Raw genomic sequence first — 72089 nt, forward strand, 5'->3', positions numbered from 1 at the left:
AAAGTAGTTTTAATATGTCACTATGTGTTATTATTGTTAGTGTTTAATGAAATTTTATACCCATTGAGTAACATCTTACTAGTCCCTCCTTTAACTTTCTCAGTTATTGCTATCCATCATTCACTATGAATTCCAAATCTTTTTTTGTTGTTGTTGTTCTTGTTGTTTTTGGAGACAAGGTTTTTCTGTGTAGCTTTGTGCCTTTCCTGGAACTCACTCTGAGGTCCAAGCTGGCCTCGAACTCACAGAGATCCACTTGCTTCTGCCTCCCGATTACTGGAATTAAAGGCGTGTGCCACCACTGCCTGGCCTAATTCCAAATCTTAAAAGAAAGTATATAAGTGAGTTTGTAATCTCAAATACTCAGAAGTAAATGAATACATATTGATAAGAATAGAATAATGAGCTGTGTCCTCAGAGTCCAGGTGGGTTGAAGGCCTCCACAGGTGCTCCTTGGCTCAGTCAAGTGGAAGACATTTATGGGCTAGCCTATGGGTTCTCACAATCAAAGCTGTCTGAAAGCATCTACAGGCCTGCCTGGAGCCACATGGCTCAGGTGAGTGAAAGACACCCATGGCCAACAAGGGTCCTCATAGTTGAGGCAGGTTGAAGGCACCCACAAGCCTGCCTGATGCCATTTTGCTCAGGCAGATAAAAAACACCTTGCTGTGAGATGTCTTTCTGTATACTGTGAATAGGTGTGGCTCCCACTGAATAATAAATAAAGCTCTTTTGGCCTATGGCAAGAAAGCGTACAGCCAGGTGGAAATCCAAGCAGAGATACAGAGAGAAGAAGGACAGAGTCAAGAGAGATGCCAGCTACTGCCTATGCAACAATAAGATGCCAGCAGACCGGTAATACCATGGCCATGTTTTAATATATAAATTAGTAGGAATGGGTTAATTTAAGATGAAAGAGCTAGCTAGCAAGACAGTGAAGCCATATGTCATAGAGTCTGTAATTAATATAAGCCTCTGACTGATTATTTTATAAGTGGCTGTGGGATCACGGATGGGAGAGATTCTTCCAGACTGCTGGGCAAGGCAAGACTGGAGAAATTTCCATCTATATTCGTTGCCCAAACATGATGGCAAGAGTGTCCACCTAAAACCTGAGAAATCTTACTAAAATGGAGCTAAGAGTAGCTTCCCAGTTTGTATGTCTCATGGGGGCTGTGGTACAGAGATCCTGCTGTACAGAGACATTCTGGCATTTGAGCTTTAGCACAGCATGGAGGATTCCTGCCATGGCACACAGAGGTCTCTCCAAGCCATGTAGCACACTGCATGTTGGATTTCGCTTTTGCTAATACTGGCAACAACAACAATAAAAAGGTTTCTGGGCTACACACTGCTTGATAGAGGCATAGAATGTATGCCTCTCCAGAGTTGGCAGTGGGCATGGCTCCCAGAGCTGGCGGTAATCATACCTTGGTCATATTGGGAAGCTGAGGGGGGTGGAGTCAGCATCAAGGGCTGCTGCTTTGGTCCTAGCCACCCTGCAGTTTCAATCAATGGTCAAAAAATGATTACAGATTCACAAAACTTCTAAATGGTATACAATATATATATATATATATATATATATATATATATATATGTTTTCAAGAGAGAAGAAAAGGAATATAGGCAGTTATATAAACAAATAGTTTAAAAATAAAGTCTTTAAAGAGACAGTAACAATAATATGAAAGTTAAATCACATAAGGATGAAAATTACAGGAAGAATCAGGATACTGCATATCATTATATTGTTTTTATGATTTTTAACTGCAGAAAGATATTTGATTGTAGGGGTTACTAAGTCAAACCAATATGTATATTTTAAAGGTATCATGGCTTCAAAATTTGTGACTAAGAATACGTTGCTTTGGAAGAGGTTCTGCTTTTGTTTCCACAGAAGATGAGAACCTAAAGATTGCTCCCAGGCTAATATAGTTTGGTCAACCAAGAGACCCTGAAAGGTCTCTGATGAGAGCCATGGCCCAGATGACCCAGCATCCAAAACCACTTCAAGGCAATTGGCTGAGATGATAGAGCCTCACAGACTACTACAACTGAGATTTAACTATAATTCTTAATTTTCTCAGGATCTCCATAAGATTGCCAGTGCCCCTAATCAATAGGAAGTAGTAGTGTGAAAAGCTATGCTCCAAAGCCCAAAATATTGTTTATGAATGTTTATTTTTATTTAAAGTGGGTTGGTTATAAATGCAATCTCTCTCTAAAGAAGAAAAGTGTAGATATGATAGAATGAAAGGGTATGTTATTGAGTCTACTTTTAAAGAGCAACAACTTACTTGAAATGTTTTACATTATATGGATTTTAGTTTATTGATATAAACTTAAAGGTAATTTTTTTATAAAGTATATATATTTATACTCTTGTTTTTGGTATTATATTTATGCAACTCATTTAAAATTATAATGTATAATTAAGAAATATAGATTAATAATAAGTCATCTATGATAATCAAACTTATAGTCATGTTAGTTAATTTTTTAGTTATACACAGGTATATTTCAATTAGGTAATCTCCAAACATTTCAAAGACCTACAGAATATGGCACATAAATTATTAAACCATTTAAATTGTTTTAAGAACTTAAACTTTTCTGGAAAGTGAGACACATCTGCTTCTGGCAGTACCAGTTACTTCAAAGAGGATAATGGGCATCGAAGAAACTCATTATGGAGTTTGCTTTCTTTTTGTAAAAAGTTAGCCACTTGGTATAAAAGTGCCCTAGCCTTGACTGCTTGATAGGATGATGTATAAACTGGACATGCAGGACCCATAGGAACATGACCACTGAACTTTGCAAGGTGAAGCAGTCCTTCAGTTTCCTGGTTTGCAGAAGAAATTGCCAGACATTCTACAGGACATGGGGAGAAGAGACTGACAAACTTTGCCAGAATGGCCAGAACAGTCTTTAAAATTTACTGCTTCTCTGAAAGTTATGCCAGAGACTCTAGGGCTGTGGGCTGAAGATAGATGCCCCAACAATACATAGGAATTTTGAATGACTGTACAGGCAGCCACATGTCTCCATCATTTCAAGAATTATGGAAGTTGCTTGCAATGCACTTCCTATTTACTCAGGTAATATTATATCCTTCTGGGGTCTTTGATGGAGTTGAAGACTATATAGTTATAATCATAGTTTTCCTTAGTCATGATAAAAGGTAAATTATATATAAAAATTTAGACTCACAAAAATAGAATAGATGATAGAATATTTCTTTAATTTTGCCAAATACAAATAGACTACAAATTGTAACTGTAATTCTTGTTTGAAAACGTTTTTTTTTTTTTATTTATAATTTTACTATGTTAAAGTTAAAACCTTTCTTTTTGACTAAACAGAAAAGGGGAAGTGCTATGGGGTGTCTTTCTGTATGCTGTGAATGTGTATGGCTCCCATTGGATAATAAATAAGGCTGTTTTGGCCTATGGCAAGAAAGGTCACAGCTAGGCAGGAAATATATGAAGAGATACAGAGAGAAGGATGCATTTGAAAGAGATGCCAGCTGCCACCCAAGGAGCAACAAGTCTCCAGCAGACTGGTAATGCCACAGCCATGTGGCAACATATAGATTAATAGGAATGGGTTAATTTAAGATGAAAATGCTAGCTAGTAAGAAACTTAAGCCATAGACCATACAATTTGTAATTAATATAAACCTCTGAGTGATTATTTTATAAGCAGCTGTGGGACTTTTGGTGGGAGATATTCATCTGGACTACTGGGCAAGGCAGGACCAGAGAGATTCCTCTCTACAACACCTGGGTTCTCATAGTCAGGGCTGACTAAAGATGTATACAGGCCCTCCTGGCATCTCAGGTGCCATGATGAGCAAATATATGGCCGAGAAATGGGAGAGAAAGAGAAGTAGATTGGTTTATGTGCTGTGGAAAGAGGCAGAGCTGAAGGCACAGAGTGAGAAACAGGCTGATGTGGGTGACCTGATTGCCACCTAGGGCCAGGGAGACATCCATTCCCTAGGATGCTGCCAAGGGCCAAGTCTGGGTCCATGGTCCTACTGCACTTGATTCATGACCCATGATGCCACCAAAGATGACAAGGATGCCTGGGATCTGAGTCACCATCTATGGCCATGTTGATGTAAGAGGGCTGGCTGGCTGTGTCAACACTGGGGCCATGCTGCCTCTCAGAGCCATGATAATATCTGTGGCTGAGCTGCTGTCTTGTTATATAGCCCTGTAGCAGCCAGAGTCAGAATTGATATCCATGGCTCCTGTTTCCACTGAGTGCTATGAGGATGCTGGGAGTCTGTCTGGTCAGATACCTGATACCATGCTAATGTCTGAGAGGTATGCTGCTGCCAGGGCTATGCTGATTTGGGTGGCCTTTGCTGCCACCTAGGGCAATCGTAACATCAGGACTGGAGCAGCTGGTGGGGGCTATGTCTGTGTTCCTGCTGCAGTTGGACTCTTGAGTTTCTGTCCATGGCCTGTGTTACCACAGGGGTTCATAGGAACCACTCATGTTGAAATCTGAGGATCATCTGAGCCAACCCCACCCATTACTGGCTCTGGGATATCTGGCTTTGCCTTTTGCTGGATATTATAGTGGGAGAGCTGGCCCCTACCCTCATTGGAGAGCTGCTCCCTTCTCCCTGCACTCAGTAGTGATGACCCCCAAGGCATGGGCCTAGGAGAGCTGGCTCCACCCCTTGCCTTAAGGGAGTGGTCCCAGTGGCCCGGACTGACCAGCTCAGCTACCACCCAGACTCACATCCTGAGCTTTGGGTTGGCCCATCTTAACATAAACTCCATCTTCGACCTGCTGGAGCTTGTGAAGGTCCTGCAGAATGATAGCCACTGGATCTTCAAGACTTGGGGCAACAGCGGGATATCTGAAAGTAGTTTCGGTGAGGGTCCAGTGATGATGATGGTATGCCAGAGGTCAGAGGTCTTGAAACAGACCAAAGATTCATTGCAATGGACATTTGTAGGTGGGGCTGATTGGACAAAAGGGTATAATGTGTGACACACCACAGCTTCCAATGTCACCAGGAAACATGAAGAGGTATTAGAGAGACAAGAAAGACTAAGGAGCAGGTGAATTTTTGATTTTATTTTTTGTTTCTTTTGTTTTGAATTAATTTTTTCTGGGTTTTCTTTTGGGGGGGAATTGCTGCAGAGGTGAGAAGCAGACATAGAGGGAATGGGAGGTGAATGGGATTGGGGTACATGTAAAATTTCCAAAGAATTAATAGAGAATTATGCTATATAAATAAAAGAACAATAACTAGTTATTAAATATTTATAATATGTGAATGAATGAGTAAATAAGAGAATTATTACCATAGTAATAACATAATAAAGATGATAAATTATTACAAGAACATATACTCATATAACGGTAACCAATAGCATTGCATAAAACACCTTATTTGTTATTTGTGATATTATAATTTAAGTATAAAATAGAGATCTGTAAAAGTACATGGAAATTTAGTATGGAATGGTAGGATAATAGGCACTAAAACCAAATGGATAATGATCACTACAGACAATTTGATAAAGCAACTCCCGATATTGGACAGCTCAGTGGGTTGACTCTAATCCATAATAACTATGTAACATTTTATGAGTAAATAGAAAAGAGGAAGTCAAAGGTGTTATGGTGGCTTGAAGGTTATTGGCCCCCAAAAGCTCACAGGGAGTAGCACTATTGGGAGGTGTGGCCTTGTGGTTGTAAGTGTGGCGTTGTTAAGGGAAGTGTGTCATTGTGGAGACAGACTCTGAGGTCTCTTTTCCTTAAGTTTCACTGAGTGTCATAGTACATTTTCTGTTGCCTTCTGATCAAGATGTAGCCAGCACCATGTTTAACTGCATTCCACCATGCTCCCCACCGTGATGATAATGTCCTGAACCTCTGAACTGTAAGCAAGCCACCACAATTAAATGATATCCATATGAGGTGCCATTGTCATGGTGTCTCTTTACAGCAATAGAAACCCTAACTAAGAAAGGTGTCAAAACACAACAAAGGATCAAAAAATGTCAATGTTTACTATTCTAATCTTACCAGTGAACACAGGATTAAAAAAAAATCTAACAAGAAGGCAAGTCATTAATACATTTGGTATAGAAAAACATCAGTAATGATCAATATTAACTGACATTTCTATATATATTCCAAACATTGCATTGGGCATTTTAGATAGAGTATATCAATCAGTGCTCAGAAATGTGACAGATGATAATTGCTATTACTATTTTAAAGTAGAACAAAATGTTGATTCAAAAAAAATCTAATAATATTCTCGAAGTAAAATAGATTGAAACTGGAAGAGTTAAAAATCAAATCTGAGCACAGTATGCCTTTAGAGTTTAGATCCTACATTCATTCTCATTTCACAATAGGGTATTATCTGGGTCACATATTAGTTTAACGTATGCACTTTGATTCTGAAATCCCATTTTATAATCCCATCTAAATGGATCCCAAACTTTAAATTGACATTATGAGGACTGAGCTTGCGTTTATGTTGGGAATTCATCAAAGTATACTGCAAAATATATACTTGCTTCAAAAGTTATTTTGGCAAAACTAATAAATACAGCCTTCATAAAGACTCTTTATATGCAGTTGTCAGCATTTTGAATATGAGAGGTAAGTTCCCCAAAAGTTTAAATGCTAGAAGTTTGTTCCTCAATGGGGTAGTTTTCAGATGATGGAATAGTTAAGTAGTAGGGATTCATGGAACTTAATTAGGTCATAGTTTTTGAAGCTGAGAAGAAATTAGTGCAGAATATGTTCCCTAAAGAATAAATGTTAGAAGAGAGCGAGTTCCTTCATTGAATTACTCTGCTATGTGGATTGATCACTTCTGTTCACATTCTCACCATTTTGGTGCCAATCTCAACGAGGCCCTAACAATAAGCATGAGATTGAGTACCTTGGTTTTTTTTTTAATGAACATTTTGGTGATTAAATCAACAACCTTTCTGTACCAAGTACCCAGACTTATGTATTCTGTGATATCATCCCCAAACTATCTAAAACATGAATCAATTAATGTGATTTAATTTATATAATAAAGCCAAGTAAACAGAGTTATTTGGCAAGTTTATTATAAAACCCAGATGTATACAATCTTGCAAGATAAGTTTTATTGTGATAGAAATATAATCATGTACCAATGTTAACATTAGTAATTCAATTCATGCACCGTATATTTCTCTTCTATTTTCATTTTATGGATAAGCAGAGCTTAACAAATACAGAGAAAATTTATATACCAGTACAATTTATAATAGTCAAGATACTGTATGTGTCTTCTTTGCAGTCTTGAAAATCAGTTTCAACAATGTCTATTTTCAATAGAATATACAACTGGGTAAATAATAAGTGTTTTTCTAGTGTTATGAGAAAAAGTTTCTTGGTTGGCTTTCAAGACAAAGTCTCACATATTACAGCTGGTCTCAATATTCTCATGCTACTACAAAGAGTCTTGAGCTACTGATCCGCTTGACTTTCTTCAAAGGCAGATTCAGTTGCCAGTATGTTCCACCATGACCAGTAAGAGAATGCTACTTAGTTTAAACTAATAATAGTCCACAAAAGGACTTAAGCAAACCATCACCTTCATAAACTAAGAGAGCCATGTGAAGCACATGAGGAGTTACATAAAAACAGAAATTACAAGGAGATCCATGCATTTCTGCTGTGGGATGGTCGGTATGTCAAATCTGTTGCTCTGATTGGTCAATAAATAAAATACTGATTGGCCAGTGACTAGGCAGGAAGTATAGGTGGGACTAACAGAGAGGAGAAAAGAAAGAACAGGAAGGAAGAAGGAGTCACTGCCAGCTGCCACCATGACAAACAGCATGTGAAGATGCCAGTAAGCCACCAGCCACATGGCAAGGTATAGATTTATGGAAATGGATTAATTTAAGCTATAAGAACAGTTAGCAAGAAGCCTGCCACGGCCATACAGTTTGTAAGCAATATAAGTCTCTGTGTTTACTTGGTTGGGTCTGAGCGGCTGTGGGACTGGCAGGTGACAGATTTGTCCTGACTGTGGGCAAGGCAGGAAAACACGAGCTACACATTTTTTTTTTTAACCAGGCTAAACATTAACATACAGGCAATACTTACTATATACCAGTATATAAAATAAGTTAATTTTCAGTGATAAGACAAAATAACTTACAAGAGGGAAAGATATAGTTCAGGTCTAAGTTTCAGTCCAAAGTAGGCTGGCTAGAATATATTTAGCTTATGGCAAGATAGAGCATCACTATGGAAGAGAGACAGTGTCAATCATGAAAGGCAGGAAGGAAATGGGGGATGAGGAAGGATATTCTTACAGTCTCACATTAGTAGCTTACTTCCCTAGCAGTCCCCTCTTCTCACTTTCCACCAAATACCAATAATGTGATAAAATGATAAATTAACCAGTAGCTTCATCTACTAATTAAACCATAGTTCTCATGATCCAGTCATTTCTCAAAAGCCCATTCTTTGAACACTGTGTTATAGTGGAACTTGTAGCAAAGACATTGTTTTGGATATTGTATACCCAAACATTAAAATCCCAAGTAGATTCTATAGTTCTTGTGATATATTGGTTTTTAGTGAATCCCATAAACAATAATATGTTACCTGGTTGGTCTTTAATGGTGCAATTTTCAGAGATGGTGGAGTTTTAAGAAGTGGCTGTCTTTTGGGAGTTCCATGAGGGATTGTTCTTCTGACCAAGCAAATGTTATCTTGTGTTCATCTGGGTCATCCTTGCAAAAGGATGGCTGGCTGGTTGATGGGTTTGCATTCACTCTTTGATGCTCTGGAGTAGTGCGCCTTTGTTATGGTTCTTGCTTAAATATATATCTGTTCCCTACCACAAGGAAATATAGAGAGGTCTTCCTATATGGTTACTAGAGAAGCACTCTTTCTTATTGGGTGAGGTTTTTCAGGTGAAGTTGGATGGAGAAGGAGTCCCATATCCATGTAAGTCGCCACTAACAAAGCTCTGTAAGGAAGCCCTATCATTCATGGGTTTTTCTGAATGAACTTTTGTGGATTCAAGCCTCAGTTTGCCTTTGGGCCCTTGGTGGAAGATTAGACCTTGCTTTATTTCTCTCCTGGGAAGGGATTTAAATTATAGGAAGACCCTCAGTTTATGAGGATATTTTCTTCAAAATAAACTTGTCTCTCCTAGAAATGTCAGAAACTATACTCATATAGTCTTACTAACATAATTGCTTAAATTCAACCTAAACAGGGACACCAGAAATAGACACATTAACATGGATGGGAATACAAAGGAGCCAAAGAAGCTCAGCCCTACATAAAGAACTACAGAAAACTAATTAATGTTGAGAGCAAGAGAAATAGTCTTCCCCAGGAAAGGGCACAGCAATTGGTTAGCAAATTACTACTGAATTTGAAAGCCAGGAAGAATGGCCATAATGGAAGTTTTGGAGGGAGAAATAGAAAGGGGGATATTGTGTAGTCATACTATAATTTTAAAAAAATAAAAATGTCAAATAGTGGTCACTGGACCCTGGTTAGTTCTTGGGACAGCAAGTTGATATAAAGGAAGTCCTTTGCATGTACTTCTAACTTTTGACATGACAACTGTTATTTAGTCTTCTGCATGCTTCTCTGCAGCTAAGAGGGCACTAATCAGAGACTGCTTAATATAATGTAGCCATCATGTGAATTTTTATATAGCAAGATCAACTGGACTAAGATATGATAAATGAATAAATATGTAGAGTATATTCATACATACATTTCTCTAAGGATTTGGGGAGAATTCAAGGCACTTGTAAAATAATTATCTTAATGCGGGTTATTATTTATCCTTCATATGTGAAGAGACAGAGATAATTGATTTTACACCTTGACCAAATTCACACACAAATAAAGAATGGAGTCTATCTATTCTCCAAAAGTTTTCATTAGTGTGTGGACTCTTAAAAAATTCAGATCTCTTTTCATATATCTAATATCATTTTGCTCCTATATGAACAAGGTACTTTTCACATAAACCTTACTTATCAATACAAAAAAAAATGATTGCTGGGGGATGTCTTTCTGTATGCTGTGAATATATATTGTTCCCATTGGTTAATAAATAAGTTGGTTTGGTCTATGGCAAGGGTGCTTAGAGGCAGGTGGGAAATCCAAGCAAATATACAGAGAGAAGAAAGGAGAGGAAGGAGAGATGCCAGCTGCCACCAAAGGAGAATCAAAATGCTAGCAGACTGGTAATGCCATAGCCATGTGGCAACTTATAGATTAGTAGATTTGAGTTAAGTTATAGTAGCTAACTAGCAAGAAGCCTATTAAAGTCCATGCAATTATTAATTAATATTAAGTCCAGAATTATTATTTTATAAGTGACTGAGGGATTGCAGGGCTGGGCAGGACTGGAGAAACTTCCGACTACACTTGCCTGCCCAATGTGTTGACACGAGTTTCCACCTACAACCTGAGAGAACTTAATAAGAGATTCTAAAATGGAGCCAAAAACAGTTTCCTACTTCATGTCTCATGAGGGCCTTGAGATGTGCAGCTTTTGGATTTATGAGTACAGCATGGCAGATTCACGCCTTGGTACACAGAGGTGTCTCCAAGCTGCACAGTACACTGCATGCTGGATTTAGCCTTTGCTCATACAAATAAAAAGGGTTTGTGGGCCAGATGAATGCTACCTGGTGGCAGCATGGATCCCAGAGTTGGCAAGATAAATGTGACTCTCCTGGGTACCTCCACCCTGTTGAAAAGCTAAAATGGGTGGAGTCAGCAGCCAGGGCTGCCACTGCAATCTTAGCCACACTGCAGTTTGCAATGATCAAAAAAGGATTATAGATACATAAAAGGCAGATTCAGATGGAATAAACATCTAAATGGTTTACATTATGTGTAAAAATATACATAGACTTGGAAGAGAGAGCAAAAGGAGGCTAGATAGTTATATAAAGAAATAGATAATTTCAAAAAATAAAGTCTTTAACAAGACAATAAAAGTAATATAAAACATAAGCCACATAAAGATGGAAATTACACAGAGAGTCTGGATTATATTGTCTTTGCAATTTTTAACTGCAGAAAGACATTTGATTGTAAAGGCTGCTGAGTTAAGTCAATATATACATTATAAAGGTATGGACTTCAAAATTTGTGTCTAAGGATATGTTGCTTTGGAAAAAAGGTTCTGCTTTTGTTTTCACAGAAGGTGAGAACCTGTGGACTGCTTCCAGGCTAATATGGTTTGATCATCCAAGACCACCAGAAAGGTCTCCAATGATACCATCACCCAGATGATCCAACACCCCAAATTAACTTCAAAGCTGAGATTATCCAGCCTTCACAGACTACTACAGCCATGATTTAGCTATAATTTTTAATTTTCTCAGGACTCCCATAAGATTACCAGCACCTCCAAACAGCAGGAAGTGGTATGAGAAGCTATGCACAAATTTTCAAAATATTGTTTATAAATGTTTATTTTTATTTAAAGGGGGTTGATTATAAATACAATGTGTTTCTAAAAAAGAAAAGGGGATAGTATAGATATGATAGGATAAAAGGGTAGATTATTAAATCTAGTTTTAAAGAGCAATGATCTGTTTAAAATATTTTATGTTGTTATGAATATTAGTTTATTGATACAAATTTAAAGTTAACTTTGTTATAATATATGTATATTTCTACTCTTATTTAAGGTATAATCTTTGTACAGCTCATTTGAAACTGTAATGTATAATGAAGAAATACAGATTAATAGTCATCCATTATAATCAAGCTTATAGTCATGTTAAATAAGTTTTCTAGGTATACATAGATATATTTCAATTAGGTAGATAATCTTAAAATGCTTCAAAGACCTACAGAATGAGGCATTTAAAATGTTTTGAAAACTTAGACCTTCCTGGACAATGACACATATCTGCTCCTGACAGCACTGATTTACTTCAAAAAAGATGATGAGCATCGAAGAACCTCCATATGGAGTTTGCTTTTTTTATGGCAAAAGTTAGTCATTTGGTCAAGAAACTCTTCCTGCCCAGACTGCTTGACAAACTGTTGTACCAACTGGACATTTAGGACCCATGAAAAAATGACCACTAAATATTGCCAAAGCAAGGTGAGATGGTCCTTCAGGTTCTTACTTCACAGAGGCACTGCCAGACATTGTGCAGGACATGGAGAAGTGACTGAGAGACTCTAGGCCTATAGGCTGAAAATGGATGCCCCAACATTGCAGTTGAACTTCGGGTGACTGTCCAGGCAGCCAATTTTCTCTGTCACTCTAGATTTTTGAAAATTGCTTACAATGCACTTCCTGCTTACTTAGGTAATATTATATCCTCCTGGGGTCTTTGATGTAGTTGAAGACTAAATAGCTATAATTATAATTTCCCTTGGTTATGGTAAAAGATAAATTAGATATGAAACTTTAGACTCACAAATATAGGATTGAATATTTTCTTTGATTTTTCCAAATACAAGTAGACTAGATATTGCAACTGTAATTCATGATTGATAATTGTTATATATAATTTTACTATATTAAAACTAAACCCTCCTTTTTGATTAGACAGAAAAGAGGAAGTGCTGGGGATGTCTTTCTGTATGCTCTGAATATATATTGTTCCATTAGTTAATAAATAAGCTGCTTTGTCCTATGGTAAGGCATCGTAGAGATAGGCAAAAAATCCAAGCAGATAAACAGAGAGAAGAAAGGAGAAGAGGGAGAGATGCCAGCTGCCACCAAAGGAGAAGCAAGATGCCAGCAGACTGGTAACACCACAGCCATGTGGTAACTTATAGATTAATAAAAATGGGTTAAGTTATAATAGCTAGTTACTAAGAAGCCTGCCATAGGCCATAAAATTGGTATTTAATATTAAGTCCAGAATGATTATTTTATAAGCAGCTGAGGGATGGTGGGGCTGGGCAGGACCAAAGAAACTTCCGATTACAAATGATATAATTTTTGGACTCTTAGTTTAAATGTTAATAATTATTAGCATCCCCTGGTTTCTATACAGATTGCATAAACCTAGCATATTTTAAAAATATATGCATATATATATATATATATATATATATATATATATATATATATATATAAAATGGGACTGGAGAGATGGCTAAGTGTCTAAGAATGTTTAGTATTCTTATAGGGGAAAACAGTTTGGTTGCCCATACCCAAGTAGGATGCAACTTATTTGCATATAACTCCAGCTCCAGAGCTTGAGACACACACTTTTTGCCTGGATAGGCATTAGCATTTGCATGTATTCACACTCAGCCCCACATATGTAAATGTAAAAACCAAGATGTATAATAGGTACATTATTACTATTTTAAAAGTATAAAAGTTGAAGCATATATGACACCATACAAAAATTACAAATGCATACAAACCAATTTCAAATAGGCTTTTTACTCCCCAGGAGTTAACAGTTGACCAAAGGAAGATACAGATACAGATAAATATGCACAGACTTGCACACAGCACAGCTAAAGCATTTTGAAAATGTTTAGAATGATGGCGTTTTGTAATCACAGTAATTAGAATTGATAACGTTAATTTTATTCCACATATGCTCTAGTAGTTAGAAGGGAGCATGTTCTCATTACTTTGGAAATTGGTCTCTCAAACTAATATTGTATTGAGAAATCTTGCATAATGAATGAGTTCTTCTCTGACATTATAGAGAATTAGTGAAATATGTAACTGTCATTTTCCCCCACACATAGTTATTTCTGTGGATTGCAGAAACAGTAAATAGAACATCAAGTCATAGAACTACATTCTATTAATATATTCTGATATGGTCCATGGTATTTTAATGTTATATGAAATAATAGGTATCAAATAAGTTAATGAAAACAGAATATGACATCTACTCCTTACATACAAATCTTTTGATGAATTTAAAATAATTTTACATTTATTAAGATAGTCTCCATTCTCTATGAGATATAGTAAGTTGCTAGAAAGTAAATCATTAGCATGCTTTACTGCTATTATTTTAAGTTTATTACCATTGTAAAGAGACAAACTAACACTTAAGAATTAAAAGTAATTTATTTATTATAAATTGATTATTTTCTCTTTTAGGAATCATTTTATTTTTTTTTTTCTATTGTGTCTGGGCTATCCAGCCTCTGGTTCCTGGTCATCCAGGCAGTGTCAGACATGGCTTCCCTCTCCCAGGGTAGGCCTCAAATTAGAACAGTCATTGGCTGGCCACTTCCAAAGTTCTACACCTCCATTGCCCTAGCACATCTTGCAGGTGGGATAATTTGTATGTAGGCTGATTTGGTGTTCCAGTCCCACCACTAGAAGGCTTGCTTGGTTACAGAGGATGGCCAGCTCAAGCTCCAAATCCTCCATTACTGGGAGTCCTCTCTAGGGTCACCTTGGTAGAAACCTGGGAGTTTTTGCTGCACTAGATTTCCACATTTGCCTCAAAATTGCCCTAGAATTCTAGTTGTCTCTATGAATTTTCTCGTTCTGTCCATCACCTTATGTGCTCCTATCCCCCAATGCCCCCAGTTCACCCACAGAATCTATTCTATTTCACCTTCCCTATATTTCCCCTTGAGCCCTCCTTCCTACTTAGCATCTCTGGGTCTGTGAATTATAGCATGATTATCATTTACATAACAGATAATATCTGCTTACAAGTGAGTACATACCATATTTGTCTTTTTGGGTCTGGGTTGCCTGACCCAGCATGGCTTTTCCTAGTTCTATCCATTTAGATTACAAATTTTGCCTAAAAATTACAAAAATGATATATTTTTAACAGCTAAGTAACACTCCATTGCATAAATGTACCACATCTTTTTTTAAGAATTAATTTTTCACTAGAGGTACATGTAGGTAGTTAAAATAATTCCTAATGATATTCTTATTTACTCATAGATAGATGCCTAGCCCACTTATCAGCAGAAGTTTCCTTTGCCAGCTGATGGGAGTAGATTCAGAGACCCTGAGCCAAACATTAGGGAGAGAGAGAGAAAGAGAGGGAGAGAGAGAAAGACAGAGAGAGAGAGCGCTCAAATTCGAGATCTCCAATGGCACTCTCCCCTTGAAACTAGGGCACCCAAAGAAGAGGAAGAACTGTAGGAGCCAGAGGAGTCAAGGCCACAAGGAGAACATAACCCACTGAAATTAACTAAGTAGGTCTCACAGGACTTACACAGACTGAAGCAGCAATCATGGATCGTGCATGGATCTGTGCTAGGTCCTCGGCATATATGTTATGGTTGTTACCCTAGTGTTTCTGCTTCTCTCCTGACAGTGGGTGTAGAGGTGTCTCTGACTGTTTTGTATTCTCTTGGGACCCTTTTCCTCCTAATGGGTTGCCTCACCCAGCCTTGATATGAGGGTTTGTACCTAGTCTTATTATTTCTTGTTATGCCATGTTCAGTGGATATCACAGGGAGACTTGCTTTTTTTCTGAAGGGAACCAGAGGAGGAGTAGATCTGGGGGAGAGGGGAGGTGACAGGACTGGAGGGCGAAGAAACTTCAATCAAGATATATTGAAAACAAAAACAAATAAATAAAATAAAAAATACTGTCTTTCTCATATAACATATACCCCCTCCCTCCACTCTTTCCAATCCCCTATTTCCGTTCTGTTTCTCATTAGAAAACAACAAACTCCTAAGAGACAACAACCAAACATAATAGAATAAATTATAATAAGATAAAGCAGAAACTTTCATATCACAGTTTGGCACAGCAACGTAAAAAGCAGGAAAAGAGTCCTAAGAGGAAGAAGGAGTCAGAGACCCACTTGTTCTCATTGTCAGAAGTTGAATAAAAATACTAATCTGATAGCTACAATTCATGCACAGAGGAACTGGTGTAGACCCCTGTAGGCCCTGTGTTTACTGCATAAGTTTATGTGAGCTCATATGCACCTTGCTTAGGTCATTCAGTAGGTCTTGCTTTCCTGGTGTTCTCCCTACCCTCTGACTCTTATAATCCTTCTACCTCTTCTTTTTCAGAACTCCTTGAGCACTGGTGGGAAGGATCTGATAGAGACCCTCAAATTAAACTCTCCATAATGTCTGATTTTGTGTCTCTGCATCTATTCCCATCTGGGTATCTTTCAGTAGTATACAGAGTACCTTCCTGCACCAAAGAGAGTAGAACTTAGGTGTGAACACTCCATGCAGACAACAATCTGACTTCTCCATTTTAATGCATTGTGTGAATGTTGTCCTCAGCAATGTGGTCCCGCTGTCAATTTTCAAATATCAACCTTTTATATTAGCATCTTCCTGGGTTATTTGGGGATTTCCATGGGACTCCTTGGCCAACAACTCTGTGGAATACAACCCAGACACACCACTGGGAACCCTGCTTGACTAGGAGAGATGGCCAACTGAGAGTTTGTACCTTATATTACTAGGAGTCCTCATTAGGATCTCCTTCATAGATTCCAGGAAGTTTTCACTTTACTAGCTTTCTACACAACCCCCCCAAAAAAATCCCCATTCCAGCCATCCCTCCCAGCACTCCCTACCTCCGTCACAACCCCTCCACCTAATCCTCTGTGATGCTGTCTCCAGTCCAGATTTAAAATCTGTTCTATTTCTCCTTTCCAGGGAGATCCATTTGTCCACCCTATACCCCTCGTTATTACTTGTGTCTACAGATTGTATCTAGGTTATCATCAACTTAACAACTAATATCCACTTATAAGTGAATGCACATCATATTTGTCTTTCTGGGTCTGGGTTATGATATTTTTGATGACTTTTTTCAAGTTCCGTGCATTTGTCTGCAAATTTCATGATGTCATTCTTTAACAGTTGAGTAATATATCGTGATGTAAATGTACCACATTTTGTTAATCCATCCTTGTGTTGAGGGACATCTAGGTTGTTTCATGTTTCTGGATGTTAAGAATTAAGCTGCAATGAACATGGTTGAGCAAGTGTTCTTGTGGTAGCTATACTTCATGTACTATTTTGAATAGATATGTAGAGAGTGGACAACATGAAATTAGAAATGAAAACTTGACTTCTGGCTCCTTGACACTTGACACATTGGCTGTGATGGGGACTTTACTGTGCACATGTTTTTAGAGGCAGCATTACAAGGCAGAGAGTTGACACACAATCGGTGGGGACTTGAATAGAGCTTGGCTGCAGACCCCATTCTGCTATGGGTCCTGAATGAAACTTCCTTCCCATGGAAGGCAGCTTTGTTCCTCCCTGGCAAAGTCCAACTTCACAGGAAAGTCTGACAGGAGAATTGACAGAGGACTTGTACTGCTGATGCTGGATTACAGGACTGGACACTTAGGAAGCAGCAGAAGTACAAAGGAGGAGATCCAAATAATAAAAATACTTTTCATCCCAAAGAGGCTTCAGTTTGTGTTCCTCTTAAATGAAAACTGTCAACATTTTCAAGAGCTTTATACTTGATAATAACCATAAAATTAAGAGCAGATAACAGAAACTAAATGTAATTTATTCAATAGACTTAAAAGGTAATACTATTACAGAATTGGGTTATACATAGTGGATAACATTAGTGACTTTTTGTGTCCATCTACCCTATGTTAGTATGAAAACAAATGATATGGACAACATTATCAAGAAAAGTTCATGGCTAAAAAAAGAATACCAACATAAAACAGAGCAGCCCTTTCCCAGAACTTTCTCAAGAAAGATGATTTTTTTTTTTTTTTTGGTTTTTTTCGAGACAGGGTTTCTCTGTGTAGCTTTGCACCTTTCCTGGAACTCGCTTTGGAGACCAGGCTGGCCTCGAACTCACAGAGATCAGCCTGCCTCTGCCTCCCGAGTGCTGGGATTAAAGGCGTGCGCCACCACCGCCTGGCCTAAGAAAGATGAATTTAAAAACAATTGCCTGGCACATATTATAGATTATATCTGGGAAAGCATAAAAGCTAGTCAGAAAGCCATATCAAAATTCAGGATATACTGATCAAATTGGGTCTATAGCTATGTTCTGATGTCCAGCAAGAATAAAGATGTCTTAAAAAATTGAATGTAAATGTCCTGAAATCACATCCAAGAACAATCCAGGGAATAAATGCACCCGAGGTAAAAGGCCCTCTGCCTTTTTTCCTGGATCCTCTCCCACAGTTCCCCAAGGCATTGCTCACCATGCAGCATTCCTCTCTCTCTCTCTCTCTCTCTCTCTCTCTCTCTCTCTCTCTCTCTCTCTCTGTCTCTCTCTCTGTCTCTGTCTCTCTCTGTCTCCTCTCTCTCTGTCTCCTCTCTCTCTCTCTCTCTCTCTCTCTCTCTCTCTCTCTCTCTCTCTCTCTCTCTCTCACACACACACACACACACACATCCTGCTGGGTTCATTTAGTTTTGTTTGTATGCACATGATCTCAATGTTGGCCACTTGGTATTGAATGTTCAGTATAGGGATGTCATCTCTGGGCAAGAGTAGACTATTTCTCTCCCTCTCTGCAGTCCTTATTTCCCTGCACTTTGTCTATGAGATTTCCTCCTCCCATATTAGCACGTCTATTAGTGTTATCATTGTTCCGGGGTTTGCTTATGAAGGTAGATTTTTGTGGTATCATGAGAGTAACTTCCCTGTCATTTCTTGAAAACACAATCTCACAGCGGACTTCTTGGCCTTCTGACTCTTACAATCTCCCTACAACCCTTTCTGCAATGTTCTCTGAAACTTAGGTTTAAGAGTTGTGTTACATTGGGGCTGATCATCAGGGTGTTGTTTTTGTTGTTGTTGGAAAACACCTTGTAATTTCTTTTGAAAGTAAGTAAACACCATGTACAGAACAGAAACTGTGGAGAAGATTTATACCTATCAGGCTAAAATCATGTTATTTACCATTTGGTTTGGATTAAATTGAGTGAAAAATCAATTTTTTTCTCTTTCTTTCTTTTTTTTTTCTTTTTTTTTTTTTTTTTTTTTGGTTTTTTCGAGACAGGGTTTCTCCATGTGGTTTTGGTGCCTGTCCTGGATCTCACTCTGTAGACAAGGCTGGCCTCGAACTCACAGAGATCTGTCTGGCTCTGCCTCTCGAGTGCTGGAATTAAAGACACCACTGTCCAGCAAGAATTCATTTTTTTAAAGTAACAATAATTTATTTTGGTAGGGAAGTGCAAAACAACATAATCTTAGCACATTTCAAAATAGTTACTTGCCCATTTTCCATAATGGTAACTTGTTTCTGTTTCTTGTTAGAAGAAAGAGAGTATTAGAAAATTGTGCTTGGAATTTGGAGAATGCCTGAAGATAAGCAATTATTCACTCTATGATACTAAATTCAAAGATTCCATAATTTTGTCAAATATCCTGATATTCTTGCTTATCATCTTCTGTTCTGGAAAATTGTAATTCTCTGTGGTTGACAAGATCTCCAGTTTTAAGAACTTCAATTTATCATAGACGCCAAATTGTCTAAAAAGAGTTGCTTATTATTTTCATTTGTTTAATTTTTGTTTTCTTGGTAGAAGGATGAGAATAATGTCCTGTAAGCATTTTGTATATCATTCCAGAATCGGGACATACTAAGCATATGCGTAAATAAGGCTTCTGTATATAAAAAATGATTTATAGACTTCAAGTATTTTCAAAATCAAAGTTAAATTAAATTCTATATGTGGAAGTAATGTCACACCTCATACAGCTATGCTAGAAAAACTTTTTACATTATGAATTCAGCTCTTATCTAACTGGTTATATGATAAAAATTATATTCAAAGCTATGAGACAATAATTTTTAATTTTCTTCAACTTAAAATCTATTATCACCACAGCAGGTGTCAGACAAGAAAATTTATTTTTTATGTCACTGTGTTGGATGTGGAGAGGCATTGTACTAATCCAGTTAATATAAACCTGCCTACTACTAAGAAAAAGAGAGCCAATATTTTACTCCTCACATGTAAGCAAGAGTATTTTAAAAATTTGAATTTGAAAAACATATGTCTACTACATGATTTAAATAACCTACTATAGTATAGATAATGAAGTTGAAAACCTTAAATTAATATATGTATCATGTGAATTTCTAAAACCATCATTGCATGATATTATAATTATGTTATTTTAAAACATAATAAATATATGAATTTTGTGATGTCTTTGTAGTAGAGAGGGAGGGAAAGTGGTCAGGCATTGTAATTCAAAAAGGGGGTGGCTTAGCTAAGAGATGGCAATATCCATGGGGAGCAGCGTCAGGCACAGCAAAGCAGTTGGAGAACCTATGAGAAGAATCATATTAGAACTTATGTTCCAAGAATCTTCAAGAGACATGTCTTCTAATCTCATGTGAAATGTCATCATTTACTGCTCCAAACTGTCTGTATCTCTATCAATTGGAGTTTATTTTGGTATATGAAACAATACACTGGACTATATAAAATTTGAGTGTTGCTCATCATATCCCTGCACCACATAATAAGAAGAAATTCCATTTGATTAAGCTAGTTTATTTTGAGAAAATATGTTTAGTAATTTGGAGGCTGGTAACATTTTCTGTTAGGAGTCTTCATGTGTTCTCTTGAAAAATTATTTTAAAGCATTCATGTTCTGTGAGTATATGAGAGTTTGACAATGAACCAGTGAGTTTCAGGAATTTAATCACTACCATAAATAGCTATGTTATCAATAATTGTTACTCACTGGTCACAACACAAGCACACTAAAATGTGTTTAAAATTCTTGATAGTATATCAAAGAGTAAATGAAAAGTTTTGCACTAGCCAGAAGTGGTAGATTACAAGAAAACAGTGTTTTCTGGACATTGAATATCAATTGGAAATATAACTCTACAGCATTTGAGACCCTGTTTGGCTGCCATTTCTTGAAGGTTTGCTCTTTGCTGAAGAAGAAACAGAGGAGGGGAGGATATTTGGCAAAGAGGAATTGGGGGTGCATGGAAGAGTGACAGAATTGGAAACTGTGATTGTAATGTGCTGTATGAGGGAAGAATCTATTTTCAATAAATGAGAGAGAGAGAGAGAGACAGAGAGACAGAGAGACAGAGAGACAGAGACAGAGACAGAGACAGACAGACAGACAGACAGACTGCATGTAGAAGAACTGTGCAAGCTCAAGCCTAATGCTACTCAAGCATGAGGAGGAAAGGTGAGCATACAGCCCATCCCCAGTTAAGGATCTTTGGCAGTTGATACCTGCTGGGTATCATTAAGAATACAGTCCTGGCCTGGTGGTGGTGGCATATGCCTTTAATCCCAGCACTCGCCAGGAAGAGCCAGGTTGATAGAGTGAGATCCAGGACAGGCACCAAAACTACACAGAGAAACCCTATCTTGAAACAACAACAACTACAACACACACACACACACACACACACACACACACACACACACACGCAAAAAAAAAGTACAGTCCCGTTTGTTTTGACCACCCTCCAACGAAGAGTACACATGTAAGAGTATCTAGGCAGCACAAATTAAACTTGATTGGTTAAAAAATAAAAATAAAAACAGAGGCGTAATTGTTTGGGCTGGATAACTGAAGTAAACTGCGGGGAATCTGGCCAAAGTGGTGACTATAGTCAGTATACATTGAATGAAATTCTCAAGAACTAATAAATATGAGAAAAGATACAAAAGTATTTTTGATAAAATGAAACTTGACAAGCCTCATTTTCTTAGAGTACATATTTGAATGAAAAATAATAATGGAAATCTCATTATATACATGGATAACCTAGTATTATTTCTTTGGATTACACTTCAAATTTAAAATAATTTGAAGAATGATGTAAGAGATTTGGCAGAAAAGAAGACTCAGACTTTACTTCCTCCCAGAAATACTAACATTAAAAAAAAATGTGTGGATGCTAAAGCCTTAAGAAAATCTCTTAAAAGTATTTGCGAAGTTACCACACTCTAGAGAAGTTCAAAGTCTCACAAAAAGTAGTGAAAACAGCATTTCGTCTCAGCTGTGTTTATCAAGGCCAGAGGCTTTCATCAGAAGGCAAAGTAGAACTCACAGCAATTTCCTCAGGATGGAATGGGCACAGTGACACACACATCTAATCTTCTGGTTCAGAGGTCGGGGCTGAAGTGTTGATTCGTCATCTGAAACCAGCTATTTTATCTTACTCAGAGTAATGGTGGGAAAGGGGAATTCCCTGGGTTTTTCAGTCAGCTGAGAATGAAAGCTAGTTCTGTGCAGCCATATTGGAGAATTGGTCCACAGTACTGTAATCAGACACTAGAGGGAAGATGAGACTGCAAGATTCTCCAAAGGACTCTGAAAGCTTACCGCAGGGAGGCATCGTCCAAGTTCAGGGAGGAAGTATTCCCGTGATACGTTTCTCAGGCTTCTCGATTTCTACCTGACTCATTTATGAAAAACTTGTGTTGTATGAAACTGGTAAACAAGGCCTGTGAGGAAAGGCTACTTTTTCAAATGCAAAAATTTAAAAAATAGAGATATTCCAGTCAACTAAAAAAATAGCAACGAATCAATTTCCAAACCCTCTGGTAAAGGATTGAAGAGTTTTCAGACTCATAGAGGCTAAGCAAAAAGGAGGACTCAAGGGGAGATTCATGGATCTCTCTGGGAAGGGGAAATAGAATAGACTTTGCAGGTAGACGGGAGGCAGGTAGGGATGGGAACAGAAGGGATCTGGTGCGGGGGATATAAGGAAAGAGTACTGAAAGAAACATCTGGAATCCAGGGGGCACTTGAAGGTAGAAACCTAGTTAGGTGGGAACTCCTAGGAATCTATGAGGATAACCTTAGCTAAGACTCCTAGTAATGTGGGATACGGAGCCTGAACTGGGCCATCTTCTGTAACCAGTCAAGGCTTCCAGCAGAGATTGAGGGAAAAATGAAAAAACAAACAAAAAAGATTTATGTAAAATATCAAACAAAATCTAAAATTATCAGGATGACTCTGTAGTGGTTTGAATGAGAAATGTCTCCTTTAGGCTTATGTATTTGAGAACATAAAACTAACCGTGTATCTCAGCACATAAGCATAACAAAGTTACACTGTTTGGGAAAATTATGGAATTATTGGGGGGGGGGTTCCTTTGCTATAGAAAGCACATCAACTAGAGTGGGCTTTGAAAGTCTGTATTCTTTTTTTTTTTATTGTACGAGAATTTATTTTATTTTGAAAGCTACAAAAAAATCAGTGATTTATTCCACATGAAGTGGCCAAAGTTATTACCCAAGACACCCACAGACATTTATTCTTCTGGAAATGAATAATCCTCATTTAAATGGATTAAGTGGATACAGATTGGTTTATTTTGCTCCGAACACATGAGAGTTTCTTAAAAGTATTTCCAGAATACTAAAAATGTTGAAGGAATTTGGTTGACAAGAGTGTTTAAGAGGGCTTCATGACTATTTTAAATGTGATTTGATAGGAAAATTGGGTGCTCAGTGCAGTAACATGAGCACATGGATTTTCTTGTGTATTTTTTGAGGTACTTTGAAAAGACAAGCTCACTGTAGTTTCACTACTGTTTGGATTGTCTCTGTTTTTCAGTGTTTAAAAGAAAATACATAATTTAAAGTGAGATGAGAAAAAGTGAAGTATGTGTTTTGTGAAGGATCAAGTGAAATTTCCTAACAAGTGTGTAGATTTCTTATTTTGTGTAATGAGAGAAACATAAAAAGGCATTTTTGTTATACATCTAATATATAGTATATTTAAATGCATATATTACTTAAAAGGGAATCTGTGGCTGTTATGTGGAGCTGAATGGTATTGTAAAATGGAATAAATAAAAAAAATTAAAAATAAAAGAATAAAAAAAACCCCAAAAAACAAAAAAAAATTAATCATTCTTGTAACTTAGTCTTGTAATTTTAAGAAAGTCTGTATTCTTGAACCACTTCCATGTCACTCTCTTTACTTCCTGTGTTTGTGGATGTGTGATCTCTCAGCCTCCTTTTCCAGACTCCTACTGCCATGCCTCCCCACCTTAAGAACTCTCCCTCTGGAACCGTAAGTCAAAAGAAACACTTTCTTCTGTAAGTTGTTTCTGGTCATAGCATTGTATCAGAATAACAGAAAATTGACAATTGCAGAAGGTAAGTGTGCAATTCATCAGGAAAATGACACTTTTCCAATACAAAATACCAACCAGTGCATAAAAGTTATAAAAACAGCCAGAGGTTATCTTTATGTAATCTGAAGACTACAATGAGTAAAGTAAAAGCTTCACTAGGTGATGCTGAAAACAAATTTGATCCAATAGCTCTAAGCATTGAACTCAAATAAAATCACTAGGATAAATTATTGAATCGAAGAAAACACATGTAAAAATAACACTCCATATTTATAGGACACAATTAAGTTCAGCAACATTTGCATGTTCATAAGCCAGAAAAGGAAACGGGCAAGGGAAGAGAATTGAAAGACAGACCTCATGCAGAGAAATAACTGACACTTTCCAACTCTGAGGGAGGAAATGGATATCTCAATCCAAGAACCCCAGATAGACAGTAAATTCAAAATCCAAATATGTAGGAAAATTATGATCAAACTGGAAATCCATAGACCAAATTTTAAGAGTAAAATAAGAAGAGCTACTCATCATACACCATGGATATTTAGTGAGATTATCAGCAGACTTTGCAGAAGAAACACACAAGCCAGATAGCACAAGGTGAAACATCAAAAATGCTGAAATAAAAAGCATAAATGCCCCAGCAGAATTACAACTAGTCAACCAAGAATAGAAAGTGGGCAAATGTTGCCTTCAAATATTTCAGGCACCCAAGCGAGGTACCTCAAATCAGTGATCTCGGCACTTGGGAAGTTGTGCCATTGGCCTCTCTGAGAGTCTTAGATTAACTTGCACGATCTATATTAACTTTAAGACTACCTTGTGTTACAGAATGAGACTCAATTTTAAGAAAGATAAAGAGGAGGCTTGCCCCAGCATCATCGTCACAGACCCTTGCTTCCCTTGTATGGTATGTGGAGTGTGGAAACTTTGTGGAGACTGCCAGTCACCAGTGTATCTCTAAAATGTGCATGTATTCTTACCAGACATAGATTTGTGAGGGTACGTGTGTCGGGAATAAGGCAAGCAATGCCACCAAGATCATGGTGCATGTGGCTCATAAAGTGTGCGACAATCACACTCAGAACTCTGCCCTGGAATGTGAGGGCCTCAAGAATTTAATGGTTCCCTAGAAGAAGCAGTAACTTAGCTGCCTTGAATATTATTTTCTGAAAATTAAGTGAGAGCGAGTTTAAGTATAGAACTACTTCTTTTAAATTTATTTTTTGTAAAATGTAAATCAGGCTCATTTCTACTAATATTGAATGAGAATTATATCTGGAACAAAAGGTTTTATAAATATATTTATGGACATGACACCAGTCTCCTGCAGCTCGCCCTGTCATTCTCACTTCTCACTGAAAACCATGTAAGTTATGAGTGGGAAGGAGCAGCAAACTGAGGCACTCCCAATAGTCTCCATAAGCAAGAGAGGAATGATGCTGTAGAAGAATATGATACATTGTCTTTAAGATCCCACAGCAGCTGTACAAGGAGAACCGTTAACTCTACTGTAACGTATTCACTTTTTATAATGACCCAACAGTGATATCAAATTTCTGCAAATCTGGTGTTCTCAAACTGCCAGGGTTAAATTTACCACAGACATTGGTGAGACTCACTCTATGTAAACAATTAATTTAAAAATGCTATATACATAAAGATTAAAGCAGAAGAACTGCTTCAGAGCATGAGGGGGAAAGCTGGAAAGACAAAAGGGATGATAATGGGCAACAGCAGAGTGATAACGTATAAACGACAGTGAAGTGAATATACAATGATATAGAAACATGAAAATGCTAAAAATTCAATATTTCATGCTAACAAGAATTCTACAAGGCACAAATTTAAGTCTATTTAATCTTTTATTTTATACTAATCAGTAAACATTATTTTATAATTTGACATGTTCAGGGTTAGGTTTTACTTCAAATGACAATGCAAACAAATTATAGATTTCCATATAGCTATATAGCTTTCTTCTATTGCCTTTTCTTATTTTAAAATATTATTATGATATATATTGATATACTCACAAAAATTAATTGAGAATTTTAAGTCAGGCTGTTGATAGTTGTTTTTTTTTTAATTGTCTGACTTCTTATGAAACTCATGCTGCTCCTAATACCTGTAAATTCATTTTTAGTGCTTCAAACCATATAACTTATGAGCTGAAAGGAATCATAAACAACTAAAAGATACTTTACAGTCTCAATAAACAGGAGAGAGATGATGATGCCAGAAGAAGATGACATATCTTCTCTCACATAGCCCAGCAGTTAGAAGGAAAACCATTAACTCTCCTGAAAATTGTGGCATGGACTCAATTAGGTAAGTTGTATAATGATTCATGTACTACCGAGCAAAGGGAGTCAGTGCATCTTGTTAGCTATATTCTTTTCAGATTCTTATTCTCATGGTTGCTAGGAAGCAATGAGACATGAATAAATTTATTTTAGAAGGAATATTCAGGTGGAAGTAAAAATGATAGGGAGTGTTGCAAGAGGTAGATGTCATGGAGATGATTTAGAATCTCGTTAGCAAGGAAGTTAAAATAGCCACAATTCTTTGTACCAAGTATGCCACTGAAAAATATTACATAAAATTGTTCAAAATCTCTACTAGACAAGTAGTATAATATTAATTACATTATGTGAAAACAAAGCACAGAGAGGCTAGCCTTCCTGCTTAGATGAGAATGTAAGGGATTAATATTAGGTTTAATTTTGCAGCGATCATTTAAGAACATATTGGGAAAAGATGATGACATGATTGACATCAAGATAGAAATTCCTGGGATGCATGTTGAATATTTTGTGTGTAAATTATTTTTGCATACCATTTATCTAAATACTACCAAAGTGATAAATGGTATTTATTGTTATCATTATTTCTTTTGATTCATAGAAATTAGAAATTGAAGAAAAATAATTAAAGGACTTTGTTCAACACTTAATCAATGTAAGTAGTCAGTGGTTGAAATATAAATCTTTTTTATTGAAAACTCAAAAGTCCATTGTTCCTCTTTAAGACACAATGAATCAATGCATTCATCCTTCCACTTGTCATAAACTCTTCTAATATTATGCTGGTTTTAATTATTTGCAGCCTATACTTATTTCTTGTTAAAAGGATAGATGTATAGCTGGGCGGTGGTGGCTCATGTCTTTAATCCCAGCACTCAGAAGGCAGAGCCAGGCAGATCTCTGTGAGTTCAAGGCCAGCCTGGGCTACAGAGTGAGTTCCAGGAAAGGTGCAAAGCTACACAGAAAAACCCTGTCTCGAAAAACCAAAAAAAAAAAAAAAAAAAAAGGATAGATGTAAAAATGATAGCCAATTAGATAAACAGTTGGATAGACATACAATACACACATGTTGCAAAGACTGGATTTTACAAAGCCCTTGTAACATTTTCATGCTTATAATAAGTCTAAAGGAGGTTTGAGAATATTACTCTAGTAACAATATAAGGATAGATTATAGTGAATAGTAACTGAAATAATAATAGAAATAGAGAAATGAATTTGAGCCGTCAAACAGAATGGAATCATGTAACTTGCTGCAATGTGGCTGAAACCAGAGAGCACTGTATCAAGTAAACTAATCTATGCATAAATGATTGCATGTATAAATCTATGGATGGTCTCATACATCAAATTTAAAAAATTATTTCATACAAGTGGAAATAGTAGAGGACAACAGAGTTTTGGAAAGAAGGATTGGTAGGATAGGGAGACATTAGTTGTTGGGCCTCATAAGGCTCTAGTGTGAGGCCCAGTGTAACTTCCCAAGCCTACCTCGAGTTTGGTGACCTGTCTTCTGACATTACTTCCGCATATGAGTGACTCAGCTCAGCCTGACCTAGATTCGCCTCCGCCTAGTACTGCTGAGATGACATCATCTCATTGGCCTGCTTTCCTCACCCCATCCTTCGTCATTGTCACCCCATCCTATCTAAGTCCAATACTGATGCAATAAAACGAGTTCCTGCTTTGACAAGACTCCTGGCTCCCTGTGCTTCTCTCTGGTGGACAGAAGAGGTCTGGGCCTTTGACACTCACCATCCACATCCAGCTCAGCCCCAGGGAGAGGCCGGCTGAACAGGTCCTGCCTCAGCCCTACCTTTTGGTCAGCCCGACAACTGGTCAGCTAAACAATGTTACTGTTGGAATGAACAAGCTCCAATATTCTATGGCCAAGTAGGGCAAATGGACTTAACAATAATGCATTGCATATCTAATAGATTGACAGAAATATGAATGTGTTCTCATTAAAAAATGGTAAGTTTCAGTTCATTATGAAAATTTCCTTCATTTGATCATTAGTCAATACACAAATGAACTAATTATGTTTTAACTCAAACATAAAAATTTTGCATCAATAAATATCTTTTTAAGAAAAGGAAATACAATCTGACTGTTTAAAAAAGTTGAAAAGGATGCTGTCCTTGAGACATCAGTTTTGAAGCTGTAACCTGTTCTTTTAAAATAATGGTTCATTATAAAGAGCACACCTCACAATTAATTTGGAGAAGAGATAAATACTTTATTATTGGTGCATATAATGGAAGCAATGATTTCTAGAATAATATTAAATACTCCACCATATTCCCGATGAAAATATTTTATGGTTTATAATTCCTATTTTAAAACACTTTTAGCATAATATTAGTAGAATTTTCTATTTTGCTCTTAATTGTCATTCATCTCTCTGTTAGTCATGAGTTGATGTATGTCATCAAAATAAATAAAACAAAGAAAGGCAAGTGAAACCATTAGTACTTAGTGTACATTTGAAATTCTATAAGGTAAGGAAGTACCTTATCTGCCTACCTGATATATAAAAGGAGAAGTCCTAGTTTAAAGATAGTATGATTTTGACATATATATAATCGATATGTATGTTATACATACATTTGTGTGTGTGTTTGTTCACCCTTTCCTTGATGCATAAGTAGAATTTAGTGGACAGCTTGCTGGATTTGGTTCTGTCCTTCCATGCATGGTATGCATTCCCTATATGACATAGAATGTCAGGCTTAATGGTTTAAACTGCCTATTACCTCACCAGCCCCCAAAGAAAGCTTTGATAAATTATCTTTAACTTTAAAATTGGGTTTAGAATATTTTAGTGATTTTAGACTGGTATTACCTAAATGTACTATTCCACTTTAGTCACCAATGATTCATTCCAGGTAAGTGGATTTTTCACTGTGGAAAACAGGGATGACGAATAAGAAACAAATGAGATGTCTACGATCAAAGCTATGCAGAGAAACCGTGAACATCTCTGCGGGAGGTTGTTTGCTGTTGCTGATGGGTAAACACCCACTTGCATTGTTCCTGTGCAGCGCCTACAGGTATTGACAGTTACACAGTGAAAGCCTGTAATCTGCTAGTCTGTCCTACTGTACAGCTCTGACACATCCTGTTGATAACGTTACTCCCCTCTCTTTTCCATAGATGCCATTTTTAATAGTTGGCATCAACAGAATCCTCCAGAAAACACAAAGAGTCATAAGGAAAGAAGTTAAAAGTTTCAGAAAAGCATGTACAATGGATGAACACAAAGAGGAAAACAATTGTAGCACCCAGTCTCTTGGTGTATCCTTTACAGCTCAGAAGACAGCAGGAGACTTTCCTTTTAGTAAAGCAGTATTGTTTGGTATGATTGGAAACTACTCTAGACAATGGCTATTTAAACTGTTTCCACACTGAGTTTTTCCTCAGGGAAATTTTGCACAGTTCTCGTTATGTAAGTGTAAACAATGAGAACACAAACCTGATATTTGCTGATCAAGGAAAATTAATCAAAGAAATTTATTTTAAATTACTTCTGTGATATATTCATGATTTTTCTATTTATTCAAGATTAAAGTAGATTTTCATACTTATGAGGTAGATGTACTTTTAATGTAAGGAATGAAACTTTGAGTGAATATTTATTACTTCAAGATACCGAGTGTCTTTAAAATTTTTCAGAGCTGATTGCTATTTTGATTGTACAATCATCAATTCTGAGAATACCATTTCTAATAAATATATAGTAAGAATGTTAGAAGTACATTTAAGGCCACTTCAGACATTATTATCTAAATCACAAGCCAAAATTCATTGAAATTTTTCTATGAAATTTGTATAAACTAAATGATAATTTTTATTCTCAAACCTCGTTATTTAATACAATCCAAAAAATACTAATTTACTAATTTGATAAATAAATGCCAAGTAATGATGGTAGTAAAATTTTAAAACATATTTGTGCTCCATAATCATACCCTATGTTTCTGTAAGAGAAGAAAATTTTGTATGTAGAGCAAAAACACTGCAATTCAAAGGCATGTTTGCCTCACATCTGAGCACAGACAGCATTAGGTTCCATTGCATGATGGGATGGCATGCAGAGTGTGGAGACAACATGCTGTGTTTTCCCAAACGAAGGTCATAGTGAGGTTGCACAGTTCAAGTAAGGTGCACGTGCAGAAACACATTAGATTCATTCAACTGTGAATTGTTTTGGTCATTGAGTATTCAGAGGTGTTTTGTTGCTTCCAAATTGACTTAGCCTCCCACATGCGATTGATTATACGACCTTATAAAGGCTCACTACCCAAATTTGAAGGATCTGTATTATGAAATTATGGAAATTATTGTGAAAGCTGTGGCTGTCACAGCCACCAAATAGAATACTACTCAATCTTGTTGTTTTACAGATCTTTTCTTTTGCATGATTCAGTCTTACATTACAATTTACAGATTATGCTTATACTTTTCACAAGATAAAACCTTTATAGATGTATTAGCAATGCCTGGTATTCACATCTCAATAAGAACTTTGAAGTGAATATGATTTCTTTTCATCATGTGCTTCTTAAATAAGATTCTGAAAGATGTGATAAAATTAAATCCTAAGATTTGACTGATCAATGCTTCTTCAAGACTTAATTATTGCTGGGCAGTGGTGGTGCATGCCTCTAAACCCAGCACTCGGGATGTAGAGCCTTGCAGATCTCTGTGAGTTCAAGGCCAGCCTGGTCTACAGAGCGAGATCCAGGACAGTCACCAAAACTACAAGAGAAATCCTGTCTTGAAAAACAAACAAACAAAAAAAAAACTTAATTATAGTAAAGTGATTTAAGCTAAATTAATGATTTAAATGTTAAAAATCTCCAAGTGTGAATTATAAGTTGTCTCCCTAAAAATAGGACATTAACATGTAAGAACAACATAATAAATGATTGACACAAAAATTAAAATTTCATCTCCCATACTGTAAGCACAAATAAAAGCCATACAGTTTACATTTATACATATATCTCATATATGTTTTCCTAGCTGAAACTTTTTAATATGATTTTTAGAAGGTAATACATGTGCTCTGCATCTGTTTCTGTCCTTTCGCTCCAACTTCAAGATGTTACCCTACTTTCTCCCAAATTCATGATCTCATCTTTATTATTATTATATATATTATGTGTATGTGTAAGTAAGAGTAAGCATATATATACATGTATTTGAAAGTGATTAGATCCATCTCTACCAGTAAAAAGGAAAAAACAGGTACTTTTTAAAAGCAGAGACAAAGCAGTAGTTAGTTGTTTATCTACTTCTCTCCCAGCTCAGCCACCTATCCACCTATCCACCTATCCAGCAAGCAATCTTCTATATCTTCCATGCAAAAAGCAACAAAAACAATTTAACTTGAAAACAATGAAATAACAAAATAAAATATATTATTGTAAAAATGTGAAAAAATTGAAACTGGCGAAACTGAAATATAAAACCATGTTTTGTAAACTTGGTAGAACATCTCTTATAAACTAGGGGAACTTTGTTCTTTCCCAAGAGTTAGGACATGTCTGTATACCAAAATCCCCATTGCAAGGTAGTTTAAAGAAGCAAATGCTGAGTGTAATTTATAGGTTTATATTACGTTTCAGTAACCCCATTGACTCTATACAGTGTCATGTTTCTCACTCATTTATTGTTTGGTTTTACTATACTGAATAAGGGAGGTTGGCTTGTGATCAGTTCAATTATATTGAAATTACTCTACATATCTCTTCTATTCCACACTGAGGTTCATTAGGTCAGATGGGTCTAATGTCTTCTTGGTAGATTCATCTCATTTTTTTCAGGCAATTTAGTGATAATTCTAGGTCCTAGAAATAATATTGTTCTTCTTAAATTATTGTCTTGGTTGTCTAACAGGAAAAAAATTCTCCCTGATAACATGTAATTGCTTCCTTAAAACAAACAAATGAATAAGTCTGTTTTTGTGAGTGAATAAGTTAAAATATTATCTTTTGTTCAGGATTGCCAAGAACTGACTACATTTACATCTAAATCAGTCCTTAAGTGGTTTTCTAATAAAGTCTATAGTTAGGATTCTGTTTATAACATATTGTCAGGACAGATTATTGTGCTTCTATATGAGCTTGTGCTTAATTAATGCCCATTTTCTTAATTATGTGTATTTGCATATCATAGAATTTACTGGGATGCTTCTCACTGGAAAATGTGTTATTTTTGAGATTGTTAAATATAAACACAGCTTTCACATCAATTGAAGGTAATTAATTTTCCCTAGCACATTCAATACTTACACTAAGCTGACAAAAGTAAGTTATTACGTGAAATGTATCTTATTTCAGATTTCTTGGTTCCAAGTAACAACTTTGAGATGTTTTCAGAAAGAAAATGCAACTCATTAGAAATTTGCCTAGCTAAATGCAAGAGAGTATTCCATTTTTAAATATATGGAAATAAAGAACAAGAAAACATGTTTGATTTCAGAAAGCACAATTGTCAGACTCCTTCTCTTGGGATTTGGAATGGAAATTTCTATGCTCATTTCTTTCTCTGCAATCTGCTGCATGTGGAGAAAGATTGCCTGCCACATTTAAATAATTGTGTCTTAAAAATATGTTCAGAAGTAAGTAGAGGCTGTCTCTCCGATTTCCTATAACCAGCACATGAATCACACTCCTTTTTGTCTCAGCATATCTCTACTCTTGATATCATAAAACACAGAGTAGAGTAAAAGTAGTAAAATATGGTGGTTTCAGCCTAGTTGGTGAAGATGTAAACCCACAGAAAAAGCACTTATGTAAGCAGATCTGCCATAGTGAAAGCAGCTTCGTTGGTAGATACTGTATCATCTAAGTCAGAAAAAAAAAATAAACAACTACAATGTGAATTATACTGGGGGGTGCTCTTGCATCTTTTGAGCTCATCAAGAATCTGGCTCTGGAAGGAATGTTGTCTTCACCCAATTTCAGACCAAGAATGTTTGCTTCAGACTTTCCTTCCAGGTTACTTATTTGGGGGTGAGATGATCTCTTAACTCTATGACAGAGAGGGGAAAAAGATCCCAGGAATAAAACACCTCTTTAAAAGATATAGACAGTAAACAGAAGTTACTGTTGTTGATCCAATAATAACAGGAAGTGCCTACAGTGAAAAATAATATGCAGCCATCGATAGTGATCCACAGATAGGTCAGAGAGGACACTCAAAATGAGGAACTCTACCTGATTGCGTCAACTTCTGAGTCAGTGTCTGCATATGTTTGTAAGCCCCTTATTTTTTATTTCTTTATTGAAAATACATTTTTTCACACAATATGTTCTGATTATGTTTTCCACTCTCTTAGTTCCTCCAAGATTCTCTCCCTTTCCTCTCCCATATGAATCCATATCTTTTTTTTTTTTGTCTCTAATAGGAAAACAATCAGGAATCTAAAAAATAATGTAAAAAATAATTAAAATCAAACAAACTGGAATAGTACAAAACAAATATGCAGAATAAAAAGAGCCAAAGGAAAAAGCACAAGAAAAACATAGACACAGAGGCAGAGGCACACATGTTTGTATACACAGGAATTCCATAAAAACACAAAACCAGAAGTCATAATATAAATGAAAAGAGGCTGTAAGTTTAAAAAAAAACAAACGAAAGCAATCCTTGACAAAATATTATGAGACAAAGAACCCCAAAAGACACTGAGTTCATTTAGCATTGGCGATGTATTCCTAGACATGGCACTTGCCCCTAAGAGTGCTTTGTATTTGCATTGAAACCATTTGTGAGTGGTTATGAGTTGGAGATAGCTCCTGGGTTAGGTATCTGAGCTGTGTCTGTGTCTCCTCTCAGCACTGGAATCCATTCTGGCACAAACCCATTCAGACCCTGTGCACACTGCCTAAGTCTCTGTGATTTAATGTGGTGATTTTTCTGCTGTTGTTTGTTCTTCCTTAAAGCCTCACCCAAGGATATATTCTTTGTGGTGATACTTTGAGTATGATCTAACAAATAAAGCTTGCCTGAAGATCAGAGGGCAAAGCCAGCCGCTTGTTAGCTATGGAGGCCAGGCAGTGTGGCGCACTCCTTTAATCCCAGCACTTGGGATTTCATGCCTTTGCTCCCAGTACTTGGAAGGCACACATGCCTTTAATCCCAGCACTAGGGAGTTTGAGACAGGAAGTCATATAGCTGGGTGGAGAAAGGAATATAAGGCCGAGGAGAAAGGAGTCAATCTTTCAGGCTGAGGATTCAGTAGAGGTAAGAAGTTTTTCTAGTGTCTGGCTTCTCTGCTTCTCTGATCTTTCAACATTTACCCAGATATCGGGCTCTGGGCTTTTATTAAGATCAATTAGGATTTGTTCCACAACTCCTCTTTCCAGGATGACTCTTGCTGTCAAGAACTCCAAATGACAGCTTCAACATACTTCCCAAGTATTTCTACTGGGTATTTTTGACACCTGTTCTGATGATGCTTTTTTTGTCTTTCACCTATCTATGTATCTATATATCTATGTGTCTATGTATCTATGTATGTATCTATGTATCTATCTATCTATCTATCTGTCTGTCTGTCTGTCTGTCTATCTATCTATCTATCATCTATCTTATATCTGTTCATCCATCCCTCAACCTATTACTTGCTATTTATTCATTTACTTTGCTTTGGTATGATTTAAACTATCTCATTCAAAACCATAAATATGGCTAGCAAAGAAAATTTTCTATAACATACAGAATAAATGTGACTGTGCACACCCACCCACCCACCATACACACACACACACACACACACACACACACACACAGTGTGTGTTTGTACATATATAAAACAAAAGTGATGCTAGCATTAATTTATGAAAGATTTGTGTTTCTTTATCAAGTACCACTTTATTTATGTGATTCCTTGAAATTGCTAAATGTTAAAAGGAGGGGATGCCCAAGGATTTATTTATTTAAAACATTCTGATTCACTACTCTTTTATTGCATTATCTACATTATCAAATATTAATTTAATAATAAATGAAGAACAAAAAAAAATCACCAAAGAGAACCAGAAGCAAAAGTAGAACACAATTCACAAGTTAATTTCACAATTTTTCTTGAGTAGCTTAGATTTTGCAAACCTTTGGCTGTCAATTTTAATCATGATTTCAGCAAAAATCATGTTCAGTCTGAATGCTCAGATAGTATGCATTTTCTCTTCTAACAAAGCACCCTAAAATTAACCAAGAAGACAGGTGGATAAGTGGATAATTAAGAGTTGCTTGGAGGTTATTTTTGCCATAAAAAAAGAAATAAAAGGGAGGGCCAGAGCAGAGATTCTAATTTCCTCATACCTTAACTTTCATTCTGAAAATACCATTTTCTTTAAATCAGTAAGAAGGTGTTTTAGATAGGGGTCCTATTATTGTGACAAAAACTAACATACAAAAAAAGATCTGGAGAGGAAAGGGTTTCTTAGGCTTACATCATCACAGTCAATCACTGAAGGAAGCTTAGATAGAAACTTAAACAGGGCTGGAATCTGGAGCTGATACAGAGACTATGAAGAGTGCTGCTTAGTGACTTGCTCTTCATGGCTTGCTAACCCTGCTTTCTTATAGAACCCAAGACCAGCAGCCAAGAGGTGAATCCACTCACAATGTGTTTGGAACTCCATCACTGAGCACTAAGAAAATGACTTACAGCTGGATCTTTTGGAGACCTCTTCTCAATTGAAGGCTTCCTCCTCTCTGATGAATCTAGTTTGTATGACCTTGACATATAACTAGCCAGTATTTACCCCTTGACAACTTGGCACACAAACACATCAATGTTAAGCCAAAACCTTTTTTGCTTATCCCCAAAATGACATGATAGCATCAACTTCATAATGTGAAATATTTTACAAACTTTAAAAGTTCCATTCAAACACTTTAAAATTCAAAGTCTCTTTAAAAACCTAGACTCTCTTAAAAAATCTAGCCTTCCAACTCTGGCCTCCTATAAAATAAAAAATAAATTAAATATATCCTTACTTCAATAGGGAAAAAAGAAGGCACAATCACAATCTGAACATAGCAAAACGATAACAAAACAAAACAACAACAAAACCCAGAACCAACCAAACAAAAACCAAACAAACAAATGAAAAAAGGAAGATGACCAAAAAAAGCCCTCCAATAGTATAAATAACTCAATGTCTAATACCTGTGATTCATTCACTATCCTCTGGGCTACACTAAGGGATTTGGGTTATTTCTCCAGCTCTGCTCTCTACAGCACACACTGTCTTCTAGGCTCTGGGTGGCTCCACTCCACTCTGCTGCTGTTTTAGTGGTTTTCCCATAGTATTGACATTTCCTAATGCTGGGGACTTCCACTTGAACTCAGTTGCAGTTTCACTAATAGCATCTCTTAGGCACTATTCACGATGCCAAGCATCATCTTCTGTCCATGACCCCTTCAATTCTGAACTTGCAACTGCTATGAAGGCTGTAGTTTCATCAATGGCCTCTCCTGGTCTCTCAAAGTGTCAAGACTCAGCTGCTCTCCATGACCCCACCTCATGCCTTCAAAACCAGTACTGCTTGGGTGACACTGAAGCTACCAAGTTCAGTTGCCAGCATGAGGTAAAACCCTGGCCACCTCTGGAACACACCTTCTGTGTGCTGACTCTCTGGAAACACTTCCCAGAATATTTCACCTAAATGATGCTGGTCTCTTCCTTTAAAAAATTTTTTTTTCTTTTATTCTCTGTCTCTGTCTCTCTCTGTCTCGGTCTCTCTCTCTTTTTCTTTCTTCCCCTATTTATATCACAACCCCAGTTTCTAATACCTCCTCTCCTCCCAGTCCCTACTCCCCGCCCGGCCACTTTCCATCTGCCTGCTGCTATCATTCACACCTCATCCGTTTCTATTCAGAAAAAGGCATGCCTTCCATGAATATCAAGAAATTTATGGCACTGCCCCAGTTGCCAGCCAGCAGGGAAGACTCCTGCAGGCACACAACACACCAAAACCCCCAATCTGACCCTGTAATCTACAGGACACACTCTCTAACTTCCTCTGCAACCTAGGCCCTGAGGTACAACTCATGTTCAAGAACCCCTACTGATCACTCCCCCAGTTGCAGTCCAGCAAGGAAAATTCTTATGGGCAGGCTTCCCCACCAAAATACCCCATTGGATCCTGCAATTTACAAGACCCACCCAAACTCTCCCATCCCTTACAACCTCAATGGATTCCTGAGACACAAAATCCCCCAGCTCCAATTATACTAAGAGCTACAATTTGATTAAGAGTGGCCCCCTGAGACACAGACACAGCAAGGACAGAATGGACCAAGAGCAGCTTCCTCAGACACAGGCACCTCTTGCACCTATTGGAGGAAGAGATGGATACACCAGTGCAAAAACACATACAACAAAATAAAGAGCAATATGGCACCACCAAATCCTAGTGGTTCTGAACAAGACCTGAACATTACAATGTAAAAGAAGCAGAAGAAAGCAACCTTAAAAATAACTTTATGGGGATGATAAAGAGGAAATAAACATTTTCCTTATAGAAATTGAGGAAAAGACAAAAAAAATTGGAAGAAATCAATAAATACCTTAAAGAAAGCAAAGAAAACAAAACAAAACAAAACAAAAAGCAATTAAACATGTGAAGGAAACAGTTCAAGACCTGAAAATTAAAATAGAAGCAATGAAAAAGACACAAACTGAGGGAATATGGGAAATAGAAAAATCTGAGTAAATGAGCAGGAACTAAACATACAAGCATAACCAACAGAATATAAGAAATAGAAGAGAGAATAACTGGTAATAAAGGAACCAATAAAGGAAGAAGATTCATCAGTCAAAGAAAACACTAAAGCCAAAAATGTCATAATACAGAACATCCAGGAAATCTGGGATACTATGAAAAGGCCAAACCTAAGAATAATAGGGAGAGAAGGAGAAAAATACCAACTCAAAGATGAAGAAAATACATTCAACAAAATCATAGAGGAAAACTTTCCCAACTTAAAGAAGGAAATACCTATGAAAATAAAAGAAGCTTATAGAACACCAAAAAGACTAGACATCCCAAAAAAGTACCCTGGCCACATAATAATGAAACCATTAAACAATCAGAATAAAGGAAGAATATTAAGAGCAGCAAAGGAAAAAAAGGTCAAGTGACTTAAAAGCAGGTCCACCAGAATAACACCCAACTTCTCAGTGGAGACTCTGAAAGCCAGAAGGTCCTGGGCAGATGTAATGCAGAAGCTAAGAGAACACAAATGACAGTGCAGACTGTTAGCAAAAGTTTCCATAGACAGAGTGAGCAAGACATTCTAAGACAAAACTAGATTTAAATAATATCCATCCACAAATCCAGCCTTACAGAAGGAAAACTCCAATGTAAGGAAGTTAGATGTAACCACAAAAACACAGGCAATAGATAACCTCACAGCAGCAAATCCCAAAGAAGGGAAATACACACACACTACCATCAAAAGATAATAGGAATTAACAATCACTGGTAATTAATATCTCTTAATATAAATGGATTCATTTTGCCTATAAAAAGACACAGGCTAACTGAATGGATACAAAAACAGGATCCATCCTTCTGCTGCATACAAGAAACACACCTCAACTTCAAAGACATACACCACCTCAGACGAAAAGTCTGGGAAAAGACTTTCTGATCAAATGGACTTAATAAGCAAGCTGGTGTAGCTATCTTAATATCTAACAAAATAGACTTAAAACTAAAATCAATCAAAAGAGATAGGGAAGGACACTACATATTCACCACAGGAAAAATCCACCAAGATGAAGTCTAAATTCTGAATATTTATGCCCCAAATACAAGGGCATGAACCTATGTAAAAGAAACATTACTAAAGCTAGAATCACACATCAAACCCCACACACTAGTAGTGGGAGACTTCAACACCCCACTCACCAATGGACAGATCTTCCAGAGAGAAACTTTACAGAGAAAGAAGGGATCTAACAGATGTTAAGACTCAAAATAACTTAATAGATATCTACAGAACATTCCATCCTAACACAAAAGAATATACTTTCTCAGTACCCCATGGAACCTTCTCTAAAATTCACCACATACACAATAACAAAGCAAATATCAGTAGATACAAAAAATTTGGAATAACAATGTATTTTATTGGACCACCATAACTTAAGGTTAGATTTCAACAATAACAAAAATTGCAGAAAGCCTTCATTCACGTGGAAACTGAATAATGCTCAACTGAATTACCAATGGGTCAAGGAAGAAATAAAAAATTAAAGACTTTCTAGAATTCAAAGAAAATGAATGTACAACATACCCAAACTTAGGAAACACTATGAAAGCAGTACTAAGAGGAAAGTTCATATTAGTAAATGGCCTCATAAAAAGCTGGAGAAATTTTACACTAGCAACTTAATAGTATAATTGAAAGCTATAGAACAAAAAGAAACAAACTCATCCAGGAAGAAAAGACACCAGGAAATAATCAAATTGAGGGCTGAAATAAAGAAAATAGAAACAAAGAGAACAATACAAAGAATTAATAAAATAAAGAGTAGTTTCTTTGAGATAATCAACAAAATAGACAAGCCCTTATCCAAACTAACCAAAAGGCAGAGAGAGAATGTTCAAATTAACAAAATCAGAAATAAAATGGAAGACATAACAACAGACAATGTGGAAATGCAGAGAATCATCAGGTCACACTTCAAACACCAGTACTCCAAAAATTGAAAAATATAAAAGGAATGGACAATTTTCTGGATAGGTACCACATACCAAAATAAAATCAAGACCAGACAAACAATATAAATAGAATTATAACTCCTAAAGAAATAGAAACAGTCATTAAAATTCACCCAACCAGAAAAAGTCCAGGACCAGATAATTTCAGCAGGATTCTACCAGAATTTCAAAGAGCTAAAACCAATACTCTTCAAATTGTTCCACATAATAGAAACAAAAGGAACAATACTAAACCCTTTTTTATGAGGCTATGGTTACCCTAATACCCAAGCCATGCAAAGATGCAACAGAGAAAGAGAACTGCAAACCAATTTCCTTCATGAACATTGTGTATAAAGTTCCTTTGGATAAGGGCTTGTCTATCTTGTTGAATATTTCAAATAAACTACTCTTTATTTTATTGATTCTTTGTATTGTTCTCTTTGTTTCTATTTTCTTTATTTCAGCCCCCAATTTGATTATTTCCTGGTGTATTTTCTTCCTAAAAAATACTTAGTAAAATATTGGCAAACTGAATTCAAGAACATATCAAAAAAAAAAAAAAAAATCCACCATGACCAAGTAGGTTTCATCCCAGAGATGCAAGGATGTTTCAACATACAAAAAAAAAAAATCTGTCAATGTGATACACCATACAAACAAACTGAAAGGAAAAAAAAATATTATCATCTCATTAGATGCTGAAAAAGCCTTTGACAAAATCCAACACCCCCTTCATGATAAAGGGTCTTGGAGAGATCAAGAATACAAGGAACATTCTTAAACATAATAAAGGCTATTTACAACAAGCCAGCAACCATTATCACATTAAATGGAGAGGAACTCAAAGCAATTCCACTCAAATCAGAGACAAGACAAGGCTGTCCACTCTACCCATATCTATTCAATATAGTACTGGAAATCCTAGCTAGAACAATAAGACAACAAAAGTAGATCAAGGAGATACAAATTGGAAAGGAGGAAGTCAATCATTCATTATTTGCAGATGATATGATAGTATATATTAGTGACCCCAAAAATTCTACCAGGGAACTCCTATAGCTGATAAACACCTTCAGTAATATGACAGGATACAGGATTAACTAAAAAAAATCAGTAGTCCTCTTATATACAAGTGATAAATTAGCTGAGGAAGAAATCAGAGAAATATCACCCTTTACAATAACTGCAAATAATATAAAATACCTCAGGGTAACTCTAACTAAGCAAATGAAAGACCTGTATGATGAGAAATTTTAAGTCTCTGAAGAGAGAAATTGAAGAAGATAGGAGAAAATGGAAAGATCTCCCATGCTCATGGTTAGGTAGGATTAACATAGTAAAAATGGGAATCATACAAAAAAATAATTTACAGATTCAATGCAATCCCCATCAAAATCCCAACATAATTCTTCCCAGACCAGACCTGGAAAGAATAATACTCAACGTCATATGGAAAAACAAAACACCCAGGATCGCTAAAAGAATCCTGTACAATACAGCAACCTCTGGAGGCATCACCATCCCTGACTTAAGCTCTACTATGGAATTATAGTAATAAAAAATGTTTGATATTGACATTCAAACTAACATGTGGACTAGTGTAATTGAATTGAAGACCCTGACATTAATCCAGGTCTTTTAGTTACTTGGTTAGTGTTTTCCCAACATATTTTATATTATTTGTGGTTATATGTTAAGGGTATTGTTTCCCTGATTTCCTGATTTCTTTCTCAACTCATTTATCATTTGTGTTAGGAGGAGGACTATATTTTTTAGATTGCATAATGCTTTACTAAATTTTAGTTTTCTTTTTTTTTTTAATTTTATATAAGAGATTTTCTAGTCATTTTAAATATCAGCCATGGATTCCCCTGTCCTTCCTCCTCCCATCTGTTAGCCTTCCCCACCCAATCCACCGCCCATTTCCACCTCCTCCACGGCAAGGTCTACCCCAGGGATTCAGCCCAGTCTGGTACTTTCAGTTGAGGCAGGTCCAGTTTCCTCTCCCATGTACCAAGGCTGAGCAAAGTATCTCAGCATAGGCACTAGGTTCCAAAAATCCGGCTCATGCACCAAGGACAGGTCCTGGTCCCACTGCCTGGAGGCCTCATGAACAGTTCAAGCTAAACAACTGTCTCACTTATCCAGAGGGCCTAGTCCAGTTCCATGGAGGCTCCTCAGCTATTGGTTCACAGTTCATGTGTTTCCACTAGTTTGGCTATTTGTCCCTGTGCTTTTTCCAATCACGGTATCAATATCTCTTGCTCATATAATCCCTCCTCTCTCTCATAGATTTGACTCCTGGAGCTCCACCTGGGGCTTGGACATGGATCTTTGCATCTGCTTCCATCAGTCACTGGATGAGAGTTTTATCATGACAGTTAGGGTGTTTGACCATCTGATCACCAGAGTAGGTCAGCTCAGTCACGCTCTCGACCACTGCCTGTAGTCTATAGTGGAGTCATCTTTGTAGATTTCTGGGGACCTCTCTAGCTCTCTGCTTCTTTCTACTCCTGTGGAGTCTTCATTTATCATGATACCTCTTTGCTTGTTCTCCCACTCTGTTCCTGAAACAGCTGGGATGTCCCAGTCTCCTAAGCTCTCTTTCCCCCGATCCTTGCCATCCATTACCTCCCCTCACCTCCAGTTTGCTCATGTAGATTTCATCCATTTCTCTGTTACTGGGTGATCCCTGTACCTTTCTTAGGGTCCTCTTTACTAGGTAGCCTCTTTGGAGTTGTCAGTTGCCCTCTGGTTATCTTTTGCTTTACATCTAGTATCCACTCATGAGTGAGTGCATACCATGTTTGTCTTTCTGAGTCTGTGTTACCTCACTCAGAACGATATTTTCTAGTTCCATCATTTGCCTGAAAACCTCATGCTCTTCACCAGCCCCACATCTGACAGAGGGCTGATATCAAGAATATATAAAGAACTCAAGAAATTAAACATCGAAATAACCAACAGTCCAATTAAAAAATGGGTTATAGAGCTAAACAGAGTTCTCAACAGAATAAACTCAAATGCCTGAAAGACATTTAAGGAATTGCTTAACATCCTTAATCATTAGGGAAATGCAAATCAAAATGACTCTGAGATACCATCTTACACCTGTCAAAATGGCTAAGATCAAAAACACTGAAGATAGCTTATGTTGGAGAGGTTGTGGAGCAAGGGGAACACTCATACACTGTTGGTATGAATGCAAACTTGTACAGCCACTTTGAAAATCAATATGGCACTTTCTTAGAAAATAGGGAATCAATCTCCCTCAAGACCCAGCTTTACCATTCTTGGGCATATACCCAAGGAATGCTCAATCATACCACAAGGACACATGCTCAACTATGTTCACAGCAGCATTATTTGTAATAGCCATATTTGGAAACAACCTAGATGCCCTTCAACTGAAGAATGGATAAAGAAAATGTGATACATATACACAATGGTATACTACTCAGCAGAGAAAAACAGTGACATCAGGAGGAGGACTATTGATTTTTTTAAGTTAATCTTATATCCAGCCACTTCTCTAAAGATGTTTATGAACTGTAGAAGTTCCTTGGTTGAGCTTTTTGTGTCACTTATATATACTCTCATATTTTAATGTCTTCCTTTCCAATTTGTATCCCTTTGATCTCCTTTAGAGGTCTTATTGATCTATATAGTACTTCACGTACTATATTGAATATATATGGAGAGAATGGACAGCCTTATGAGTTTAAATATTAAGGCAACTCCATATAGTTAAAAGAGAGGTTTATTTTGTGGGGTAACTTACAAGTGAAGGGACAGGTTACAGGGTCTGGGAAAGGTGTAGCACAGTCCAGCAGTGTTCTCTGGAGAACTCTCCTCAGTCTACCTCCAGCTACCAAGATGCAGGAATAAAGAGTGCTCACCCATCTGAATCTTGGGTATTCAGGGTTCCTCTCTCGGCACTGCCTTGTAGGTGTGACAGTTACCAAAACCTCAAAGGGGGTGGTACTTCCAGGTCAAAGCTGAAACAGCTACTCACTACATCTCCCCCTTTTGTCTAAATAAGAAGGCTCTAACCTTCCTGGACAAGCGGGACACAAGGAAAGCAACCACTGTACTCTGCCAAGACAGGGTAAGATGGTCTTTCAAAATTCCTGCTTCTAAAACTGGTCTGTCAGATACTATAGGCCTGTAGCCAATTTGAATGCACCAACAATGCTGAGAAACATTAGGCGACTGTCCAGGCTGCCAGCTGTCTTGGTTTACTCTTGCAAGATTCCCAAAAGTTCCTTACATCCTTCTCCCATTTCTCAGGTAATATTATATCCTTCTGAAATTTTTGATGAGGTTGAAGACTAGATAGTTGTAATTCCCTAAGTTATGATAAAAGATAAGTTAGATATAAAACCTTAAACAGACAAATATAAGATAGATAGGACATCTTCTTTAATATTGTAACTGCAATTCTTGCTCGATAATTGTTTTGTTATACATAATTTTACCATGTTAAAGTTAAAACCTTCCTTTTTTAAAAAAAGAAGAAAAGGGGAAGTGCTGTGTATCACACTCTATATAAATAAAACACTGATGGCCAGTGACCAGAAAGGAAGTATAGGCGGGACAAGGGGAGAGGAGAATTGGGGAAACAGAAAGAAGGGGGAGAGACACTGCAGCCACCGCCCAGACAAGCAGCATGTAAAGACGCCGGTAAGCCACCAGCCACGTGGCAAGGTATAGATTTATAGAAATGGGTTAATTTAAGATATAAAAACAGTTAGCAAGAAGCCTGCCATGGCCATACAGTTTATAAGTGATATAAGCGTCTGAGTGATTATTTTATAAGTGGATTGTGGGACTGCGGGGCTTGGTGGAACCTGGAGAGAAGTCCTCCAGCAACACTCCTGATTTGTATCCTTATTTCCTTGATTTATTTGCATCAGTATAGAATGTGAGGACTCTAGAAATTGGCTTTTGTCGTATAATATGAGGAAGGGCCCATTCCGTCTTCTTTATGAAGTCTATTCTTTTGCTTTTGGGATAATGGTTATTAATAATCTCCCAAAAATTTAATGGAGGCTCTCTGCCAGTATTCATTATCTTTCCATAGTGATGAAATTTCCTCATTAGTTAAAGGTACTACAATTTCTGCTGGGTCCATTCCTATCAACTGGTGAAGTTTTAATTTACCTTTTTGAATCAAATCAGAGATCTTTTCTATGTAAGTCTTTAACTTCTTATTTGGTTTACATGGTAGGAATATCCATTCCAATATAATATCTTCCATCTGCATCAAAATACCTGTAGGGGTGTCTAGAGGGGAATATGACAAGAATGCATTTAAGTTCTGGATCCACATGATACACATGTGCTTCTTGAATTGTCTTTTCTAGTAGAGCCAATTCTTTCTCAGCTTCAGCTGATAATTCTCTTGGACTATTTAATTCTTTGTCCCTCTCTAGACTATTAGTCAAATTTTGTAGTCCATCTTTGTGTATTCCCATGATACCCAGTAAGTTGGAAATGCTTCCTAACAACTTTTGAAAATCAATAAGATTCTTCAATTGATCTCTTCTTACTTGTACCCCCTGGGGTCTATTTTTTTTTGTAGCTCTATCTTATATCCTAAGTAATTAATAGAATCTCCTCTTTGTATTTTTTTCAGGAGCAATTTGCAGTCCCCAGTGGGACAAAACTCTCTTTACTTCTTCAAGCATACTTTCTAATGTGTCTAACTTTGGATCAGCTAATGGGATATCATCCATATAGTGATAAATTATGGATTGTAGAAACTTTACATGAATGATCTCCAATGGATTTTGCACAAAGTATTGGCACAAGGTAGGGCTATTTAACATTCCCCGTGGCAGGACCTTCCATTGATATCTTTTGACTGGCTGAGAATTGTTATAATTAGGTACTGTGAAGGCAAATTTTTCTCTATCATTTTCTTGTAAGGGTATGGTAAAGAAACAGTCTTTCAAGTTAATAACTATTATAGGCCATTCTTTGGTTAGCAAAGAGTGCAAAGGCACCCCAGTCTGTAGGGAGCCCATCAGCTGAGTTACTTTATTAATTGCTCTAAGATCTGTCAGCATTCTCCAATTACCAGACTTTTTTTTAATAACAAATCCAGGAGAATTCCAAGGGCTGGTAGATTCTTCAGTGTGTTTAGCATTTAACTGCTCTTGAACCAGCTGTTCTAAAGCTTGTAGTTTCTCTTTTGTCAAAGGCCAATGTCTAACCCAGACACATTTATTAGTTAGCTGTTTTAAATGTAAGGCAGTTGGTACTTCTGAGAGTTCAACAGCAGTTCTGCTCTGTTTATTTACAGCCTGAATGGTTGGTGACTTTTTTATAGTATGTTATGATATTATCCCTAGAAATGTGCATTGGTCTGTATTCCTTTTCTGAGTGTGTAAGAATTTTAATCTGGGTATTCCACTGTTGTAACAGATCTCGGTCCCAACGATTTATTGCTACATTTGCTGCATATGGCTTCAAACTTCCTTTCTGTCCTTCTGGCCCTATGCATTCAACCCATCTTGAAATCTTTTTTATCTGAGATAGAATTCCAATCTCTAGAAGTTGGACATTTACCTCTTGAAGAGGCCAATTCAGATGCCATGATTTTGGTGTAATTATAGTCACATCCACACCCATGTCTACCAGGCCCTCCAGAACCAGGCCATTAATTCGAATTCTAAGCTTTGGCCTTTGTTCCTTTATAGAAGTCTGCCAAAATATTTGTTTTATTGTGTTCTTTGGAAATTGTTATTCATCCATCAGAGCTGTTTTATCATCCATTGTAGTATCAGTTTTTACATTAGGCATTGGTTTATTCAGTTGTTCTGGAGAGGAATTTCTTCCACAGTGGCTGGAAATTTTTATATCACGTTTGATTTGGGGGCCTGCAAGAGTCTTGCTGAGGCCTTTCCTGCCCATAAAGGGTTGCTTCATATATCTATTTTTGATCTGCACTCACTGGTCCAATGTTGGCCTTTGCCACATCTTCTACATAATCCAGGAGATTGGGGTCTCCTGTTTTGGTTATTTCTAGAAGGAGTATTACTTCTAGGAGCACCCCATGTACAGTTTTTACTTATATGACCTGGTATACCACAATTAAAACATTTGCTATCACAGGGCCTTCTTTCACCTCTGGGATTTGTCTCTCCTATCCAAGCCTTATTACTGTAGTTAAGAGACTCAACACCAATAGTATACTGAATCCATTCTTCCAAAGGAGCTGATCTGAACTTTAACGGTGTTACTATTCTTTTGCATTCTGCATTAGCATTGTTGAATGCCAAGGACTCAGTTAATACTTTTCTTAGTTCTTTATCTGACACAGCTTTTGTTATAGCTGTGTTCAGTCTTTGTAAAAAAAATCAGTGAAAGGTTTATGCAGTCCCTGAAATATCTTTGTGTATACCTCAGTTGGTTTTCCAGGTTCTGGAATTTTTTCCCAAGCATTTAGAGCTGCTGTACGGCCAAGGGATATTGTATTCTCATCATAACTGGCTTTTACATTCCTGACATCAAAACATCCCTCACCAAGTATTTTATCTTGGGAGATCTCAGAACCTCGGAGTTTACCTTGTTCTAAATTTCTTGCCTCTTCTCTCAACCAGCCTTTCCACTGTAACTACTGACTATATTCTAGAACAGCTGAAATTAAATGATGCCAGTCATCTGGAATGATTCTATGTGAGGTAGACCAGGAATTTAACATCTTTCACATGTATATGGAGTGTATCCCATATGTAACTACCAGTTCCTTTATATTTTTAAAGTCCCTTGTTGAAATTGGTTGTAATGTATATGTCATATATGGCTCAGGGTGTGTGTCATCTGCTGGCTTCTCATGGATGATGACAGAATAAGCCATTGTATGAGAGCCATTTCGAGATGTTACAACCTATATGGTCTTGCCCTTCTGCTTATTAGGTCCCTTGTTGTGTTTACTGAGAGTTTCTTCCAGGGCTTTCAAACAAGCACCTAGGGTCTGTTCTAGGGAGTGAACCTCCTCTCTTGCAAGGGATTCCAGACTTCTCATGGAATCATGGAAGTTTTCTTGTTTTTCTGAAACACATGATTCCATGGACCTTATCTTATCAATTAACAATAATCTTTCTTCCTTATACAGTGTCTGAGTAGCTACAACTTCACTCTGGAGAATTAGTGTTCTATTCATTAAATATTCATCATGCAGGCAAAAACGTTTTTAAATTCTTGTGAGGTAATGTTGTGGGCCATACTACAAGAATTATTCAAAAACAGTTAATCAGTTTCAAGGTGTAAAATTATCAAGTACTTTTACTTGAAATAAAACGCTGGTTTGTCTATCTTACCTTTCAGTGTTTTGGGGGGTGTAGTAGCGCTTTTCAGCCAGCAGGAGGCACTGGTATAGCTCCAAAGCAGGTCCTTCTGGCGACCTTGGTTGGCAGCAGCTGAAGGCAGGAGCAGAGATGGCAGGGAGCTAGCAGTCAGGGAAGAGAGGGAACACCTCACTCACAGCAGTTTTTTTTTTCTGCTGGTCTGAGGGCTAAGCTTGCCAGGGAATTGAGACCATACTTAGATGCTCCCTTTTTTTGGGGAATGGAACTGTGTAGGCGTTCCCTGGTTATATGGAACTCTGCAGGCAGGTTTAGGTACCCGCCAGTCAGGGAGGAGGCTGAGGGTAGGAGCCACCCAGGTCTTTGGAATTTGCCCCACATGAGCACCAGATACTGGTTTAAATATTAAGGCAACTCCACATAGTTAAAGGGGAGTTTTATTTTGTGGGGTAACTTACAAGTGGAGGGATAGGTTACAGGGTCTGGGAAAGGTGTAGCACAATCCAGCAGTGTTCTCTGAAGAACTCTGCTCCATCTACCTCCAGCATCCAGGATTCAGGAACCAAGAGAGCTCACCCATCCGGATCTTGGGGCTTCAGGGTTCCTCTCTCGGCTCTGCCTTGTAGACCTGACAGTTACCAAAGCCTCAAAAGGGGTGGTACTTCCAGGTCAAAGCTGGAATGGTTACCCACTACACAGCCTTGTTTGTTCCTGATTATAATGGAATTACTTTGTGTTTCTTTCCTTTTAATATGGCATTGGATGTTGCCTTTATTATGTTGAGGTATGTTCATTGTATCCCTCATCTTTCCAAACTTTTATCATGATGGGGTTTGGGATTTTGTCAAAGGCTTTTTCAGCATCTAATGAGATGATTGGGTGTGGTTTTTTCCTTTGAGTTAGTTTATATGCTGGATTATATTGACAGGTTATGACATATTGACCCATCCCTTCATCTCTGGAATGAAGTGTATTTATCATGGTGGATAACCATTTAGATGTGTTTTTGAATTTGGTTGGCCACTACTTTTTTTTTTCATTTGTCTTTATTAAGAAATTTTCTGCTCACTCCACATATCACCCACAGATCTCCCCTGCTCCCTCCTCCCACCCCCTTCAATCTCTCCCAAGCCACCCCACATCCCCACATCCCTCAAATCAAGGTCTCCCATGGGGAGTCAGCAGAGCCCAGCACACTGAGCCTAGGCAGGTCCAAGCCCCCTTCCCACTGCACCAAGGCTTCGCAAAGTGTCACACCACAGGCACTGGATACCCAGAAACCTGCCTGTGCACCAGGGACAGATCCCGATTCCCCTGCCTAGGTGTCCCTAAAACAGTTTGCGCCAAACAACTGTCTTTCATATCCAGAGGGCCTGGTCCAGTCCCATGGGGGCTCCACAGCCACCAGTCCACTGTTCATGGGCTTCCACTAGTGTGGCCGGTCATCTCTGCATGTCCTCCCATCATGATCTCAATGTCCCTCTCCTGAAGAATCCCTCCTCTCTCTCATCAATTGGATTCTTGGAGCTCAGCCTGGTGCCTTGCTGCAGATCTCTGCATCTGCCTCCATCAGTCACTGGACAAAGGCTCTATGATGACAGTTAGGTTATTTGCTAGACCAGTCCAGGCACCCTCTGGACCACTGCCAGCAGACCAAGGTGGGGTCATCCTTGTGGATTCCTGAGAGCTTCCCCAGCACCCTGCCTCTTCCTATCCCCCAAACACCAGTCCACTCATGTAGATCTCCTCAACTTCTCCTTCACAGGGCCGTCTATGTGTCCCTCCTAGGGTCTTTCCCTGTTAGCTAGCCCCTCTGGAGCTGTGCATTGCAGTCTGGCCATCCGTTCCTCTCATCTAGTATCCACTTATGAGTGAGTACATACTATGTTTGCCCTTCTGAGTCTGGGTTACCTCATTCAAGATGATATTATCTAGTTCCATCCTTTTTCTTGCAAATTTCATGATATATATATACATACATATATATATATATATATATATATATATATATATATATTTACTGCTGAGTAGTACTCTATTGTGTATGTGTCACATTTTCTTTATCCATTCTTCAGTTGAGAGGCATCTAGGTTTTTCCAGGTTCTTGTTATTATGAATAATGCTGATATGAACATAGTTGAGCATGTGTCCTTGTGGTAAGATTGAGCATTCCTTGGGTATATGCCCGAGAGTGGTATAACTGGGTCTTGAGAAAGCCATATTCCCAATTTTCTGAGAATCCACAAAACTGATTTCCAAAGTGGCTGTACAAGTTTGCATTCACACCAACAGTGTAGGAGTGTTCCCCTTGCTCCACAACCTCTCCAACATAAACTGTCTTCAGTGTTTTTGATCTTAGGGTTGGTCACTATTTTACTGAGTCTTTTTGCATTAATATTCTTGATTAATATTGGTCTGTAATTCCCTTTTGATTCTTCAATCTTTGTGTGGTTTGGATATCAGGGTGACTGTGGCCTCATAAAATGGATTTGGCAAAGTTAATCTGCTTTTATTTTGTAGAATAATTTGAGGTGTATTGATATCAGCTCTTCTTTGAAAGTTTGGTAGAATTCTTTGCTAAAACCATTTAGCCCTGCGCTTTTTGAATGACTGCTTCTCTCTTCTTAGGGGTTTTAGGTCTACTTAAATTGTTTATTGACATTGACTTAATCTTGTTTAGTGGTATCTATCAAAAAATCTGTCTATTTCTTTTATATTTTTCCAATTTTGTGGAAAATGGGTTTTTGCAGGAAGACCTAATGAGTATTTGGATTTCCTTGGAGTCTGTTGTTATGTCCTCCTTTTCATTTCTGATGTTAATTTGAATATTCTCTCTCTATCTTTTAGTTAGTTTGTGTAAGGGCCTCTCTATTTTGTTGAATTTCTCAAAGAATCAACTTTTTGTGTGCTTGATACTTTATATTGTTTTCTGTGTTTCTATTTGATTGACTTTAGCCCTAAGTTGAGTCCTGCCTTTGAGTCCTCTTGTGTGGGTAGGCTTCTTTTTGTTCTAGAGCTTTCAGGTGCACTGTTAAATTGCTAGTATGAAATCATCTAATTTTTTTTATGAAGGCACTTAATATATGAAGTTTTCTCTTAGCACTGCTTACATTGTATCCCATAAGTTTGAGTATGTTATGCATTCACTTTCATTGACTTCTAGGAAGTCTTCAAATTCTTTCTTTCTTATTTGTTGACCCAGAGGTCAACAGAGAATTGTTTGGTTTCCATTAGCTTGTAGGCTTTCTGATTTTTCTGTTGTTACTGAAATAGAGCTTTAATCTGTGGTGGCCTGATAAGATACAGTTATTTCAATTGTTTAGACTTGCTTTGTGATCTAGCATGTGATCAATGTTGGAGAAGATTCTGGGGAGTGCTGAGAAGAAGGTATGTTCGTTTGTTTAGGGTAAATTTTCCATAAATATCTGTTAGGTCCATTTGAGTCATAATATCTGTTAGCTCCTTTATTTCTTTTTTTAGTTTCTGTCTGGATGGCCTGTCTATTGGTGAGAGTGTGGTACTGAAATCTCCCACTATAAATTTGCAAGATTTGATCTGTGATTTAAAGTTTAATATTTATTAGTGCCCTTGTAGTTGGAGCATAGATGTTCAGAACTGAGACATCATCTTGGTGGATTTTTCCTTTTATGGGTATGAAATGTCCTCCATCTCTTTTTATTAATTTTGTTTTGAAGTTTATTTTGTTGGATATTAGATACACCATCTTGCTTTGTGTGTCTATTTGCTTAGAAAATCTTTTCACACTGCTTTTCTCTGAGGTAATGCCTGTCTTTGATGTTGAAGTGTGTTTCTTGTATACAGCAGAAGGAAGGACCCTGTTTCATGCATACATTCTGTTAGCCTGTGTCTTTTTATTGGGAATTGAGTACCTTGATATTGAGGGATATTATTGTCCAATGATTATTAATTCCTGTTATTTCATTGTTGGTAGTGGTGATGGCAGCAATCTTTCTCTTTCTCTCGTTGTCTCTCTGTATCTCTCTGTGTGTATGTGTATGTATGCCTTCATGTTTCCCTTCCTTTTATTTTGCTAGTGTGAGTTTATTTATTTTCTGTGTTTTGTGGCTATACTTAACCTTCCTAACTTGGAGTTTTTCTTCTGCACCTTCTGTAGGCTTGGATTTGTTAGACACTGTTTAAATTTGACTTTGTCATGAAATATCTTGTTTTCTCCATCTACAGTGATTGAATCTTTTGCTGGATATAATAGTCTGTGTAGATGTAATTCTGAATGGTTTTATTAAATAAGAAACACAGAGCCAAATGCAGAGTTAAAAGCCCAGAGATCAGAGAACAGTAGCTAAAAGCTGAGACCACCTTCTTACCACCTGCTGCTGCTGCCATCCTTCCCCTGAGAAAGACCTACTTTCTGTGTGTCTGTCTTTTTATTGACTTTCTGTTCTGCCTTCTCATTGGTTGCAAATCCAACCACATGACCTCCTTGTCATTGTATGTCTGTCTATACAGACCTCCAGGTCTCTATGGTTGGTATTGAGATTAAAGGCATGTGTCTCCAAGATGGCTATGTCCTCGAACACATAGACTCTGCCTGTCGTGTGATCAGGATTAAGGGTGTGTGCTACCACTGCCAGACTTCTACTATGGCTTGCTATTAGCTCTGACCGCCCCAGGCAACTTTATTTATTAACATACAAATAAAATCACATTTCAGCACAAATAAAATATCACCATACCTCTCTCTGCTTTGAGGCTATTCATTAATTCCTATGGGATGATACTCTGGAGTCAGAGGAATTTTAATTTTAAACTCACAGTGTCCAGAGCACAGAAACACAAAGTCAATGTATTATTTTAGATATAAAGACACAGATGCAAATTAACAAAGTGGATGATACTTTTTTATCTTTTCTTTCATGGCCCAGTTCTTTTCTCTGTTTTGAAATTTCCCTTTCCATAAATTATTCAGCAGTTATATCAGTACTAATGCCACAAGGGGTGACAGGGCTCAATCTTGTGTTTTGATTTTCTTGCTCCAAACTAGCATCTGAGAAACTTATCAGAAAAAATTACTTCAAACAAACACATAACATTTGATACATGATGTTCCCAGCTTGTGTGAAGGCCTGCTGGAGAACTCAGTACTGAAAAGAAAAAACATTTCTGTATTGGTGATTCTTCCAAATCTTTATAATACATATATATATATATATATTACTGTGCAATGAAAAAGACAGATGGGACAAAAGTTTAAAAATAGTTGGTTATTATTTTATTTTATAAAGTATATCCTTCATGTAAATATTTATTACACACCTAAATTAACCCAATATTCAATTTAAAAAGTTTTAACTCAATACTTAAAATTTTTATTACATTTCCAAATCTACAAATGGGTTTAGGTGTCAAAAATTATGTTCTTTTTATTTGCTTATATGGTTTTGATATGATTAAGGAAAAGTGAGCAAACTGAATAATGTCTAGCTGAGCTAAGACAGAACACTCCTGCAACTATTTCAAACTGTGCTAACGTGATTATTTTCAAGCCTATATTTTTGAGTGTAAATACACGTTAAGGACTGAAAGCATTATTTTTATCCATTTAATCCCCCATTAATGAGTTTCCTCTCAGTCCCTGCTCGGCTCCCTGTGAACTGCTGGGTCTGCATTCCTCTAGCTTGAGTCTCCTTCTCAGCAGTGTTCCAGAACTGACAGTTTCGCTTGCCGTGATAAGAACTTGAGGCCTCAGCATCATGCTGAGTATTCCAGGGTTTCCAAAAAAACCCAAGGCCTCACACCTATAAAATCAGAAGAACAGCAAGATGCCGACAAACAGAAGGTACTAAAGTGAGATAAAAAGAACAGATCAGGTGAATTCATCATAATTAATTTCAGGTTTGGCTATTTTCTGTGGCAGTTGTGTGGACCATTAATTTTCAGTCTTGCTTTGAATTCTGGATGCCAGTGAGTGAGAACGAATGGTATTTATTAATGAGGTCAAAATGTGTGAAAAAGTTTCCCAAATCTCTTACTAACATGGGATTCTAAATGCCTTGACATGTTAACAGTGAAAAGTAATGATGAATTAAAGGAACCAACCATTATCTGCTCCCATACTTGTCAGGAATATCTCCCCTCACTTTTATATGTGGTTTTCTGTAGACTTCAGGGAAGAAAGATTGTTTTCCTCTAATGATTAAATCCAATCCAGATTTTTTTCTGGCTTTCCAGACTGTGTTTGCAGATAGGGTTTCATAATAGGATTACGTAGGATGGCATGGCTTCTTTACTTCAGATATAAGAACTTCAGTCTTTTAAATTAATCCTTGTAAATATTTCTAAAGCATCTTGCTGTCCTCATGACCGTGGAATCCCTGTCAATCATTACTATACCTAAAGCCACGTGTTAAATGAAACTTATCCAATAAGCATCTCTGCTTCCACAGTGCTGCTCACTAGAGTTTCCAGGGTGCCAGAGTTACTTCTCTCCATTTTGTCTCCTCTTCTATTTATCCTCACCTCCACTTCTTTCCTTTCTCCATCCCTCCCTCCCTCTCTCTCCTCCTTCCTTCCTTCTCTCTCCCTCTTCTCTTTCCTCCCTTCTTTCTTTTCTCTCTTTTATTTAATAAATCAGAATATTATTTTCCTTTTACATATTAAAATGGAATAATATCAACTTGAGGATACGTCAACTTTATAATATGCTTGGAAATTAAATTATTTTATTATTTTATCCTTTGTTCTTCTAGGCATACAGTCTACGTGGGTTTAGGTCCTATAACTCTGAAGATGTCTAAGGATAATTATTTAATACAAATTTAAGAAAGCATCAACAGCAAATATTAATCTATAATTAAGAATACATATCTGAAATGTTTTAAATAGTTACAAATATCTTTATACATGCTGTATGTATGCATGCATTCTGATTTATAAAATTTTGTACCTCAGGTTTCCACAGGGCACAGCAACCACTTAGTCATATATCAAACTCAATCTTGCTTTACTTTTATACCTATAAGCTGTTGATATTTTTATTTTTAGCCCTTTCTTCCACAAATACATGTCACAGGGAACTCAAATGAAGCATGAGCCCAGCAGTGTGGAACCAGTTGTAGCCTTGACAACAAATACTATACTGAATCTCACTTCTCCTCTCCCTGTGTGTTTCTCTGAGCAATACACAGTGTGCCTGAATTTTATTAAGCATCTTAGTCCTGCTGTAAATCAGATTTAGTGACTTACTCCTTCAGTGTGTAGGCATATTAAAACTTGCAAAGATTTGCTTATTCCCAAACTGCAATAACTGTTTTACCTTTAATTTCCAATATTGATCAGACTGGTGTTTTTCTTTAAAAAAATAATAAGTAGAAAGCCCAAGTCACCCTGGTTTCTCTACTGATTCAGTGATAAATCCATGGAAAATAAACTATGTGAAATATAAAGTTGAAAATAGAAAAAAAAGGAAGGGATTTATTTCTTGTCTTTCTTGCACTGGGCTTATTATACTATGAATTTACCAAGGAATTGTATGTACGAGCTTTTAATCAATAACTGTACTCATCAGTTCTTACTAGAACTTTTTTGACTCTTAAAAATATGTTGCTATGCATTATTGAGTCACACATCTTCTCTACATTCAGTAGGAAAACTACTGACAGACACAATCAATCTCTAATGAAAATCAGGGTTATATATTAAAAGAAAGAATTATATGACTGTAATATAAGAAATATAGGCATGTGTAGGGAAAGTTTTGTTTGTTTTCTTTGTTTTTCCTATAAAGCATTAATGCATTTAATAATCATTTTGGTCCATTTCCATACTGCTGGCTTGAGTCATTATTCTATGATGACTTTTCTCCCCTACTGTATTATTAGATATAAATAAAGTCGCACTACTTCAAGTCTTGGTATACAGGATGGAAACATAGGGGAAACTCAAATAAACACTGTGCTAACTGGTTTTGGTCAACTTGTTATAAAACTTGATGTGTGTGTGTGTGAAGAGGGAATCTAAAATGAGAATTTGACTGCACCACAATGGCCTATAGTAATTTTTATTGGGAATTTTCTTGATTTCCAATTGCTGTAGGAGGCCCAACCCACAGTGGGCAGTGCCAGTCCTGATTAGGTGGGACTGGGCATATACAGGAAGCAGCCAGCAGTCAGGGTAGGAAGTAAGTAACCAGTTCTGCCTCCAGGTTCTTGCCTTGCATTCCTATTCTGGTCTCCCTGGATGATGCACTGTAACTTGCAAGTTGAAACAAACTCTTTCCTCCCCAAATTCCTTATGTCTTGGACTTTATTATCACAACACAAAGCAAACTAGAACATACTTTAAATTTAAAATAATGTTCTTTTAATGTTATACGTATATATAGTATGTTCTCCACTCCCTCTCTAACTACCCCTCTACCCCTCACCTTATCTCCCAACTCCCTCCTAACTTACTGTCTGTTTAAAATTACTAGTACAACCCACCAAGTCCAATTAGTGTCACCAATATGCACCATGCAGGATCACCAACTAAATCATGGAAAACCTCATGGAATCCTGACCTTCCAAAACTGGGGGACTCTCCTCTTTCAGCAGCCATCTGCTGCCATTGATTCCTAAGCAAATGGTGGGAAATTAAAGCCCCTTTCAGATCCACATTGGAAATTGTAATTTCTTGACCTTGTATAAAGGTCTGATGCTGTTCAGCTCATAAGAGTAAAAACCATGCCACGTTCAGATGCCTAACTTTCATAGCACTCCTACACATTCTCCAACTCTTACATTCTTTCAGTCTACCCCCTTTCATGAGCTGTTACTTGAGCCTGGGGAAGCTGTTAGTCTAGATGTTACATCTATGTCTAAGCACTCCCAGACACATATTCACAGCATTTCAAAGAGTAATGAGACCCAACATTAACTACTACTGTCCTTAATGAGAAGCATATCTGATCAAGGTTGATAGCAGAATACATCTCAGGACATCAGTGGAAATGTTCAGAAGGGCATTTGACAATGTGGACATTTAGCAAAACAATGCCAAGAGGTTCTGCCCTAGGGTCCATAGCTTCTCTGACCATAGATTTTAACCATGTTTACAGTACCAGGCTTGAATTTCCTCCTATGGACCAGTCCTGAAACCTAAACAAGATTGAGATTGAGCACCTCATAGTCTTGCCATCATTGCAGAAGTACACACATCATACCTGGCAAGGTTACTATTGTAGCATGCAGGGTCCAGCATGGGTTAGACTACTGATGTCTTTTCCCATCCCAGAGCCTGGATAGTATTTTCCAGTAATATGAAAGCTAGCCTGCAGGGAGAGACTTTGCTGATCTGTTCAAGATTGATTTCTCTGTGTCCTGTAGCTGAAGAGTGTGATGTCTACTGCAATAAGGTCTTACTGTCTAGTTTCGTTGAGCAGCCAGAAGCACTGGAAATAGCCTTCTTGTTTTGGGTGCCTCTGGTGATTCACTGACTAATAACTTATATGGAAGTAACCTATACCTGACACTGAGATTTTTCATTTAATAGCGATTTCTTCTGGGAGCAGCATTGTTCACCAATGCAGGACACGGCTGTTCTAACTCCTGTTTTTGTCTGTTGGTCTTGTTTTCACTGTTTGTTTTTTGGGGGGATTTTTCAGTTATGCTTTAATTAGCTTTCAATTCACTATGGTTTCATAAAAATTGTTCAAAGATCCTTAGATTAGATTAATCAACCTCCTACCCTTCCTTTTCCCTTTCTTCTGAGCCTCATATACACTTAAACCTTTAGCTCCCCATTTCCCACTGTCTTAGTTAGGGTTACTATTATTTTAATTAAACACCATAACTAAAAACAAGTTGTGGAGGAAAGGGTTTATTTGGCTTAAATTTTCATATATATAATCTATCATTGACCCAAGTCTGGAGAGGAGCTCAGAAGGAAAGAACCTGGAGGCAGGAGCTGACACAGAGGCCAGGAATACTTACTAGCTTGCTACTCATAGCTTTCTCAGCCTGCTTTCTTACAGAACCCAGAATCACCAGCCCAGGGTGGTATCATCTGCAATGCGCTGGGTCTTCCCACATTAATCACTAATTAAGAAAATTCTCCACAGGCATTTTCCCAATGGATGCTCCATTTTCACTGATGGCTCTCACTCATGTGAAACTGACAAACAAACAAAACAAAACAAACAAACAAAACAACATTCTCAAACAGAAGACATTCCTTAATGTCATATTCATCTTGCACATATTTTAAGAAATCACTCACAATTTGTGCTACCCATATACTCTTGGATGTATTGCTTCCCATTAAAGTTTACACTTTCACTATCATGCACTTATCCACCTCCAAAACAAAACAAAACAAAATTCATATCAGACTTAGAAGTACAAAATATTAGCTTTGCATCCTCTTTCATAATTTATCCCCATTACCTGTACACAGTCCTCCTTTTTTGTTGGTTTTGAGACAGGGTTTCACTGTGTAGAGCCTGCTAATCTTATAACCCTCTGATTAATTCTCATCCTAAGCACTGGGATAATACACTAATACACAAATGCTACCATATCTGCCTATAGAGCATGTTGTTTAAACAACTTACATATTTCAGAACTTAATCTCTAGCTAATCGAATCTATTTATCTTTATCACTGTCTCTCCCAGCAGTTATCAGTTACGAATAATATCTTTTCTAGGGTTGAGACTTCATTCCCATTTCCCTCCTCCATCCTAGTGCTTTGTTTACTTAGAACATGTACAGATCTTGTGTGTGCTGTCAAAATTGAAGTGCTTTCGTAAGGGCAACTTCCCTGCTGTGCCTGGAAAACAATATTTTTCTTGTAGTTAACTGATGCCTCAGGCTCTTAGAGTCTCTCTGCTTCCTCTTCCACAATTATCCATGAGCCTTGGGATGAGGAAATATATAAATTTCCCCTTTAGGTCTTAGCATTCTAGGGTTTCTTATTTTCTGCACCTTGACTAGCCATAGGTCTCTGTATTAATTACCATTAACTGCACAAAAGAAGATTTTCTGATATGGTTGATAGCGTTATTACATATATAATTCATTAGGAGTGGGTTTAAAATTATGCTCATTTAGCAGACTAATAAAAGTAGGTTGTAGACTACAGCCCTTGAGCTCTGTGACCACTGGTTTTTAGTCCAGATAATGGTGGTATGTAGGGGTGTCAACTTGTGGAGTGAGCCTTAAGTCCAATCAGAAGCTTGTTGGTTACTCTCGTGGCACTCATTGCTTTGCTCAGATGGGCACATCTTGCCAGGCTGGCTCTTAGTGTATTTGACAGAATTCACAGGTGGAAAATGTTGATGACTTGTTACAATAACATTCAAAGCACCTTCCAGCATTCTGAAAGCTATCAAAGAGGGAGGAGGCTTCCCCATGAGTACTAGCTTGATTTGGCCATGTTCTGCAACTCAAATATGTGTTGTCTTCAACAATAGCATCTTATTGTCAAGCTCTGGGATAATCAAAAGCATTGTCAATATCCTGTAATGTTTGGTGTGTTATAAAAGCTCATTGATCAATAATTCCAAAAGAATGTTACTCATTGATGGCACTATGCTTTTTATGTGTGAACCTGTGGTTTCTAGGGAGTTGTTGCCCTTTATAGGGTAGCTACATATTCTCTCTCTCTCTCTCTCTCTCTCTCTCTCTCTCTCTCTCTCTCTCTCTCTCTCTCTCTCTCAAAATGATATTAGTGTTAGTTATCCCCCAATGAATCCTTCTCTATCATGCCATTCTGTCCCACAGCCCGATGAACCCTTATATTTAATTGTTCCCCTTTAAGTCTTTATAATACTTCCATTTCACTTCTCATAAAAGCCATCCCGTTACTTATTAATAATTTTATGAATTCTGTGTTAATTTTAAATGAAATACGTATATCTAAAGATTCAAATGAATATCCACAAACGAGGAAAAACATGGAACATTTGTTTTCTGGATTTGGGTCATCTTACTGAGACTTTAAAGTATGCCACAGGTGCCATCATTTATCCTGAATGATGCCTAGTCTCATTAACAAAGTATTTTTCAAGGTAAGTTTGATGCCTAAAGTTTGGCACAAGAAAATTTTTGTAAGAGGAAATTTATTAGAGGACAAAACACTAGTTTTTTTTTCTAGTCTAATTAAAGATGAATAATTTGTGCAAATTTATTTCTCTTAAGATTCAGGCATTCTGTTTACCCTTCTTCTGAAAATAAAAAAGGAAAAATGAAATTTGGTAGGCACCATTTTAACAAAATAAATATGTATGAATGTGATGCAAATTTGTAAATACCAAGAACATACCTTTGATTTTTAAGTAGCATAATTATTATTATGTATTTGTTATATTTTCCATGGATGGCCATATCTCTGGTCATACATAGGTACATGCCAGTGTACATACACAAACATAATTCACCTTTTAAATGCTGTGCTGGTGACTCAATGCAAGGACTTGAATATACTAGGAGAGAGTGATAAATCAGCCAAAAATACTGTTTTCTCCAGCAAGAAAACAAATGTAAGGAAATAACTTAATTTTGAATGCTATTTCTAGTTAGTTAAATTAACTTATTTAAGTTTGTATATAATATATCAATTCATAACAAAGTATATAACAAAAGTATAGTATAACACAAAAAGCTGAGTAAATAAAATAAGACTTGCAAACAACTAGTCTAGTGTCTGACATATAATAGATTTTCATTCTAACTTTTCATTTTTATTTTATTTTGTGGTTTATAAATTTAAATATATCTTTTAATAGCTATCTGATATTCATGGTGTTGAAATATATACTACTTAATACTGGGAAGCATAAAATTCCTAAAGGTAGTATAACAATTTTCCCACATGGAAATCTCATTTTTTATTAAGAAGGGCACTAACAAAATAAAAAAGAGACTACTGTACTTTTATATTTCTAAGTATCAATACATATAAAAATCATTGTGTTGCACAGATTCTCAGCTGGAGAGGCATTTTAAAAAGAAATATATTTTATATGTGTATTAATGAGGTACATGTATGAAGACAACAAATGCTATCTAGTGGAATAATAAATGAGACATTTTCCCAACATGTACCTTGTGATACAAGTACTGATGATGATTGATTGCAAGATCTCACCTGTGGTTTAAGAACCCTTGTATTCTACAATAAATAGTCTGAAACTTGAGTTCACTCAGGAGAGATAGAAAACAATGAAGAGTAAGTTCTGGTGATCTGTAGCAAAGTAAGGTTGACATTATGTATTGTAATTTTCATGAATATGTAGAAGACAGTACCTTGGAAATTGTCTTCCTATTACATCTGTCTCCAAATAACTCATTTAAAGAATGGACAGATACAGTTAGGACTGATAGTGGTGTGCTGTTCAGCTCTCTTCTGAGTCTACATAGTGCTCTGATTAGTATGTGGCTCTGTTGTTATCTCAAGCACCAAAACAGATGTTTGTTTTATTGATCCGTATTATTTCCACTTCTCCAAGTGGTTTCAATGTCATGAAGGAAGTTTCAAGTGGTTACCCAATAATATTTTTCAGTTGATTGTCTTCTCATATTGCTGCCTCTTGACCTTCTACTTCAACAGTTTGCTAGTGGAGAAATTTGTCAGCTGTGATCTGTCTGCAAAATGTGTTGTTGGTTATTTGTTACTGAGACTAGCCAGCAAGATCATTTTTATAAAAATAGTGATGGAGGCATCACAATGTAATCAAAACTTCTCAGTCCACCCTTTATCAATGTATCCATCAATAACTATGTTTGGCAAGATAACGATTGTACTGTTGTGAACTTAACCTCAGCTAACACCAATATTATACTGCATCACTTTCACCCTCTTTAGTCAATGATACAGAAAATTTCCACTCTCAACATTTGATAATTTTAAAACCATGTAACTATATAGATTGAATGCCAGTTATAAAACTTATAACTTTCTTAGCAGAAACAAAGCACCTACCTTACCCTTGAACACTAGAATTGGAGAATATAACCCTCGAGTTTTCAAGAGGACAGTAGTATGAGAACCCAGAGCATGAGTCCATTTCAGGGCTGCTCTGTATCACCTCAAGCATGGTATGAATCCTTAATTCTCTAGTTTCTTATTTTATTGTTATATTATTATACTCAATAATAAAGGATCATTAGTAATACAAGACATCAACAAGATTGAGCAAATAATCAGATGTAAACTATTAGAGGAAACAGTTATAAGGATGTCATTAAAAACTGTATGCTAGTTTAGATTTTCATCACATTGTAATTAATGTTAAAATAAACCAAAAAAAACTATATTTAAAATGAGCAAAGAATTCAGAATGTGTGGTTTGAGGAAAGCCACTCAAATAACATAAACCAGACTTTGTAATGAGTTTTATCACTAATGTTATGTCTTTATAATTAAAACAAGGGAGAAGAGATTGAGGAAGAAAACTAGCATTTATTTCTCACATCTCATTATAATAGAGACTAACTTTAGTCCATCTTCTCAAATACAAATTAATCTAAGAAGATAGTATGGACTTTTTCTTATGTGTAACCATGTGCTCTTACTACCGCCCACTACATTGCTATGACCTATATACAAGTAGAATTATACATTGTTTTAGTTATAAGTACAGTTCCAAATAAATAAGATAAAAACACTTAATTGGAATGTTAGTAACTACCACTAAAATTCTAATCTCCTATTTATCACTTGGAAATTTTAAAATACTCTATTAATTTTGTTTCACTTGTTTTGACACAAGTTAATGGAATCCATGTGCTTAACATAAAATGCTTCTTATTAGTTATCACATGCTTTCTGTAAAAATAACAGCTAAAATTAAAAGCTATATTTTACATAGATTTTATTTATGTGGCACTCAGAAACACTTCTGGGATACACGCAGGCATGCAGTAAAACAATGAGTTATTTATATTTTTATTAACAGTGCCACCTTTTTCTGAATATTAAACTTATGCTTCCTGCCAAAGTGATCTTTTTCTTGTCTTTTCTGTTTCATAAAAATTCTATTATTTTATGTATCATACTTCTTATCACAATTTAATTTAAAGTTGATTAATTTTTTTATCATTAGCCTGAATTAAGATTTTCAAGCTTGTGAAATCAAGATATTGCTTGTTGTTTCCACCAAATATAACAAATTTACATATATAATCTATATGGTTGTGAACATTTATATAGATACAAATGTATGCATTTCAGTGAGTAATTGAGTCTATTATATCAACATTTTAGTAAATATTATTGCATCTATAAATAAAAATTTACACATAATTGTGCATTGTTATTAAAATTCAGCTATAATTATTTTGTCATGAATTTGTGTTTATTATGTCAATAACATATGGAGTTTGTATCTTTTAAAATACTTGTTTATTTTTATGAGTGTTTTGCTTCCACATACCATGTGCATTCAGTGCCTGTGGAGGCCAAAAGTGTTTGGTGGGTGACCTAGACGTGGAGTTACAAAAGGTTATGATCCGGCATGCGGGTGCTGTGCAAGAGAAACAATTATGACTTGAGCCTCAGTTTTGGGCTGTTTATACAATCCCTTTTAAAGGAAAATGTTATGAGTAAATAATAAATGAATAAAAAACTTGTTCATCATGAACAAATAAAGGATATATTTCAAAGTGATCGGTTAAAGAGGTAAGAGATGATAAAGATAGACTCATCAAAATCAGTCAATGATAAATGTTTGCATTATATAATGCATTCAGTACTTTCAACAGTAGTGTTGCAATATATTTGAAGTTATGCTCAAACCTATGTATGAGAAATAGTGCATACATTTCATTACTCTTCATACAAGATGGCTTCTAAAAGTTAATCAGTCATTTTGATTATATCTAATATTTTTGGTCTTGAAATATTGTCTATCAGTAAAATCAGAGGAATATTGATTTTGAAGCAAATAATAAACAACACAATATTAAGAAGATACAAGGAAATGATTAAAAAAAAAAACAAAGTCATTTATTTTTCATGTATGGGGGGGGGAAGCTCGACCTGTTGAAAGTTTGCTTCAACCAATGTTTTGAAAGTTAAGACCTGTGTGCTGATGTCTGCAGGCTTCAGTTACACTTACTGCTCACATGAATAGATCTTAAAGCTCTAAACCAGTTTAGAAGATACCAGGTTATAAATTATGAATTGGGCTAGATATCTTTTGGAGTATTGTATCCTCAAAATTTCAAAACAATGATTGTTTGTTGTTTTGTACAGTCTAATGCTTCTCTCCTGAGAGATTGGTTTAAAATGTCTGTAAAATTCTTTCTTTTCCTTCCAGATTTATGTTTATGTCAAGTAGCTTCCCTTCATAAAATTTTTATGCTTGCCACCTGAGGACAATGGTTAGGTACCTCTGCTATTTGATCTAACTTTTTAAAGCCCATAACTATGTTTGTATAACTTTATTATGAGAAACATTTACATTATACTTTAAGTAGTGTCTTTTCTGTGGTTCTATCTTTCCACAATAACATTTTAAAAGGCAAAGATAGAGAATGATACATTTGACATCTAATGATTTCAATGAAAATTCACGAAAATTTATTGGTGACACATACAAACTGTTTGCTCAATCCAAGTCATAAATAAATTATCAGCATCTTAAGGATTTCAAGAAACTTTTTTTTTTGAAACAGGGTTTCTCTGTGTAGTTTTGGTGTCTTTCCTAGATCTTGCTCTGTAGACCAGGCTGGCCTCGAACTCACAGAGATCTACCTGGCTCTGCCTCCCGTGTGCTGGGATTAAAGGTGTGCACCACCATCACCCAGCTAGAAATATTTTCTAAGTTTATTTTGATAACATAGGTCAAATATGAAATATCAAATTGCCTTTCTATGTAGAAAATTGTATTTTTTGAAGAAATTTCAAGAATACTTGAAATCTCTTAATTATAGCATACCAAACACTCTCATTTTCCACACAGTAGCTTTACAAATGACATCACTTTGGTATTTCCAATATTCAAGATGTATCAGAAAGTTACATCAGCTGTCACCTGCCCTTGTTATTCCAATATGCCATCAACCTATCTTCTTAAGCATATATGTGTATATACACACACATTAGCGTGCATATAGTGTGTATAGTCATCATATTTAATTAACACTTGATTTTTGTTGTACAAGTTATAAGCAAGTGAGTATCCAGTTCCATGCTTTAGCAGTGAATTAATGATTAAATTGAAGTAACATGGAGATTCTCTAAAGATAACAGCACAAGTCAGAACTCACAGAAATCTCATGTGATCACACAGTTACTGTAATTTCTGCACATTCCATGAATTCCAGTTCATATCCACATGGACTTTGGAATTCAATAGAAGCAGTGGGCTCAGAAAGGAGGTGATATTAGACCCATCCTGCAACACTTTTATTTTTTTACAATTTAAGAAGTGCATCTGTTAACACTCCATTGCACCAAAATACTTTGGTATCGCATTAAGGAATGAAAAAGTTGTTCCTATTGGAATAATTTATCAAGGGTAAACCAAATTTTTAATTCTCCACTGCCCCCCCCCTGCCAATCTTTCCTCTGCTGTAGGCCCTCTGTGTTAGTGACCTGCCTCTGAACTCACTGAGTCAGAATCTATTTCATTACCTGTGCCTGTCCCTATGATTTTTCCTAGCCAAGGCCTTTGCTCTGTATTTATTGAACAGAATAGAAAACATGACATGGAAAATTGATGAGGAAATATTTTGGGATTCAATGGATTTTTTGCAAGGAGAAAATTTACTTTACTAAACTGAACTTTACTGAAAATTTACTTTACCCAACTGAAATAGACTGGAAAAATAACTAAAAACAAATATTATCAATCCATATCTACATGTTATTTCTAACATTTATGAAGGATATTAGTTATATAAAGTTGCTTGCTTCCAACCTGTTGGCTGCTTACTGTGAATGATTACAGCACCACCCCTACTTTGGGTTAGAAATACATGAACGGAAATTAAAGTTTTGTGCTAAGTTAGGGTGTAAAAACTGATTGCATGGGAGCTGCAATGTATTGCAGTTTTTTGTTTGTTTGTTTGTTTTTTAATAGTCAACTCTGAAGCAAGCTTTAATTAAATGCTAGCCAAGTGGATGGGTTTTGGCCAGGTCCATACCCAGGTTCCTGGAAAATGGCCCAGGGTTACAGTTTGTAGGGAGTTACGAAAGAAAATCCATATAATTCATTGCATTTTCCCATCAGTCCCATCAGGAACAGCATATATCCTAACATGCTTCCAGCCTGTGAATCTCTACCCACATGTGATCAAGCACATTGGTGCAGGTGGGTCAAAGAAACTTTAGGGGAATGAAAAACATGTGGCTTATTATTTCCCATAGACTATGGCCTCCAGCATTTCAGGAACTATCTGTCCTTGGGCCAGAGGCTTGCAGATCAGTGGCATTTTTGCTTCATGGATCTCTTAGGCATAGTAATTAAAACTTAAAATGTAACTTTGGCTCTCACATCCCCCCCCCCCCACACACACACAATTGAATTGTATCCTGAGTCAAATCTTTGTCTCTGTGATGGGCCTGTTTATATTGGGATCTAATAATCAGCTTAATGGTATCCAAACAGGAATGATCATGTAGTTAAGGTATCAGTGATGCAAGAGCCTACTGCAATTGGCAGAACGGTAAAAGGCCCTGTGATGACTGACAGAGTACCTATCTAGAAATAATCTGGAAAGGAGAATGGGGACCAGTTACTACTTCATCTTATGACAGAGAGTTTCCCTTTCATCTGACACTTCAGGCTGTTAGGGGACAAGGAGCATTGCAGTGTTTTTATAGAAGAAAGTTAAACAGACTCAGTTCCAAATAAGGTAGCAGGTAAATCTGATAATTTCGAATAATCTCAGAGGACTATTAGTTTGCCTTTGAGGCCCAGTAGAAATTCAGTTTCTTTGAATGCAAAAGTTATTTTCATAAAATTATATCATAAAACACACATGTATCACATTATTACTGTTATGCAAACATATAACAGAATCACTACTCTTTTGATGATCACCAACTGAAGGAAGGAAAACTAAAAGCCGTAAAGAAATGGATAAATTTTAACATTAAAATGGAGATAACATGTTATATAATATACAACATATAGAGGAAGAGTGACCGATAAGATGTTTCTGTGGGTAAAATGCTTGAAGTCAAGCTTGACTACAAGAATTTGATCCTGGGCCCTACATGGGGAAAGAAGAAAACTTACTCCCTTACATTGACCTTTGATCTGTAAACACATGTATGGTTCATGCCTGTGAGTACGTTCACATACTGCCCATCCCCTCCACACACATTAAATTAATGAATACATGTAATAAAGTAAACAGAATTGGAAGGACTAGAAGTTATTTTGTGCATGTAATATATGCACTATCTAGTACAAAGTCATGGAAAAAAGAAATTTAATCATGGAACTAACCTAATCAAATTGCTTCTTGAGGTTCTTAATAGGACACAGCTAAATGGGGCTTGGCCAACTGAAATATTGTCTCAATGGATTGGTTTTCAGCAAGATTCTAACACAAGACAGGAAAGAAGATTGAGAGATAATACTAACAAATGAGACTTTAGTAGAGAAGAAAGAGAAAGAGAACGAAAAAAAAGAAAAGTCAATTAATCACACTTGAATATATATAAAAAATATTTTAAATAAGCTAATCATGGGTACATCAACAAAATAAAAGATTCAAGTATGCAGGCCTTAAAAAATAAACTAATAGAATTTTATTTATCTTCAAATAATTGTGAATGTACTAGCATATACTTCCTTGTCTAAAATCCAGTTTTGTTTAAGAATTCAGAATTTTTCATATTTTAAAAATCATTGTGGAATATGATAAGCCATAAGATTAGGGAAATGAAAGAAAGATTATTTAAATCTTCAGTAAAATTTAATTAAATAACTATATGTGATTAAATTAAATGCATTTAAATTAATTAAAATATACAACATTGTGGGGCATTTATCCACCAACCTCACAGCTCCCCAGAGTTTTCTTGAGTGTGAGCAGGAGGAAAGATTAGATAGAAGGATTTATTGCAGAGAATATTGTGGAAAGAAACAGATAGAAAATAAAGGATAGCCTCGAGAGGGCCTGGAACCTATTCCAACGGGCCCTGACTGTCTCTGCCCCAGGGTTTTTATAGAGACGCCAAGGGGTGGAGCAAAAGACCTCCTCCCCCAGCACAGTCAAGTGCAGACCATCTCAGACACCTGCACTCAGGCCCATGGTCCTGATCATCCTCTATTCGGACCTGCTGGGTAAAGCCACGAGGAACCCGAGAACGGGCTCCCACACAACATGCCATTAAAAATTTAAAATATATATAATGGAGAATACATATTATTTTAAACCTCAACAATTATATAATGTTAATCTAGACAAAAATCAATAAAACTGATTAACTTTATTCATTTTAGTGAAAGAAAAATATTAAAACTAAAAATGTAAACATTATTGTGCTCACCAATATTAAAAATAAAATGAAGAAATGCTTATGTGACATAAATGTATTAAATTCAGTGCAGTAGACCCCTTCCAATATGAATTACCAAAAGTCACATGAAAATCACACAGATTTCTTGAATAGTTATTTCATCTATCCGAACATTGCCTAATAATAAATTGCCATTCTTGGAAAGCAAGGCCCAAGCTAAGATGGTTTTATCTTACTAAACATATATCTAGTAATACACTAGTTGTCCCTAAATGTTTCTGTAATATACATGCAAAGTTAGTTTACTCTAATATGATATTTGATTATTAACACAAATAGATTTAAAACATTATAAAAATAAACTTTAAATAATGATGTAGTCTAGGAACATAGCTTTGAAAAAGTATGCAATGAAACCAATGTAAAAATCATATATTATCTTTATATTAAAATTATTCTAGATTAAGGGTAGTTAAAAGTAATCCTTAAGTGAAAAAAAAATCCTCTAAATTTCTAAACATATCAAATCTTATATGGTCCTATGATCATACACAAAAACTGATTTCAGAAGTTGAAAATAAAACCAATGTGATTCACAACTTACATGAGATCCTCAGTCAATGTGAAGATTGTCTTTTAAAACTTGTAACTACTTTCAAATTTCATTATAAGGAGGCACGTACTTTCCTCTTGAGACTATAGGTAAGGAATAGGCTGCCTTTTCTCTCTAGTCCTTCTCAGTATCATGCTGGAATCATAGGAGAAGAAATATTGAAATAATTGTATAAAATATGATTGTATATGTTATAAAACTGCAACCTATCTCCAAACAGCTCAAGAAATAATAATCAAGAACAGAAAACTGACATTAAACTGTGTTTGATTGGCTTCTGTACTGGCTAGTTTAATGTCAGTTGACACAAGATAGAATTATTTGGGAAGACAGAACCTCAGTTGAGAAAATACCTCCACCAGACTGGCCTGTGGAAAAGCCTGTGTTTCATTTCATATGTAATGATTGAGTTGGGAGGGCCTAACCCATTCTGAATGGTGTCACCCCTGGGGAGGTTTTCCTAGGGTATATAAGAAAGCATGCTCAGCAAGTCTTAAGGGGCAAGCAAGCAAGTAAACTCCAGTACTCAATGGCCTTCACATCAGTTCTTATCTCTAGGTTCCTACCTTGATTTCCTGCCGTGACTTTCCTTTATGATTGAGTATGTGACCTGGGCATTGTAAGCTTAAATAAACCTGTTCTTCTCTAAGGTGCTTTTAGTCATGTGGTTTTATCACAGCAATTCAAAAGTAACTGATTCAGCTTCCTTTATATAAGCAATGGATACCAAGTACTTACAGTTTTAAAAGTACTTTAGACAGCATAAATGTTAAGTGCATAAAACCTGAAAGAAGTAATGTGGAGATTCTCCATTTAAGAAAGTACAAATTGCAGGTAAACAAATGAAATGAAAAATAAAGAGAAACCCATCTCTTATGCATCAATAGGCAAACTTAATGTAAAAAAGAAAGTTCTCCCTAAATAGAGTGAGAAGTCAACATAATTATATGTAAAATTTGAAGGTGATTTTATAGATATCAACAAACATGTGTTGTAGTATATGTGGTGTTGCAGTAACGCCTGTGCTACCGCCACCCATTCACCATGTCCGAGCAAGGGGCTGTGGATTAAAAAATAGGAGACAAGAGACAGAGAGTCATTTGCCACAACAGAATGCCGAATGCCAAATTCTGTTTATTGAAAGAGGAAGGAAACCTTAAATATAGGCTTAAAGCACAATGGAGGATCACAGGAGGACAGAAGTTCCCCACTGAATGTTCTACATTCTTGCATCTAAGCTGTTTACACCAAATGCATGATACAAGAACAAAGAACCTCTGGTGATCTTTCAGTAAGAAGGAAACCAGCAGGGAATCAGCATAGGGAAGACATCTGGTCAAGGTCTGCAAGCAAGGCAGCAGCCACTCACAGTGGGGGGCCAGAATCCACAATGTGGAACACCAACACAATATTAGGGGTGAATATCAAATTTGGAGGACATCTTACTACTAAGAAGCATATTCAATCAGGCATGGTGGAAATTGTGAGAAAAGGGTTTGTGGTGGTATTCTAATTGTACTGAAATGTGATTTTGATTGTATGTTAATAAATAAAGTTGCCCGGGAGTCAGAGCTATTAGAGCCATAGACAGAGTGTGGCGGTGGTGGCACACGCCTTTAATCCCATAGATCTCTGTGTGTTCAGAGATACAGCCAGCATTGGAGACATATGCCTTTAAGACCTAGGGGGCTGTACATTCAGACAGTGACGAGGCAGTCACGTGTTTGGGTTTACAACCAATGAGAAGGCAGAACAATAATACTATAAAAAAGACGTACAGACAGGAAGTAGCCCTCTTTCGGGAAGCTGGGACACCGCAGGCGGAAGGGTGAGATTTTAGCTCTGAGCTCTGACCTCTTGTCTTTCTCTTTTACATTGTTTCTGTGTTTCTTATTTAATAAGACGGTTAGTTACATCAACATCTGGCGCCCAACGTGACAAGAATCCATTAAAAACCGCTTGGCTTGGCGGCAGGTCCGCTTTCCTGCACCAGAAATTTGGCATCCAACTTGGCCTCTTCAGGAGGTAAATGTTCAACTGTTAGGAATTGGGACATTATCTCAGGTGAAACAGAGTGCAAGATGGCTGGAATGTATAGGTCCAGAAGGACAGAGAGGAAAATTAAAACCATATGTGGCTAACATAGCTATGAACCTGTGGGGTCAAGACTTGTTGCAACAATGGAATACTCAGATTAACATCCCTCCAATCTCAGAAACAAATCATAAACTAGGACATGTTTCTGTGAGAAATATTAGAAGATATTGTTCTAATGAGTGGTCACCAGCCATCCATATTATACAAAAAAAGGGGGGGGCACAACTAATGATCTTCCAAAGACACCAACAGCTCTACCTTTAAAATGGTTAACAGACAAGCCTGTATGGATCCCACAATGGCCTTTAACAACAGAGAAACTCCAGGCTTTAGAAGAGCTGGTAGAAGAACAGTTAAATGCTCAGCATATTGAAGAATCAACCAGCCCTTGGAATTCTCCTGTATTTGTTATTAAAAAGAAATCTGGTAAATGGAGAATGGTAACAGATCTTAGAGCAATTAACAAAGTAATTCAGCCAATGGGCTCTCTACAATCTGGGATGCCTTTGCCTACTCTGTTACCAAAAGGATGGCTTCTCATAGTTATTG

The sequence above is a fragment of the Peromyscus leucopus genome, chromosome 20 (genome assembly GCF_004664715.2).
Source record: "Peromyscus leucopus breed LL Stock chromosome 20, UCI_PerLeu_2.1, whole genome shotgun sequence".
NCBI lineage: Eukaryota > Metazoa > Chordata > Mammalia > Rodentia > Cricetidae > Peromyscus > Peromyscus leucopus.